Below are 68,880 nucleotides of genomic sequence, written 5' to 3' on the forward strand. Positions count from 1 at the left end.
GTATCAGAGCTATGGTAAAATTTTTAGAAATAAATACATAGCTCATTTTTATGCATAATGTGAAAAGAGGACTTCCTACCATATTTTAGGATTGTTCATCCTATGCTAAAATAATGATTTTCATCACATTCATGAAAAACTAATTTTTAATGTTTATGCATAAATAATTAATTAAAGAAAAGAGAAATTTTTGGTAATTTTATTTTTATGATAAAAGAGAAATTTCCATGATAATGGAGATCCTTGTAATTAAATAGAAAAAGAGAAATTTTGGTATATTAAAATAATGAATATTTTTATTTAAAGAGAAATTTTAGATAAATTAATTTTATGTATGAGAAAATTCAAATGATAAAAGAGAAATTTCCATGACATTTGGAATTCAATCATTTAAATAGTAAAAGTGAAATTCTTGGCATATTTGAATTAATTGATATTTTTATTTGAATTTAAAGAGAAATTTTAGATAAATTTATTTTATGCATGAGAAATTTTTAAATGATAAAAGAGGAATTCCCATGACATTTGGAATTCAATCATTTAAATGGTAAAAGTAGAATTCTTGACATATTTGAAATAATGGATATTTTTATTAAAGAAAAAAGAAATTCTTGACATATTTGAAAGTAGAATTCTTGACATATTTGAAATAATGGATATTTTTATTAAAGAAAAAAGAAATTTTAGATAAATTTATTTTATGATAAAAGAGGAATTCCCATGGCATTTGGAATTCAATCAATTAAATGCAAAAAGAGGAATTTTCATGATATTTGAGATCCAAGAAATTAAATGAAAAAAGAGAAACTTTTAGCATAATTCAAATCATGAGTATTTATCAAGTGGAATTTTGAGCATTATTGGGAAATATGGGGAGAATTGATTTTTGTAAATCCCATGAATCTTTTACTCAAAAGAAGAATATTGAATATATTTCACTTGAGAAATTTGAGAAAGAATATGAAAATATCCATCGAGAAAAAGTACCTTTAACTAGGCCAAGCAATTGGCAGGAATTTAGAAAAGTCCCATCGATATCAAAATCAAAAATAGAAAATGTTACTAAATGTGAATAGATGTTAATAAGATGTGGATGCGATGTGATAAGATGTGAGTGGATGTGATAAGATGTGGTGTGATGTTGTAAAATGAATGTGGATGGGATGTGAGGTGATGTAAATAGGTATGGATGTGAATGAAGAGATGAGAATGAGATGAGAGGATATGTGAGAGGATGTGATAAGATGTGGTGTGATGTAAATGAATGTGGATGTGGATGTGATAAGATGTGATGTGATGTAAATAGATATGGATATGGATGTGATAAGATGTGATGTGATGTAAATGGATGTGGATGTGGATGTGGATGAGATGTGATGTGATGTAAAGGGATGTGGATGTGGATGTGGATGAGATGTGATGTAAAGGGATGTGGATGTGGATGTGGATGAGATGTGATGTGATGTAAAGGGATGTGGATGTGAATGAATGTGATGTGATGTGAAATAGATGTGATGTGATGTGAATAAATGTGATGTGATGTGAAATAGATATGATGTGATGTGATGTGAATCGGGATAGATGTGAATGATGAGATGTGATGTGATGTGAATCGGGATAGATGTGAATGGATGAGATGTGATGTGATGTGATGTGATGTGATGTGAATCGAGATAGATGCGAATGAATGAGATGTGATGTGATGTAAAGAGATGTGGATGTGAATGTGATGTGATGTGAATGTGATGTGATGTGATGTGAAATAGATGTGATGTGATGTGAATGTGATGTGATGTAATGTGAATCGGGATAGATGTGAATGAATGAGATGTGATGTGATGTAAATCGGGATAGATGTGAATGGATGAGATGTGATGTGAGATGGATGTGATGTGATGTGATGTGAATCGGGATAGATGTGAATGTGATGTGATGTGATGTGAATGGATGAGATGTGATGAGAATGGATGAGATGTGATGAGAATGAATGTGAATGTGATGTGAATAGATGTGAGTGGATGAGATGTGATGTAAATAGATATGAGTGGATGAGATGTGATGTGAATGGATGTGATGTGATGTGATGTGGATCGGGGTAGCTGTGAATGGATGAGATGTGATGTGAATGGATGTGATGTGATGTTATGTGGATATGGGTAGATGAGAATGGATGAGATGTGATGAGGATAGATGTGGATAGATGTGATGGGATGTAATATAATGTGATTGGATGAGAATGGATAAAGGACGATGGGAATACATATGATTGAATGTAGATTAGGCAATGTGAATTGATGTAGAAAAATGTGGAATAACGAGAAATGATGTGAAACAATGTGGAAAGATGAGAGTTTATTAGAAATTGTATTTATGACCTGTTTTTAAATTATTGTTTTATGTCAAGAATGCTGGGAAAGCATTTTGACCATCTTGTAAACGAGGTTGTGTGGAGATCAAAGTGATAAAGTTGTAACAGCTGGACGGAGAGTCAACGGAGGACGTCTCGCGTAGCAAGGTCGGCCGAGATCTTGACTAGCCTCGGTTCGAATTAAATGGTGAGCTTCCGGTACAGTGGATGAGGGACCAAAGAAGCGGCCTATGAGTGAAGTGCTAGGTGACCTGCGAAGGATCCTAGAGGGTGCTGACCATACGGTGCTCGGGCTCTAGGTCGTCGAAGATACCCACGCGTGCGTCGAGGAAGAAAATGGAACAAGGTGTTAGAGTTATTTTCTGAACTCGGGTATGGATCTGGTGTATTGACCTTGCTGGTCCTCAAACGGATGAGTCCCTTGCTCTTTTATATGGATCTGTTGGTTGATCTTGCTGATCTTCAACGGAGAGTCCATCTGGATTTTTATAAGTAAATATATTTTTCAGGTACTATGAGCTAGGAACTATTGAAAAGGCTCCTGAGTGGACAGGTGGTGAGCTTTCTTGCCAATGATGCCATAGGTACACTGATGAGAAAGAATGATTAGAAATTAGAATTCAACCAGATATTTCAAAGGATTATGATCAGTAAAACTATGGTTTCATTAAAAGATTGTTTTAAAGATAGCTGAATCTGTGAAATAGGCAATTTCATATTGGGTGTGTAAGTGGTGTGACTATCTTAAAGTTTGCATGAAGCGCCGGCTAGGGGGCCTAGGAACTCTTTTCCCTATTACCTGGGAGGCAAAACATAACCAAATTCCTAAATGGATCCTATCACTACAGTGGTTGACGGTTGGCTAACCCATGGTACTGGGTGGATGGGGTTAGGCTTGACTGATAGCAACGGCTATGCCTCTCGATGAGAAAAAAAGCGTTGGTCTCCATGATCCAAGTGCAAGTTTCTTCCTTGATCTGACCATGGGACTTACAGGTTCGGTCAGATTAGTTTGGCTAGTTAAGGCTCTTGGACTACGTTAGAATAAAAATATCCTAGAGGAATTGCCCATGCTTTCTAGGCAAGGGAAGTTTCTTCACATTAGGGATTAATCTCTTGTCCGGATATCCGTGGGCGAGGCCCCGAGTCAGAGGCTCTACCCTGCGCAAGAAGTGCTACTTCCACTGCTAGCACCCCTGATTTCGTTGCGCGAAGGGGGCAGGGATCTTTCAGCTGGTATCAGAGCAAATTGGCTAAAGTGGATCAAACGAGAAGAAAGAAATGTCAAAAATTTATGAGGTACCAGTAAAAGATTGTAATTGTATGATGAAATTCATACAAATTGATATTCAAAATAAAAATTCATAAATTGGTAATTGGGTCTTAAAATGAAAGTACCGCAATTGTATGGAATCCCTGACTTGCTTGAGGCCTAGATATGATGGTATTTACCTTATAATTCCAAAGACCGTGACTACACGTATATACCGTCGTGGGTATACCTGCAGCTCTTTATTACTGATAATATATACGAGCAAATCTAAGACCTTGAAGTTATAAGCAAAAATGCTATCCGAAGGATGAATTCGAATGCTAGTTGACAAGATTTTAGAATTTTGATTGAGAATTGATGAGTTGATTTGGATTCTGATTGAAAGATAATGATTCTTGAATTCTGGTTGATAGAAGATAAGTTGAACAAAGCCACAACAAGGATGAATGGAACAAATCCCAGTGATGATATTGGTAAATGGGATGACAATTATGACTTCAGCAAATCAGTATGAGATTAGTGGATTGTGCTGACAGATTGCTGCTGTTAACCTTTGACCCAGTGTGGCTCAAATTAAGGGATGATAAATTGAGAACGTGCATAACTGAAATTCCCGTTCACAGGAATGTTCAGATGGAGTTTTCGATCTAATGGACCATTATTGTGTTAAGGATATAAATGATATGTTCTGAATGAATTATTCTCTGATAATGAGTTCTGTATGTTCTTCTGTTAGAAGAGATCTTTATCCCATGATTCTGTGGGGGACTGACCAATCTAAAGAACCCGAGAATCAGTTGGATCTAAAGTTGGATTTAAATTATAGGGACTTAACAAGAATTTTCGTATTGATAGGACCATGGATCGAGGTCGTCGTGTGGTAGAAATGATAACCCCCAACTCGATGAGGAAGAGCTCGACTTGGATGTTCGTAAAACTCTTCATAGATCGCAGCCTAGACCTTTTAAGGGTGAAGGGGAAAACTTGGGCGAGGCTGTGGAGAAGTGGATCGAAGCAATGGAAGAATACTTCGATGTCACTGGGTACAACAAGAAAACTAAAATGGCTCTTGCAAGGCTGAAGATAGTAGAAACAGCCAGAGTGGCATGGAGAAACCACTGTGAGACAAACCGTCTGGATCGGAACACCCAGACATGGAATGATATTAAAATTTACCTAAGGAAGAGATTCTGTCCTCTCGGCTTTTTGGAAACCAAGATGAACGAATTCTTAGAGTTAACCTAGGGGAGCAGAACTATTGAAGTGTATCACCTAGTGTTCACTCTCCTCCTCAAATACTCGCCACCGCTGGATAAAGAATAGCTGATGGCCAGGTCCGTTCGGGGACTGATTGAACCTTTGAATATCCTAGTGAAGAATTCCAAGCCAGTTTCCATGGCCGAAGCAATGTGGATGGCGAAGGATTTTGCCAAGGCCTTCGATGTCAAGGTCCCACCGAAGCCAGCACCATCATCTTTCAAAAGATTTCTAACTCCAGAGAAGAAGATTCCAACCTTCCAACACCTAAGAGACAACAAGGTCAAGCTCAGAATATGGAAAGTTCCAGAATGGAAGAAAGGTCCTTTTCCGGGAACTTAATCCCCTGGAATTCAACTTCAGAAGTTCCACCCTTGAACAAGGAAGTGAAATGCTATAATTGTCAAGGATTTGGACATCACAGTATGGATTTCCCGACTCCTTTTGATTCAAGGTTTTCGCGGTGGGGAAATTAATGACCAAGATTCCAGACTCCAGCTCCTTCCTTCCAGAGTAATCAGGTTTCTTTTCGTCAAAATCAAGGGAATCCCAGAGGTAGACTCTCTAACCAACCCTCAGTTTCAATCCAAAGTAATGCAAGACCTCTGCCTCGAAGTCAAAGAGAGATGTTCCCAAGTCAGCCGTCCACTTCCAAAGCAGTAACGCTGGAAGTGATTGAAGAAGAAGAAGAAGAAAGAGATTATACTCCACCTGAGAGATGAGGACACCTCACGTTTTTTAAGTGGGGTAGGATGTAAGATTCCTCCCTCCAGCTTTTGAGGTGTAAAGGTGTAAGAACCTCTCCTTCTGTTCTTGTAATTATTCCCCTCTCTCTGAAATAGAAGAAAGATCTTGTTTTACCCTGTTTTAGCCTAGACAGAGAAAATGTCTAGAGAGAGGTAATCCAAAATTGAGATATCTTTGGATATAAAAATCCTCCTAGTGTCTGAAATGGTTTCCCTTGGAACTGAAGTTCAAAATAAACTTTCCAATGTGCATTAGGAATCAATTAAAAATGATATAAGGGACCTTAACCTAAGGGTCTAGATTTTCAAAAATTTCTACATTATGGTCCAATTAAGGTTCCTATGGACCAATAGGATTAAACCAAGTGTTGGGATGAGATAAATCCAAAGAATAAAAGAAAATACTCAAAAATGAGTAAATGCTCACATAAGATGAAGAGTTGATTGAGTACAAGGTCTATTAGTTAAAAATTAAGAGATATTACTAAAAAAAATGAGATATTTTGGAGAAATGATGAATTTTTGACACCTTGGTAAGGAGGGGGAGACCTTTGAAGAAGTCGCCTATTTTACACATGTGGATGAGTTTTTAATTCAAAAAAATTGTGATATTTCTATCTCTCCTCTCTCCTGGATCAAACTAGATCAAAATGGAAGCTAAACTGGTCCAAATCTTGTCCAAATTCAACCAAACTTAAGCTGAAAAATTCTAGAACTTAGTTGGACTCAGTTAGTGGCCTCCCTCACCTATAAATAGACCCTCATTATTTTGTATTCTCATCTTTGAGCTATACCATGCCAGTATTACATTAAAATAATGATATTTTCTATTATCCCCTAAAAATCCTCTACTTTTGGAGAACTTGAAGCTTCTCTCTCTCATCAACAATCCTTGGAGCTTTCTTCTCAACATACTAAACCAATTGATCGGTTCGGGGCTTTCTTCTAAGATAAAGATGCAAGCCAAATCAAGAGGTAAGAAGTAATTTCAGGGTTTTCATTAATATTTTCAATGATTTCACTTCTCAACCCCTCTCAAGCTTGAGAAGTTTATATTTAGTTGTTTTTAATGCGAATCAAGCTTTCTCTAAGAGTTTTAATAATTAATCACAAAAAAGTTAATCTTTATGCTTAATTAAGATGCTTTTTATGGGTGGTTACAGGATCAGGGTGCCCAATTTTGTCCACTCAGGCACCATGTAAATAGTAAAAAATAGGCATTTATTTACCTTTAGTGGCCAATCTCTCCTAGAGCTAACAAATGAATTTCCTTTCAAGTTCTTTTATTAGAACGTCACATGCAAAGTTGGGAATATAGTTGCATAATCTAATTAAGCATTAGATAGCTAAAAGTCCTCATTTCCTTAGGTACAAGCTCAATGTATACACCATGTCCCAAATTTGGACTGGTTCCATAAAATGCTAATATCTTTCACATATAAACTCATATGAGATTTCCACTTTGCATCTTAGATCTTCACATAATATAGAGCTTAACTTGATTTTTTTAGAAATTTTTAAGCTACTTGTCTATTTTCTTTAAATATTTCAAGGTCTTTAAAGTGTTATAATATATGCCACTTTTTGCACCCACAATAACTACCACTTAAAAATGCATAATCTTGTAGATCAAAAGAGTGATAGACAGTGAGACATTGGTAGAATGTGGTGGTTAGTCAAAATTGCAAATCCAATGGTTTGATTTTTTAATGATCTCTTTTCTAAAATTCTTCCAGGCTATCAGAAGGCCTACAAATACTAATAATCTAATTAGTAAAATTATATTTTTGATGTGAATCATCTAAAACCTATAAGGACTAGTGTATGTACTTGTATTGATGCATCTATGAAAAAAAAAATAGATCACTCTAAGTATGGAAATATCATTTTTTTTATTGTCTTATCATATTTTTGGTTAATTTTGATAAATTGGACTAATTTATATTAATTTAAGTTATATTGGGGATAAATTTGAGTGTATGTGTATTTTCTATTAGTTTCTTGATCTTGTTTGAAGTACCTTTTTCCCCCAAATTTGTTGTCCAAGAATTTGTTAAAATATACAAGTGAATAGGGTGTGTGTGGGAACAAGCCCTTGGTTAGAGGCTGTAAAAGAGAATGTGTAAATGTGAAAGAACCTGTGAAAAGGTTAGAAGAATCTACTGGGAGAGAATAAAGGGTAGCATGAGAAGATTTAAGAAGTGTGGAGATATTTTGGGAGATATTCTAGAAAAAGTGAAAAGGTGGAGAGAATCAAGCAAAAGAGGTGGAGATATTCTGGGAGAGGTGGAGTGAATCAAGGAGAAATCAGTGGGATTTGATGCTTGGATGTAAACTCTATAAATTGAGGCATTGGCCTAATGAGAATTTGTTGGTTTTTTATTATCGATGCCTACATTAAGCTATTTGCTAATTACTCACTAATTATATCTTAATTATTTACTAATCACTTTGTTAATGATGTTGATTCTAGTATTTGATCCACCATAGCTCATCACGTTGCTCTAATTTCAACATGGTATCAGAGCCATGCCTAGAATCCATTAGGTTTATGAGTCCATTATCTAATTAATTAAGATTAGTAGATAATTAAAAATTAATCAAATTTTTAGTTATTTTTCAACTCACCTCTACACCCCCAGCTAGTGGAGGAGCTCTAGCTCCTTGCACACTCAAAATTAGACCCATTGCTTCTAGCCATAGATAGCCAACACCCTAGCCTATGGAAGAAACATCTCAACCCGCCAGCGTAAGTCGTCGATTTTCGTAGATTAAGAAGCACCATTTTTCAACAGAAGATCTCAGATCTACACTCACTCAAGGTGAATCAACCTAATTCCTCTCAGCTCCAATTGTTTTCAAGCATGCTCTACAAGCTGGTGAAGTCAGAATTCAATTTGATCAAGTCTACATTGAGATCCAAGCTCTTCATCAAATCTGCAGGTGACTTTGGTAAAACAGAGATTAAGCATTTAATATTTGGTCAAATCTTGTGTTTATTGACTTAATCCTCTATCAGACTCATTGTTATTGATGGCTTTGAAAGCATTTGATCTCATTTTAAGTCTAAGGCACCAGATCTGGACTTCTCGCATACTCTGTTTTTTGCACACAAAACAATGGATTAATTTGCTAATCAGTGATTAATCAATTCTAATCACTGTATTTTGGTGCAATAATTGAGGGTTCAAATTAACCACAATTCGGAGATGGTTCGATACTCCTACCATTCCGTACAAATTGGTTACCCTTGATTTAATGTAATTTCTGGTAAAATTAAGCTGATAAATTTGTGATAATCATCGTTTTGCATTTAACCCTTTGTTAATGCCTGTAAATCTCACTCAAATTCAAGATTATTCACAGCCAGAGTTGCATTTGGGAATGTGCATGAGAATGAATGCTATACGCATTATGTATTGGGCCTATTACATCAGTGTAAAAATGGGATCAGACACTGCCCTTATCCAGAATAAGGCAAGAGGTAAGACCTCTCGCAAAAATTTGGGTTTGCATTGCATAATGATACAAGATAAACATCAAAAGCCCAAAAGAACTGTCACCAAAATGGTTAAACATGTTGCTCACATGGAGCAAAAAGACCTGACGAACAAGCTCATGGCCCCAGCCATGAAAGAAGAAGAACATCTCCTTCCAAGAAGAGGATCCACACCGAGAAGAAAAGCTAGAGGAAGCATTGAAGGAAGACATGGACATGAGAAGAGAAGCTTCCCCAAGAAGACTGAAAGAAGAGACGAACGCGTGAAGAGAAGCTGCCACACGAGAAGAAGACTGAAGACAAGAGAGATGTGAGGCTCCAAAGAGTGAGGAGCCATGTGAAAATCTGAGAGAGAGAGAGAGAGAGAGAGAGAGAGAGAGAGAGAGAGAGAGAGAGAGAGAGAGAGAGAGAGAGAGAGACCCCACAACCCAATGTAACGTGCCCCAACAAAGTAAAACCACCTCTGAGCCACCGATGATGTAGGCCATGTGGTAGATGTATGTGTGAGCACTTTAGTAAGGTCGCGAGCACTTGGAGTAAGCCTTGGACACATAGAGAGAGAGAGTGTCAAGGACTATGAGTTTAGGGACTTGAGACACTTGTCGCGGGCTATCAAGTAAGAGAGAAACTTGGTATAGGGTCCAGGTGTGCTAAGTTAACTTGAGGGGAGGTGTGCTAGACACTGGTCTCGCGGGCTATCAAGTAAGAGAGAAACTTGGTATAGGGTCCAGGTGTGCTAGAGAGTATTCACTTGAGGGGAGGTGTTGAAATATACAAGTGAATAGGGTGTGTGCGGCGGGAACAAGCCCTTGGTTAGAGGCTGTAAAAGAGAATATGTAAATGTGAAAGAACCTTTGAAAAGGTGAGAAGAATCTACTGGGAGAGAATAAAAGGTAGCATGAGAAGATTTAGGAAGTGTGGAGATATTTCAACACCTCCCCTCAAGTGAATACTCTCCAGCACACCTCGACCCTATACCAAGTAAGAGAGAAACTTGGTATAGGGTCCAGGTGTGCTAGAGAGTATTCACTTGAGGGGAGGTGTTGAAATATACAAGTGAATAGGGTGTGTGCGGGAACAAGCCCTTGGTTAGAGGCTGTAAAAGAGAATGTGTAAATGTGAAAGAACCTTTGAAAAGGTGAGAAGAATCTACTGGGAGAGAATAAAAGGTAGCATGAGAAGATTTAGAAAGTGTGGAGATATTCTGGGAAAAGTGAAGAGATGGAGAGAATCAAGCAAAAGAGATGGAGATATTCTTGGAGAGGTGGAGTGAATCAAGGAGAAATCAGTGGGATTTGATGCTTGGATGTAAACTCTATAAATTGAGGCGACATTGGCCTAATGAGAATTTACTAGTTTTTTATTATCCATGCCTACATTAAGCTATTTGCTAATTACTCACTAATTACATCTTAATTATTTACTAATCACTTTGTTAATGATATTGATTCTAGTATTTGATCCACCATAGCTCATCACATTGCTCTAATTTCAACAGAATTGTCCCAGTCCACAGCATAAACTGGATAAAACTGGACACCCTGATCTTGCAACAACCCTTATGTATATCTCTCGCTCCCCAAAAGAATGGCCATTCCTATGACTAATTCTTATTCAAATGGATGCTTCTCATTTGATAAATTCTCAATTCAAAAATCAAACTCTATGCTAGTTAAGCTAGAGGTTAGAAAATGACTTTTTTATGCTAATAAAATTATAGTAAACTTATGATTGAATTCCATGAATTGGATTTAGATCTAATGATAGTTATTCTATAATAATTGTACTACAAAGTCTTATTCTTTTCAAAAATATTAAAAATTATCAGTAGTAATAGCGGAGCAACAGAGCTATGGTAAAATTTTCAGAAATTAATACATAGCTCATTTTTATGCATAATGTGAAAAGAGGACTTCTTACCGTATTTTAGGATTGGTCATCCTATGCTAAAAGAATGATTTTCATCACATTCATGGGGGAAAACTAATTTTTAGTGTTTATGCATAAATAATTAATTAAAGAAAAGAGAAATTTTTTATAGTTTTATTTTTATGGATAAAAGAAGAATTTCCATGACAATGGAGATCCACGTAATTAAATGAAAAAAGAGAAATTTTGATATATTAAAATAATAAATATTTTTATTTAAAGAGAAATTTTAGATAAATTTATTTTATATATAAGAAAATTTAAATGATAAAAGAAAAATTCCCATGATATTTGAAATTCAATCATTTAAATGATAAAAGTGAAATTCTTGGCATATTTGAATTAATGGATATTTTTATTTGAATTTAAAGAGAAATTTTAGATAAATTTATTTTATGCATGAAAAATTTTTAAATGATAAAAGAAGAATTTTCATGACATTTTGAATTCAATCATTTAAATCGTAAAAGTAGAATTCTTAACATATTTAAAATAATAGATATTTTTATTAAAGAAAAGAGAAATTTTAGATAAATTTATTTTATGATAAAAGAGGAATTCCCATGACATTTGGAATTCAATCAATTAAATGCAAAAAGAGGAATTCCCATGATATTTACGATCCAAGAAATTAAATGAAAAAAGAAGAACTTTTAGCATAATTCAAATCATAAGTATTTATCAAAAGTGAAATTTTGAGCATTATTGAAAAATATAGGGAGAATTGATTTTTATAAATCCCATGAATATATTTCACTTGAGAAATTTGAGAAAGAATATGAAAATATCCCTCGACGAGAAAAGTACCTTTAACTAAGCAAAGCAATTGGCAAAAATTTAGAAAAGTCCCATCGGTATCAAAAATAGAAAATGTTACTAAATGTGAATAGATGTGAATAAGATGTGAATGCAATGTGATAAGATGTAAGTGGATGTGATAAGATGTGGTGTGATGTAAATGAATGTGGATGGAATGTGAGGTGATGTAAATAGATGTGGATGTGAATGAAGAGATGAGAATGAGATGTGAGGATATGTGAAAGGATGTGATGTGATATGGATGTGATAAGATGTGGTGTGATGTAAATGAATGTGGATGTGGATGTGGATGTGATAAGATGTGATGTAATATAAATGGATATGGATATGGATGTGATAAGATGTGGTGTGATGTAAATGGATGTGGATGTGGATGCGGATGTGGATGTGAATGAGATGTGATAAGATGTAAAGGGATGTGGATGTGGATGTGGATGTGGATGAGATGTGATGTGATGTGATGTGATGTAAAGGGATGTAGATGTGAATGTGATGTGATGTGATGTGAATGAATGTGATGTGATGTGAAATAGATGTGATGTGATGTGATGTGAATCGGGATAGATGTGAATGAATGAGATGTGATGTGATGTGATGTGAATCCGGATAGATGTGAATGAATGAGATATGATGTGATGTGATGTAATGTGAGATGGATGTGATGTGAATGAATGAGATGTGATGTGATGTAAAGGGATGTGGATGTGAATGAATGTGATGTGAATGAATGTGATGTGATGAATGTGATGTGATGTGAATCGAGATAGATGTGAATGAATGAGATATGATGTGATGTGAATCGGAATAGATGTGAATGGATGAGATATGATATGAATGTGATGTGTTGTGATGTGAGATGGATGTGATGTGATGTAATGTGAAACGAGATAGATGTGAATGTGATGTGATGTGATGTGATGTGAATTGGGATAGATGTGAATGAATGAGATGTGAATTTGATGTGATGTGATGTGAATGAATGAGATGTGATGAGAATGGATGTGATGTGATATGAATGTGAATGTGATGTGTTGTGAATGGATGTGATGTGATATGAATGTGAATGTGATGTGTTGTGATGTGAATGTGATGAGAGGTGAATGTGAATGAATGAGATGTGATGAGAATGGATGTGAATGTGATATGAATGTGAATGAGATGTGATGAGAATGGATGTGATGTGATATGAATGTGAATGTGATGTGTTGTGATGTGAATGTGATGAGAGGTGAATGTGAATGTGAATGTGATGTGTTGTGATGTGAGATGGATGTGATGTGATGTAATGTAAAACGGGATAGATGTGAATGAATGAGATGTGAATGTGATGTGATGTGATATGTGATGTGAATTGGGATAGATGTGAATGAATGAGATGTGAATGTGATGTGATGTGATGTGAATGGATGAGATGTGATGAGAATGGATGAGATGTGATGAGAATGGATGTGATGTGATGTGATGTGAATCGGGATAGATGTGAATGGATGAGATGTGATGTAAATCGATGTGATGTAAATAGATGTGTGTGGATGAGATGTGATGTGAATGGATGTGATGTGATGTGATGTGGGTCGGGGTAGTTGTGAGATGAGATGTGATGTGAATGGATGTGATGTGATGTTATGTGGATATAGGTAGATGAGAATGGATGAGATGCGATGAGGATAGATGTGATGGGATGTAATATAATGTGATTGGATGAGGATGGATGAAGGACGATTTGTTACAAACATTACACTTGTTTGATATGCTCTTTATTGCAGTGCTTGCAAAATTGTATTAGCATATTTAGAGAAGAAATTTGAAGACCTTGTAGATCAAGAGAAGCCATTCAAGTATCTTCAACCAAGAGGTACTGAGAATTTAGTTTGGATGTTTCTTTGTTTGAAGATGACTTTCTTCTAATTACACTATTATTTCAAGTTCCAATTCAGTCTGACATTACTAGTTGTGGATGGAGGGTGATTGCAAATGCTTGCAGGACAATAGATTTTAAGTTGTTAAAACAACAAGTCAATGTAAGAACCCCAGAGAATTCTTTGCATTGCTCTTAATGTATTTGTACATTATTTTTCTTAAAACTCCACTTTTTGGCAGTGCAATAAATACCTTGAATCTTATATTTGGTGAATAAGAGAGAGATGTATTGAGATTATATTAGACAAAAGCAATTACGCCTGTAGATCCGGACTCTCCTCCTCCAGGAGATCAGGCTCAGAGAAAAGGGAAAGAGAAGAAGCTAAAAGACATAAATGCAAAGACAAGGATTTGCCAGTGCATTCTCCTTTAAAATTTGAGAAGATGCAAAAAGCCTCAAAGGAGACCATTGCAAAGAAGTCCTCTGCAAAGAAGACATCTCAGCAAAGAGGACCTCACAAAAGAAATCTCATGCAAAGAAGCCCTCTACACAGAAGCCCCTCAACTTCGGTGTTGTTCCTGCTCAAGGACAAGAGGAAGCAAAGTCTGGGAGTCCAAAAAAACCAAGTGAAGCCCAAGAGCAAGCAAAGTCTGGGAGCCCAAATAAGCAAAGTTAAGATCAAGAGCAGGCAAAGTCTGGAAGTCCAAATAAGCAAAGTGAAGATCAAGAGCAAAAAGTCTGGGAGCCTAAATAAACAAAGTGAAGATCAAGAGCATCAAAATATTTTGTAACTTCACACATATGCAGTGACATTTTGTAACTCACAAGATGTATTTGTACCATTTATTGTATATAAATCACAATTCATTTATGAAAGATTTTATCTACTAAATGTTTGTTCACAAATGGCAATGGTAAAGAAAAATGTCAATTGTCTATTCGTTCATGGTTCAAAAATTACAACAGTTGGAGGTAGACAACTCATATAAGATATAGAGCATTCAGCTCTTCTTCCAGTTGTAGTACCAGTGACCTTGAATTTATAACTAGGGGTGGTGTTGTCAAGAAACTCCAAGGTTTCCCTAACGTCTTTTAACGTCCACTGAGAGGTAACATTAACCTCCTTTCTTTCAGCATGTGGAATAACCTGCAACTCAAACCTAAATGACATGCAATCTATATCAGAATCCAAAGGTTCCTAGATACCCAACTTATTTCACCTTGTGAGATCCCTTGCATGAGGGCAACATAGTAATCCAGTCGTTTATAGTGAAACTCTTGGGTTCCCAAGTTCCATCATCCCTTTTGTTGTGTACGACGACACAAGAGTTTATTGAACAAGAAGGACGTCTTGTGGATTCCATATAGAATAGAATCAAGAGAATGAGACAATGGAACTCAATGAGGTTGAAAAAGAGATGAGAGAGAGCTAGAAGATGCAATGAAGCTCAGTGAGGTCAAAAAAGAGATGAGAGAGAGCTAGAAGATGAGAGCTTCTAGACGTTGAGAAGAAGAATGAAAAGGGTATGGGCGCCAAAAGGAATATTGGAGGTCGTTTGTCCAAACTTCAAAAATTTTGGCATTAACTACATGCCATATTTTTTCAAATCTTTTGACAAATTTTGTCAGTATAACGGATCCTAGGGACCACCACAATCCATCTGAATATGGAGATTTTGGCTAAATTAGAGGAAAAAAGCTCCAAATGGACTCTACTACCTCCAAAGTAGAGACAAGAATACCATATTCTTGTGCACGTGGCACACTCTCTTTGGCTCTTTTCTTAATCACGAGATTAGTAAAGGACCCTTTTTTAGGCGTTTTTGGCCCTAATGCTATTTGACATTAAACTCATGGTGGTAAGGCTGCTTTATTGTTTCAACACCATCTTACAAAAAATAAGTGCTCGTTCGCATGGGTAAAATGGCAAAGCGCCTTACAGTAGGTTATGTAGATAAAACCTTGTAAACCAATGCAGTGGTTAACATACCCCCTTTCTAATGGTGACCATGTCCTTGCATCACCCAAGTTGGCGGCGGTGAAGCTACTACCAAGAAGTTCATGGTATGGATGGTACAGGATGCCATGGAGTTGGCGGTCGAGGTTAAGTGAGTATTTTGGGACCGATCCACAGCTAGATAATGCAAGGCAAAGTGATGGGTAGCTTTGGGTAGCCCTAAGGATGATGGTAGGCAACTTGTCTAGGCGGCATGAAAAGTGATAGGCGATGTAGAGATTCTTCATGTCGCGCTAGGAATCATCTTTAGATTGTAGAATCTTTAGAGGAATTAAGGTAGAATCGTTTCCTTCATAATTGAGGACATAATCAAGGAATAAGATGTCCTGTTGAGCCTGGCCAAATGAAGTTCGATTAAAGTTATAGGCTTCGAGAGCTCAATTTCTCAATTCTAATGGTGGTCTCAAATTTCAAATTTGAGTCTGAAGACTCGAGATATGACCAAAACAAGTTTAGCTAAAAATCAATTAAAAATTTGATGACTACTAATTATTTATTAATTCTACTAAATTAACACTAATCCAACCATAAAAATTAATCATAATGTTTCTAATGATGATATTTACACAATATTGATTGTTAATTACTAATTAATTTGTAAGTTCTAATACTCTTTGTGGACTCTATAGAGACAGTGATAAAGATAAGGTTTTAAAATTTGTAATCAGTTAAACCTCTAATTTATGTAAGGGTTTAAATACGAAAATACAACTAATGCATTGTAAAATCTTTAAACAATAACTAAAATACAATCAAAACTAACAAATTTCTAACTTCACAACTAATTAAAAAGCCATAGAGAACTAAACTAGAGAGCTCAAAGCATAGGTTTTTTTTTTAATAGATTAAAATACATGAATTTATTATTACAAACAAGGTTAACTACAAAAATCACACAAAAAACAAAAAAATCCACTCCTTTCTCCCCTTCTTCCATCAACCTTATCTCCACTTTTCTGTACCAAAAAGGGACAAAACTAAAAATTTGGGATAGAAGAAAAAAAAATGAAATCTATAGAAGTTGCCGACATAGGCTAAGAGAGAGGTCACCCTACCTCCCCCGACAATGATGCCAATGTAAAGTCCTTCACAAACTTAAGAAAACACAAAAGAATGCATTACACCCACACATGCTGCCTATTAATTAGAGATTAAGGGAAGTTGGCTCACTCCTTGGCTTGAGAATACTTAGTGGAACCATGGATAAGTGTCCACTCTACACACTTCAATATCGAGTGTTGGGTATTGTGAGGCAGCTTACAATAAAGCATCTCTCCTCGGGAAATCTATGAACATGTGATTAATGCATATTATTCACACATGGGTTGTGTGGTGTTAGGAATTGCAAGCGCATTCCACATTGGGCAATCTACAACCTTGTGTGGTCCATGATAATAGAAGCATTGCATTGTTTGTCTAACTAGTTCTTTAGCAGTTTTCTATCCCTAGTTTTATTTATGTTTGAGTCAAGGAGATTGGATGTGTGCATGAGGCTATGTGATCACTATGCAGTTGTTGCATGTGAATACATACAACAACTATGCAGTTGTTGCATGTGAATACATACATTGCAAGATTTCACGAACAACTTACACATGCTACCCATTTAGAGCTTCCCAAGGGATGTTCTCCAACTGCTTTGTTGCAACTAACTAATGGTGTAACCTCCACCATTGTCACCTATGGTATTTGATATAGAACTCCTTGGACAAAGACCTCACAACATAACCATAGGTGTGCAAGAAGATAACATGCAAGCCACTCTCACACACACACTCTCTCTCTCTTTCTCTCTCTCTCTCTCTCTCTCTCTCTCTCTCTCTCTCTCTCTCTCACACACACACACACACACAAGAGATAAGTGAATAGAGAAGGCAAGAGCTCTTAATCTCACACAAGTGAAGTGTCCATTATTATTAGTTGAGTAATCTTTTATACAACTTACTCTCAGTGCTTGAGCACCAAGACTTGGATGGTCGAACTTAGTCTAAACAATATATATGTGTGTTGTTAGCTAACCAATGCACATTATATTGAGGCCGGCATTATACTTTGCTTGATCCCTTGTTTAAACCATTATGAGCACATTAGAGCAAAAAATTTAATAGATGTACTTGAAGTTGCTTAGGAGGGCTAATTTACAAAGTGATCTAAATAAGAGATTTTATGGCACATATCACTTGCTAGCTCCGACTTCGTAAAACATGAGTCAATGAAACCAGTTGAAGCTACCCACCCACTTAACTTAAGAATTGGTTAACATTCCACTTCAGCCTGATATTATTATGAAGTGCCAAAAATGATGTCTTGAAGCTTGGACACTTCTAAACACTTTTGGTAATGAAAATTATTATTGGAGAGACCCGCCACCAGAGTCGTCACCACCTTGTTAAACCGAGGAATCACTGGTTAATATCCTTCTTCACATCATTGTCATGTGCAATATTTCAAATAGAACTCCTTGGACAAACCCCTCACACAACATAGTGATGGATGTAAAACACGATAACCTACAAGCCTCTCTCTCTCTCTCTCTCTCTCCCTCACACACACACACACACACACACACACACACACACACACACACATCAGAGGTAAGGTAGTAGAGAAAGCAAGAGCTCTCAATCCTCAGTAGTAGTGGCGCTAATGTTAAGCCTATTTCCAAACAAAGCAATGGGTCACTAGGAAATGTACCCTATCCATAGTGTGGCACCAAAACAAAGTAAGAAAAACTTACCTTCATCGTATATGGATACAAGTGCTACCCATTTAGAACTCTCCACAAGAGGCTCTCTAACTACTTATTCTACAACTAACCCTTGACGCGGCTTCTACCAATGTCACTTGTAATGTTTAATGTGGAACTCCTAATATAGAACCTTCATAGTAAGAAGTTATGGTGGTATTACTTGCAAGATCTCACACTCTCATACTCACTCTCACCACACTAATCAAGAGATAAGGTAGAGTAGAGAAGCTATTGCTCTTAATCTCACACAAGCGAAGAGTCCATTCTCATTAGTTGAGTTATCTTTTATAAAACTTACACACACTCAAGAGATAAGTTAGAGCAGAGAAGCTAGTGCTCTTAATCTCACACAAGCGAAGCATTCATTATCATTAATTGAGTTATCTTTTATAAAACTTACTAAGTTCCTGGGCACATAGACTTGGGTAGTTAACCTTAGTCTAAATAGTATATATGTGTGTTGTTAGCTAACTAAAGTATATTATATTGATGCTAGCATTACACTTAGCTTGTTCATCCCTTGTTTACATCATTATGAGAAAAAAAATTACTATATACATATACATATATATATATATATATATATATATATATATATATATATATATTACATAAAGTGCTAAAGAGCTGCTTGGGAGGGCTAATTTACAAAGTGATCTACATAAGAGATTTTATGATGTAGATCACTTGTAATAGCTTCGACTTCGTAAGATATGTGTCACGATAGAACTTTTTGAGGCTACCTGACTAGTTACCGGAGAATTGGTTAACATTCCACTTCAGCCAGACATTATTACAAAGTGCTAAAAGGTATACATCTTGACTTGTAAAACTTCTAGCAATGAAAATTATTATTTAGGAGACCCGCCAAAGTCGTTTGCCTTGTTTTATAACTGAGGAATTGATTAATAGGTTTATGCTAGATTAACCAAAGAAAAAGAAAATCTAGTAGCCTAGGATTATGATATAGATGCAACATGCTATAGATGGCGTATCTTTAAAAAAACCACTATTTTCATGAGAAGTACATAAAATAATTAGGAGAGGGTAAGAAAGTTGATGATGCAGATAATAAGCTAAAGATGGCCAAAGAAAAGCCCAGTTGTTGTTAAAGAAAAGCCCAGTTGTTTTTAGATAATAAGCTAAAGATCAGGGTGTCCAGTTTTGTCCAGTTTATGCTGGACGGGGATAATTCTTGGACAGCAAATTTGAGGGGGCAAGGTACTTCAAATGAGATCAAGCAAATTTGAGGGGGCAAGGTACTTCAAATGAGATCAAGCAACTAATATAAAATACACATGCACTCAAATTAACCCAATATAACTTAAATTAATAAAAATTAGTCTAATTAATTTTGTCCAATTTAACCCTGATCTTGCAACAACTGGGCTTTTCTTTAACAAATTACTATTTTCACAAGGAGTCCATGTGAAACAATCGAGAGAGGGTAAGAAATTTTATTATGCATTTAGAATAAGATTAGGCCCATCAAGCTGGCTTGGTATTCAAGTCAAGAGCTTACTTTAGCCTTGATGAAGCAGTGTCGGGTTTTTCCTTAAAGTTGCAATCTACAACTTCCCATATGGGTGTACTAGCGTTGCATCCTCACTCCGCTACTACACACACTGAAATATTCCTTGTGCACATCCTCACTTTATTGTCACACCAAAATATTCCTTGCGCGTGTCCTCACTCTATTGTCACATCAAAATATTCCTTGCTACCAAAGGGGTGGAGGGGAAGCTCTCTATGCCTTGATGGATGTAGCAGGAGATGGTCCTTCATGATAATTCTCTCTCACAAAAAGCAGGTAAAGAAGGATCTAATGGAAGAGGGAACCTATAATCAAGCCTATTCAAGCATGCATCCATCTTGCAAGCATGAATTCAAAAGCATACAAGCAAGAGCGAAGAGGGAAAAAGGAGAGCTCACAAGAAAACTATTGTAAGGAAATGATTGTGTATTGCTTATTGTAAAATATGACTTATATAAAAGTGACTAGTTTTCACATTAGGCCAACCAAACTTAAAAATGGTTCGACCTCTATTACTAGTCTTAAGAAATTATGTGCACTAAGTGTGTAGAATTTCTCTATTTGTTGACATTAAGTGTATAGACTTTGTTGGTGTTGAGTTAGAGGTTATATGCATTAAAATGCTTTGGAGGTACTTGCAAGGTCAAGGGTTCTCTAGGCAATGGGTTATACCATGGGCCAAGCTTGCGCCCATCATGGTCCCCTCATCTAGAGATGTACTTGGTGACAGCATCATCACCAAGGATTGTTGCGAACTAGTGAATCCCACCGCTCATAGGCACAAGCCTCGTGGGATCAAGTTTGCCAATGGGAACACAACTAAACTTTTGGGCATTCTTCATGATGCAAATGTTAAGACCTTTAGGCTAAGATTATACCACACATTTGTGATGATGAATTTTTATAGAAGAGAGTCATTCACCATGATCTTCAGAAGGCCTTGCATGACGAGAGACACAAGGCTGGCTCACGATTGGGAAACCAATCACATTTTATATATACAAGGGAAACCCTTCCTTGAAAATAAACTTGAAAATAGGGAAGACTCATCCCATGGGTCGAGGCATTGTCATCAATAAGTCTGACACAACTTGGACCGCTTCAATCGATATTTATAGAGCATGCATGTAGAAGTTCACACCATGTCAATTTGATATCTATAGATTTTTTACAAGATGTTGGATGGTGAAGATGAGGACCAAAAATATGAGCCCCTCCCAGAGCCTACCAACCATGAATATTTTTCCTCAGAGCTTGCCAACTCTGAGGATTAAATTCACATTCTAGCACTTTTCCCACAAAAGCTTGGGACAAGGTTTGCACGATTGGATGTGCCAAAATCACATCCATGTTTGTGCTCAACACATTGAAATAGATCTAGTGGTGGAACAAACTCACCTAAAGTTAAAATTCTCCCAAAAAAGGTCATCTAGTTATATGGCCCACCTTGGTTGACATTGGGGCTAGCCATAACATTTTGTCTTTGGAGATGTGGATTATGCTACCCAGCCGCCATCACATCTTTCACAACCATTACTACATCCTATGGTCATCGATTGTTTTGAAGCTAAATTTTATATTGGAACTAAACCTGCATCTTGCAAGTTGTATGTGACCCCCACATGTATCATAAAGGAGAGTGTCATCCTCAGAGGGGATGGATTATATCCACCCCACTGATTGTGTAGTCAAGTTTGAATCGCAACATTCGATTGTTTTGAAGCTAAATTTTATATTGGAACTAAAACTACATCTTGTTAGTTTTATGTGATCCTCCATATATACAAAACAAGAGTATCATAATCAAGAAGGGATGGATTTTAGCCACCCCATTGATTGAGTAGTCAATTCGAACCAGTCTGAACTGCAACACTTGAGATTCCCCATGGAGTGGTCACTCTACCCCTAGTGTGGCACCCCAAAATTATCAACATACCAAGCCTTTTCCTCTTATAAGACATCACCTCAGTTATCCGTACTCATTTCATCAACGCAACCACCCCCTCAACCCATTATGGAGATCCAAAACCTCACCAACAAGGATGATGAACACCCCCTAAATAACAACCCCAAGAACCCTTAGGGAGGTCACCAAGAAGGAGTGGGTTTTAAAGGGTACCATGGCTAGCCACCAAGGAAAGTATGATGCACAAGTAAAGACCAAATGGGCCACCATTTATCCAAAAGCCTACCCATGAGTGAAGATTTTCCACATGGCAGCCCCAAGCAACATAGTTTTACCCCCCCACCCCCCCCCCCACGAGCCCCGTCAAGATGTTAGAAGCTCAAGTATTCTATGAGGAAAACCCTTCCGTTTAGGTCCCGAAAACCTTGCGGACCACACCCCAATCTCCAAAGTTAAAGAGAGTTAGGTGGTAGGACCTCAAACCTTAGTTTGAGCTCAACAAAAGTAGAGATTCCATTGGGTTTTCCCAACCAACAATCTATTAGAAGCATGAACCCCTATATTGAGTTCCAAAGTTCAGAAAACCTACACCACAAGCCTCTACAACCATGCCATCAAATGCTAGACCAAATATGGAGTGGAGACCAAAAGTCATTCCTCCCATGCAAACTCTAAAGCTTAAGCACAAATGTAGAGTAATGGTTTCCACCTCAACTCATGTGCTAACACCACCTTCAGAGAAGTCAAAAGTGTCCATGTACTCTAAGAAGCAAGAGGCAACACCAAGCCCATGCAAAATGGTCGCATCCCTAATAATTTTTATTTTTTAGAAGCCACATAGGGTCCACTGTGCCTCACAAGTGTCCCCCAAACCCATAGGGATACCGATGATCCCACATTACCCCCGTACGTCATGCTGTAAGACCAACTCACTAACTAGAGCCGGAAAGAAAAAGCTTAAACAATCGCGCAATAAAGCCGTCCATGGTGGCACATCCAAGATCTTGTCATGTGGTGGATGGGAAAATGATTCTATGTCGTGCACGTGGTAGACCACCCTACTTAAGTGTTTAGTTCTCCTACCTTCATTGGGAATAATAAAAAACGTAAAAGCCCAAAAGCATAACCAAAAACATCAAAAAACAACTAAACATAGTCACGTGCACTACATACACACATTTACACTTTGCACATGCATACACATCCACCCCATGCACGTGCATACACACTTTGTGTATGCATGTACATCCACCCCATGCACATACATACACACTAACACTTGCACATGCACCCACTTTTACACACACTCACATTTGTATTTGCACATTGTGCATGCACATTTGTATGTGCATACACCCATTTACACATTTGCATGTGCGCATAGCCATTTACACGTGCACACACTTATCTACTCGTGCTTGTACACCCCACACCCATTTGAACGTGCGCCCATTTTAAAAAAGGGACTCAATCCCCTTTTCACCTTGTCTACTAACGCAACCCAAAGAAAATAAAAAATCAAAATAAATACGAATATTATTGAATTTTTTTATAAAACATCACTTAGAGCCTTGCAAACCCGGCTCCACCTCACATGCAACCCTAGCTCGTGTCTCCTTTGCCATCTCTAACTATGCTCCCCAGTCACTTAGGCAACTCCATTGCCCAAATGTCCACTGCTACCACCATCCGCCCTATCATCTACACTCCTTCGACGATGCCCATTGTGTTGCTACCACCATCTGCCCTATCATCTACACTCCCGCTACCTCCTTCAACGACGATGCCCATTGTGTTGCTACCCCTTCTACCACAATCCTCAAGACTAAGTGTCGCGGGGTCTTAAAGACCCTTGTCAGGTGAAATCAATGGATGGCATTGATTGAAACCGCGATGATTTTTTTGGACCGTCGGATAAAGTAAACTAGGCCAAGTAAACTAGGGGTGAAAAACATAGGATATAATGGCTTGAAACCACATGGTTTCATTGCTTGAAGGTATAGTGTAGTGGTAAGATGTTTCCAATGGTGACCCAAGGTCTCGAATTCAAATCCTCTTTTGCACATAACATCTTGCTCCAAAATTTTCTAAGTCCCAAACCGGAGGTTTTGAGTTCAAATTTTCTAAGTCCCAAACCGGAGGTTTTGAGTTCAAATTTTCTAAGTCCCAAACCCAAGGTCTTGCTCTAAAATTTTCTAAGATTCTTATTAGACCTTATAAGCCTAAGAAGGTTGTCCTAAGAGATGGACATAAATTTTGTAAATGTTGATTAGGGTTGTGAAGTATCCAAAATTCAGTTCAAGTGGTAAGAACATTGACCAAATCTCTCAATTGATTCTATTTTATATTATAGAACCCCAAATTTGGGTGAATAATTTGGTCAATGTAAATGTGAACTTATCATCCTGACCTAGGTCAAAGGGTAGAGGTCAAACTCGTGGATGGGTTTCAAGAAATGAACCCCACATGAACATAATTCAATTAAAGTCTCAAGAGTGAAAGAGAATACCATGTCGGGAATGTTGTATGATGAATTGTATTATTCTTTTATGTATTCATTATCTTTTTAGTTATTTTTTAAAATGATTGTATTATTTAAATTGATCAGTGGTATAGAGGGTCAGCCCCATGCTAGTGAACGTAGAGCCTATGGAGGTATCGCACATGGGCTACTCTCCCATGCAAGTTGCACCCGAGAGCTGAATCAATTAGGACCTTGACCCATCATGGTCGAGGATAGGTGAGTCTTGGGTATATCTAGAGGAGGGGTGGGGTGGTCAATCTCTGTAGAAAAGGTGGGGAATCTATCCTTCACCATGACATCATTGTAGCATGTGAATTCGGACATAGGTGGGAGTGGTATCATCACTGCCAAGCTTTCACTTTTGTGACAAGCCTTAGAGATGATGGTCTCCCAAGTATTAGTGAATCTAGGTCATGCAACGAGAAAGATGTGAGTATGGTGGCAGGCCATTGGTAGTAAACCAAGGATTAAATTCATGGTGGACTACTTGATGATGGTTATTGTTAACCCATTCCTAGGGTTAAAAAGAGCTACCGCCATTATCTTACATCAAGGAGTAAAGGTAGATACACCAAAAGGTCAGACATTCAAGATATGAAGTTATGGTATCCAAACCTACAACTTGGAAGGGCACCCGTAATGGTGTGACGGAATACTTATGGCGATTTCCACTTCAAAAGCATTTGGTAGCAAGCTAGGATGAAGTCCCAACAAGTGATGTACTTCATGGATATATTATGAGAGTAGTCATTATAATAGAATTAGGCCTCTTATGAGCTTAAAGTGCTTGGTCAGCCACAGTTTAAGTTAGTGTGAATACTTATGGCTATGTATATAAGTGAATATCTCTCATAATACAAGGGACTCTCCCATTATGCAATAGATTCTTCCTTTTGCTGATCTCTCTCTCTATAATGCATGCTAGAGTGAGTGTGTGCTAGTGAAGTGAGGTGAGAGGAGAGACGAGTGCACATAGTGCAACGTTGCGGTGTGACAACAACGCTCACAAGAGACGCACTGGAATTGCTTCTCAATGAGTTGTAGAGCTTGGAGACCTCAAGGGCTATGAGCTCAGCCATTGGAAAGATCCTCATGACAGTTGTGGTTCATCAAGTAATCCCTTGTTGAATGTGTTTTAAGGAGGGTTGAGGTGAGCCATAACATTTTTGGCACCGCTGCTGCCGAGGAGTTATCCCTTAGCTTTTTCCATCGTTTTTCTCTAATCTACGCATTACCCATTATCCATTGTCTTGATTAATGGTTTCTCATGAAAAAGATGAGTTTTTCATGGTGGTTTGTGTGTGATTTTATGAGAAATAGCTTTCTTTTTTGTTTTATAAAGAATGCCTTTTGCTTAATTTTTAGCTTAAATCATTGTTTTTGTTGTTATTAATTTAGATTTTAATGTTCCTAAGACTTTCACATAGAGTGTATTAAGCTTGCTTTGCTTCCATTGCATCAAAAAATGCAATAGATTGCAAATTTTAGAGGTTTTAGTGTTCTTTAGAGTTAAACATAAAGCTAAAATCATTAATTTTTGTTTGATTTGTATGTTTTTTGTTTGATTTTTATGCATTAGAGTGCTAGCAAGCATTAGGAGCAGCTTAATCATTTAAAAAAATTCTCAAAAACTCTTGATATCGACTAATCTTTCTTAATTGACTAGTTTTTGTCATTAAAGAATGATTAATTCAATTTAAGAGAGAAAAAGATTTAAAAATATATTTTTTGGAGTCAAATTTGATCATATAAGAGGTCTAAATTAGTATTTTCTAGTGTTTTGAGAGCATTTAAATACATCAAAACACCTAATCACATCAATTTCTTCATCAGTTGGAGAAATTTCTCTTTTGCTTAATTTTGCATAAAAAGAAGAGACTAAAATTAAGAGTTTAATTAATCTCTAATTATAAATTAATTTACACATTAGTGATACACATAGCTTACCAATTTCATGCTCTATCCAATGATGTGCTCAATGGTGTGAATTAATTAGTGATTTAGTAGTTAATTAGAGCTCTTGATTAGTCTTAAAAGAGGAAAGATCAATGGAAGGATTAATATTTGATTAATTTTTAAGCACTTTTTTATATAACTCATTAAGGCTAATGAGCATTGAATGAAAAGATGCCAACAATGAGTTATCAAATTGTCCATTTTGGGAGTCATTTATGAAGGGTGTAAAGGAGTGTCATAAAAGGGTTGACTTTTTTAATTCCCACTTGCCTTTTTGGAAAAATGCCCATACATCTCCAATTTAAATTCAAAAAATATTCTCCCCAAACGAGAAAATTTGAATTTCCCACTAGACTCCAAAAACAAAACATGTGTTAAGGTCTCACGCCTTAAGTGGTTCACGCCTTAAGGTCTCACGTCCAAAAAAAAAAATCAAAAAAGAAAAGAAAAAAAATCCATGAACCATCTATTGTTTCACGTTGTGAAACAACCCCCAAAGCAAAAAAAAAAAACGGACGTTTCATGTATTAAGGTCTCACGCCTTAAGCGGTTCACGTCCATTAAAAAAATCAAGTTTAATAAAATCCATGAAGTCTACTTCACGTCATGAACCACACCCTGCTGATTCACGTCATGAAATGGGGTCCGTCGATCGAGAAAAAAAGAGTCTAGAAAACAGCCTTATTTGGAGGCTTGTATCTCCTAGACCATGAGTCCGATGAATACGCTCTAATGCTCATCGGAAAGCCAGCAACAACGAGCTCTTCGAAATTTGTCTTAAGCATCCGGAGCAAAATCCATCATTTTGGATTTCAACTATCAACCTCAAAATTTGACCCAAAAATCGAGGCCAAAAAAAACGATCCTTAAAGCATTAAAAATTTCCCAAAACAGCTTGAAAATGACTACGAATCATCTTCGGGCTACTTTTTGAGTGCCTAAATGACAACATCACGAAAAAAATAGAGAGAAAGTTGTAGTACTCCAAAAATACTACAACTCTCTCATACATAGTTTTTTCCAAATTCCTTTTTAGAACACACTCAGAAATAGGTTGCAAAATAAGAAAAATCTTTTCGAAAAAAAAAATCATCTTGAGACAATAATGGAAAATAGGTTTTGAGACCTCCTCTTCCATCTGAAACGCTACTGTAGCGCACCTAAGCTAATTAAGGCAAACGGACACTCGTTTGACCCAACGAAAAGTACGCCAAGCCTCCTAAGAATGTAACGGGTTGTAAGAAAACCTAAAAAGAAAAAAAATAACTATGCTTGCTCATTAAAGGAGCAATTGACAACATCACGATATGGCAACGATAGAGTGATTACGTGGGCTTACACCCAACTGAATCCAATGGCTAATATCTTGAGCCATTGAGGTCAATGCCCCAAATGCATCTCCCAATACCATTTACCATGCCTACAACAAGCGTGTCACCGGGTTTTGCATCCCCTATCACATCAATCCCTCTAAGATTTAGCCCCTTACCTAGCATTATCATAAGTTCTAAGCCTTTAGACATGCTAGGTACTAACCCTTTGCAACCCCTAGATATCCACACGTTGGACTTATTTACTAATCTAGGAAGGGGGGTTGTCCAAGATCTAAGTGGATCCCTACCCACATTAGCACTCACACGCGGCCTCAATGACTCATAAAAAGACACGGCCGTACAGATTTCTGAGCACTCACATACGGCCTTAGTGCCTCATACAAAAATATGACCGTACAAATTTCTAAAATTATGAGCAAATATGATGAAACAACTGATCGTGTTAAATTCATACAGATGTTTGAACAGAGATGTGAAGGCTTTAGAAATCCCAACTACCCTACCAGGATACATGCGTTGAACCTATGATTAGTGGGAAAGGCTAGTCGATGGTTTATCACATTGATGAAGGCGATCAAGATAAACTTCAGAACCTTGAAGTCAACCTTTGTCCATGGCTTTTCAAGACAAGTGATCGGTAGAGTGCAGCGAGATAGAACTCTATTCAATTGAGCGTAAACCAAACGAAACCATTGGAGACTTTATTCTTCGGATAAGACTCTTAGACTCACGATATGAGTCATGGGAAAAACTAAATGATGCTCAATTGAAGAGATGTTTCCTGGTGGTCTTAAAGAATAACAGCTTACACAACTTGATCATTGTATCCAATCCAAAAACATTTAATCAATGTTGTAAAAAAGTAATACGTTTAGATGACTGTGCCTCATCCCATCTAAACCAAGTGCAGCAATGGCTAAAGAAAAATCGATCTCGGAATTGTCATTCCTTGAATTCTATGCAGCCATTCTTAAAAGCTTACAACCAACATCTCTAAGAGAAGACAAGATCCTTCAAAACCAAACATCCTTAATGTCTCTCCAAGTGACGGGAGAAATGCCCTGTGTTCAGTGCAATCACTACGACCATCCCAATCTCCATTGTGCGTACAAGACACATGTTTTTCTGTATTTTGCATATCTTGTAAAACCTTTGGTCATGACACGACTCAATGTGCCAATCCATCTACAATTAACTCAAAACCTCCATCTCCCGTGCAACAAACAAAAACAATCCAAAGAGTAGAGACTACTCAATAAGCAAACACTTTAGCGTTTCTATTGTCGTGGACCGCACAAGGTGGCAAATTGCACAGTTTAGAATACTTTCATGCCCACAATCACTGACACTTTGTAACCCCTATGTCAACGTTGTGGCATCGACCAAGGCAAGGTGCTTCAATGCAACCTGTCTCGCAAAATACAAATATTAACGTCTTGAGTGTGCAAAACCGACAATTATCCACAGTACCCTTGAATGTGCTTACACACTTACAAGCTAAGACACGAGAAAAAGTCAAAAAGAATGCAAAAGAAAACACTTCAAAATAGGTAGAAGAAAATGCTTTAAAGCAAAAACCAAAAGAAAAAGCAAAACCTTCTAAACCCAAGAAAAACAAGGAGCAACACTAAAGCTAAATTAAAGGATAAGAAAAAGGAGCTTGCAGAGGACATAAACCCAAAAGAGCCAAAAGCTACACATGATGCAAAGGCATCCACCTCGAAGGCTACCACTCAAACCACAACGCCCACACGTACGACACAGAATACAAAAGCCCAAAGGAAAGTCCCTTCACATCGCATGGACAAACATAATAAAATCCTGACGATCCAAAGAGAGTCAGAAGATGAAACAAGTTCTAGTACGTCACTTAGTGAATGAAACAAGTTCTAATTCTTCACTCAGTGCACTTCCCAAACCATTGCAGAAATTAAAACCGCCCAACCACCCCAAATTCAAAATCATAATCACGACATATGCGGAACGCAAAAAGCAAGGTCAGGAGAGCATGCTTACCATAGTTGAGTGTCATACAAGATCATCAATTGTGATTAAACCTCAAAATGCTAAACCTCAAAAAGCAACCAAAATATAAGAACTTGAGGAGTATCGCTTCCCCTTTCAAGACAAGGACGTATTCTCTATAGAAGAGTCATTAAAGGCAGATTGCACGAATTATGAAATTGAAAAAGCACGTGAGGAATTCGATAAATCCCTTACAAAATTAAAGCAAACTCTCAACTCCTCATTTGGAGGAGTGATCTTCTCTCATGGTGAAGCCCGCATAGCATCAGCACTTGCACCTTTTTAAAGGCTCAACATGACTTATACCAAGACATAAAGAGCTCCATAGAACAGGACTGTATGGATTTGTAAGTGTCCAATCATACCTCAATTAAAATTGTAAGAGGACTGAGTGTACCATTGTACACATTGGGTACTATTGCAAAAGCTAAGAGCCAAAAAGAGAATGAGAGTGAATGGGAATATGAAACCGAAACGGGATCTGAAGCTAAAACACAAACTGAAACATCCATGGTTTCTCTTGAAGATTCTATCATGATATGGTTGGATTTACCTACAGGCAATGCTATTAAACGCAAATACGCATTGAATAACCCTCGAGCTAGTTATAACATCTTGGCAATAGACACTTGGGTGTCATTTGGGACAACCTAAAATCACCCCTAAAGACAATGGTCTTGCAAGAGGAGCCAATGGACATAACATTAAAGTTCCAAGTTACTTCAACTATGCTACTCAAACGATCAGTGGAGATGTGGAATTTAGATTCCATGTTACCACAGATCCCCTTGAATATGATGTGGTCCTTGGTGGATGCGTAACTCGTTGTATTCCCTTGAGATGAATGCATGCAAACAGTCACCTTGAACACTCCTACAGGCATTGTGCAATTGCTATTACGGGAGGAAGACACCTCGGAGGAGCTGGAACTTCCAACATCTTACTGAGAATATCCCAAGAATTATGACTGGATTAGATCTTTCCAATAAAATCACCACAGTCCAAGCACAGCTTTATCCAATACGAGAACATAATCTCATGACCCTCAAGTTATGGGATTTATTAGGTCAACCAACACTCACGGCTCATCTTGAAAGAATTCCGTTCACACAAGACTTGAACATGCCATGTTTAGGATACTTTGAACATACAATGTATATTAAAACTAACCCCCTTACTTGCAAGTTCTTTGTGCTTGAGTATGTATTGGAAGCAGATTAGATCTTGGGAGAAATAAATGGTTGCTGCCCAAGCACCACTGTGCTTTGCTAGCGCTAGGGTCATCATTCAATGCCTCTTTCTCAACGCAGCACTCAGAGGCCAAGGAAAAAGAAAAGTACTCCATAACACCGTCCACAAAAGCTTATGCAAGTTCCATGGTCACCATGAAACTCATTTCGGTGGCTTTGAAACTCGTTTCACGTTTCAGTGTTGAAACGTTATATGTGCACATTGAAACCATATCGTTTCATGTGCAAAAAAAGATTGTGATTTTGTTTGCTTTTTAGCTTTTATAGTTCTTTATGTTTCCTTCTTTCATCCTATTTGTTCTTCTTTCCTCTTTTGTATGTCTTGTTTGTTTACCGATGATAAATATGCTAATATCATCTTATAACTATTGGCTAGCACCTTCATATTTTAAGTATATGATCGTTTCGGTTCAACGTTTCATTGTCCACCTACCTGGCGTTGAAACGTTTTGTTTCAAAATAAATCGTTTCGATAATGAAACATTTCGCGGTGACCTTGGCGAGTTCCTTAACAAACCCCAACATCTCAACAAGTGTGGATACCACAAAGGTTACTACGGTAACAAAAGATATAGATGTAAAGAAGTAATGATGTTGTCCCACATGTAGAGCAACAATTACAAGTGCTTAGTGGACCTATAGAGTCCTCTAACAGTGGATCCAATGTTATTCCATGGTGATCAAGAATAGATGTAGGTACACGTGTATCATGCAAAGGGAAGAAAAAAGTAGATCAACCTTTCACTAAGTCGCTCATATGTGGATGGTGACTCTAGTGGATAGGAGCAAAGCCTTTATGAGAAGCTTGGTATTCTACCAATGGTTACTCTTAGTGCAAGGAGAAACACGATTGTTTTGAGGACATCTGGCAATGATCCGGGTGAACATAAGCCGACAAGGGTTAGATATCTTGTTGACGAGTTGAAATATGATGGATATACAACCATCGTTATGCTTACATAGTTAACACTAATTTGATAACTTAGTAAGACATAAGTCTATCTTTTGAGGGATTTGTTAAAAAATTTATATCTTGTAATGGGAGTTATATTTTCACATTTCTCGCCTAAGGTATATCTTCATGAAAGGAACAACCTTAAGAAAATTATTAAGATGACAAAAATAACCTTAAATATAATTAATAAATCAACATAAATAGAGGTATATCCAACGTTGTGATCCAAATAGGTTGCAAATTTACAAAGTTCGTTCCTAAATGCAAGGAAAAAAATAATTTAGACTCTTTATAAATTTATCCTAAACCTTACATAGTATTAGAGAGATGGGAGAGATTTTTCATGACAAAAGAACAACTGCATTAATAATTAATTAAATTAAATTTTCTTCTTAGAATCTCTTTTTAGTTGTTGAGTATTTGCCATTGTGTCACCCGACCTATATAAGGATCTCACCTTTCTCAATGGGTAAGCTCGAGCAGGCTCTTCAAGCTCTTACTTGCTAGAAATGCCCAAGTGAGGATAGACTTCTGGTCTCCCTCTTTCAACATCACTAAGATCTAATAAAGACTAGCCTATGGACTGCTTCCAATGAGATCATGAGGCCAAGTGTCTTCTTGAGAGGCTTGCAAGGAGCCTCATCCATTCAATCCCCAAGGAGGGGATTGACAAACTCAAGGTGCAACAATGCATCCCATTACCCTTCTTAATATTGTTTACAAAATTCTTGTCACGGTGATCAATCTTCAACTCTAGCTCCACCTTCCTGACCTTATTCCATTGCACACAAACAAGTTTTATCCAAGATAGGAGCATTCTAGATAACATCACATTTTCAGAGACAACCACCTCGGTGTAAATTTAACCAAAGGATCTAGCGGTTCTTCTAGACTTTGAAGTTGAGAAGGCCTACAATCATGTTGACTAGATTTCTTGGAGGGCGTCGTAATGCTATCCCACTCAGTGTGCAAGGATTGCCCATAGTCTCCCTTCCTCTTTCTTCTTCATAGGCAGACCATGAGCAACTTCTTGCATGCACAAGATACAAGGCCTCAACCTCCTAATTCGCATCGTAGAGGAGTGCAATTGATTGTTGAAGATTCCCTTCTAAGCCAAAAAGATAGGTTGCAATGTGATCCAAAAATTCTACATGTAAACTTATGTGATTATATTGCCGAGTACTATGAGCTAGGAACTATTGAAAAGACCCCTGCGTGAACAAGTGGTGGGAGTTCTGGTTACAATGGTGCCATAGGTACATCGATGAAGGAATGATTGGAAATTAGAATTCAACCCAATATTTTGGAGGATTATGATCAGTGATACTATGGTTTCATTAAAAGATTGTTTTAAAGATATCTGAATCTGTGAAAAATCATAAATAGAGAATTTTCGTTCCAGCTGGATAGTTGCACTGCTCCTACCTGTTTTGTAGCCTAGATTAGACTCATCAACTGGCACAAGTCATACCTACTTAGTCTCTTCTAGTAGTCCATCAATGTACTCTACGTGAGCGTGTGAGCATTGAATCCACTTTCAGACTAGCAATCGTTCAAGCATTGTCACATCTGGCCTAATTAGCGAACGTCCATCTTGCTATGCCGGTTGACCCTCGACAGTTTGATTGCCCAAGGTCTGCAACCTCGAGAAGAGCTATGGAAGGATATCTTTTGCATCTTGGTCCACACCCTTGCCCATGGTGGATCGTGGCGACTATGGCTCTAGGAGAACCGTCCTCTAGCCCACCAGCTTTAGTGGGACCCAAGGGATCATTGTTCTTGGCATTCCCTTCTTTTAATCTTCCACCCATCTAGGCCAATGCACTCTATTACGAGACTTAGATGGTACCCTTGTGGGTGCTACCAAGTGGTAGTCACGAGGCCACTCCTTGATTTTCTTCTTGACTATTGGCACCGATGCCGGTTTAGTTTCTGACCTCAAAAAGATTACTCTCTTCTTTTGGCTACTTGCACACTGCAATCTTGTGGTGAGCACGTGGCTAGCTATCAAACCAACCTCATATAGCCTCTATGGAATCCCATTGGCAACAGCAACATTCTAGAGAACAAGTTTAGTGAAAGGTTCTTCAACTATTAACTTCCACTCCGCTTCGTCATGTGGGACGAAATTGCATGGGCCATGGAAGTGGATGCAACTCTACTTTACCAGTGACACATGTGGGACGCGATTGCATGGGCCATTGAGGCCAAGGCTGTCATTGAATATGAGGAGGGTGGGGGACTAGCCCTTTAAGCCTCTCACCTTCGTATTTCTACAATGCTAGTCCCAACCCCACCTACTAGTCATTGGACTCCACATTCTTGCCATAGATGGAAGATTCACAACAGTATTGTCGCACAAAGCTCAATGCAATGAAGCCATTTAAGGCACCCTCACTCCGGTAGAGTAATCCATCAGGAGCATCTGGCCCGATATCATTCATACCATCCGCAACCAGTGGAGGTAGCTTCAAGGTGGTTCAGACCGCATGCGAAAGCACCGAGAGGCCTTCTTGAGGATTTGGCATCATGGTCCCTTTCTCATTGACAATGGTGGTGAGCCCAATTGGCACTATAGACCACTTGTGTGGTTGTTTCCCCCTCCCCATTGTATGCGACAACCTTCTCCTCCTAGTGTGGCGAGCCAGAGGAGAAGAGCATCCTCCCCCTTCTTTTATGCTTCTTGACTCTTGCTCCCCATATGAAGCCAAGTTGTACTAACCCATTATGGTTGTTTTTCTTGGTACTAATAGAGGAATCTTTTTCCCATTTTTTTTTAAAGATTCTTGTGATTGAATGGGCCAGGGAGGTGGATGCGGCTCTACTTTAGAGTTTACCACGCCCTACAATTCACACAATTTTGGATCTCAAACATACTTGCTTCCTCGGTCCCTATTACCGTGAGTCAAAGGTCAATGGCACTGCCATCTGGTATATCTACCAAGATAGATTCATCACCCCGCCTCTACGAAGACGATCCGTTTCATTTGAGAACATCATTCACACCCTTCAAGGGAGAGATGAGAGTATCTTATAGGCGACTTGTATTGAATGCCATGTAGCCTTCTTAGGCCCTTTCTTCACTAGGGAAAACGAAGGACTTATCTAGTAGCACAAGCCCCCAGTGTAGTTGTTTCCACCATTGTAGCCTCTCTCTAAGAGTAGCCAAAGCAGAAGAGGAGTAGAGAAAGTTCAGGCTACTACTGGCTTGCTATGCAAGCAAGAGCTTGACTCACTTTGTTATTATGCTACTCTGCACTTTATGCAAAGCAAACTCTTGTTGTGCATGCATAGTACAAGCAAGAGAGTATGTGCCACCCTTAGGTGCAATCAGTTGTGGCATGGAACACAATCCGTTCTTCAGATTGCTCATACTACAAATAAGCCCATGTTCCTCCCTCATCTCATCTCCCAATTGGGGGTTTGGATCCAAACATCTTCAAGAGCATCCAAGGCCTAGACAACAGCAATCCACTAAACAAAAGACTAAGGGGATTCCAGAGAATACCAAAAGTCACATTATTGTTCTAACGAAAATGCAATGCACACCTGCAAGCTTGGCTATTGGACAGTTTGGATACCACAGGCCAAAGTCAACAAGCAAGAAAGGAGACATCAAAAGTTCAAGATCAGAGATCTGTTGTACATATCTCTCCTTACCATAATACTAGTATTCAACCCGCGCGTTGTTGCAAAGACATTAAGAAGCAAAACGCAAGAACGGAAGATGGAATACAAAGGGTCAAATCACGAACGGAAGCCAGAATACAAGGGTATAATCGAATGGATTTTTTCCTCCTATTTTTTAGAAATCCAGGATTTCTTTTTTCTCTCCTCTCCTTGTGCCTTGGTTGTCCATGGTTAATATGTAATAGATATGCAGATACAGCACAAGTTGGGAATCCTTCAATGAGCTTTGGGACCCGATCAAGAGTTAGTGTATGTCTCTCCCCTATGTCTCTCTCCTCTCTTATCTTGCGTTTATGCAGTAGATATGCCTAACCTTGGAACTGCTTGGAAGTTGGAAGAGCTCTAATAAATTCCAACTAGGGTTAAAGCAGACAATGATAAGCAAAAAAATCGGTGTAGGTCAGCAAAAAAGAAGAAAGTGGTGTCATTATTGGATATAGGAAAAGCTCACAGTAGAAGGCAATGGTATGGTCGTGAGCACCAAAGCACATGAAGATGCTAGTGGGATAGTGATAGGTGTACCTGCAGATGTTGGGGTTGGCACCTGAATAGCAATGCTGTGCCATCTGTCCATGCTGGCATCTTGCAACCCTGCATGTCCCTTTATGTCCTTGAAAGTCATCATTATTGGCATGTTGTTCCCTTCCATCAAACTCAATTCTCATTGTACTAGCCCCTTTGCCCTGCAATGTGAACTCCACCAATGTGCCCAACGGTGTCACCTGTGTGCCGTTGCAACTTCCCACCACAGTAGCCCAACTATTGGCAATTGCTCCTCGTCCAAAGAGACTTAAGTTAAAGATTTTAACCTGCTCAAGATTAAGCATCCAATCTTCGCGAACCTGAGCTAATCTACATCTGTTGATACTCGGATACTATTGTGCAGCAAACATGGTCTACTCCTTTCTCCGCATTCCACAGCTCTGAGAAACAGCTCCACGCCTTCACGTGTGACGTCGCCACAGACATGACAGCTTCAACAGCTTAATGTTGCACAAGCATATGAAGCTGCAGACACCAAGAACAATAGAAGGGCTGGGCAGTGGCCTTGGCAACCTCCCATGTGAATCCAGTCTACAGGCATCACACTACTCGGCAGCATCCTCTTCTGTTCGGGCAGACACAGGCAATAACGGCCAGCTGAGCAGATCCTTGCTCGGCACAGCTCAGCAGCATGAGAGATACAGAGAGCAAGTGCAGCGCCGGCAGCCCCTCATACTTTCAGCTTCTCCAGCTCATCAAAGCTCCAACAGCGTGTATCTTTGCAGGCTAACTGTTGCTCTCAGGGGTGCAACAACGGCCTCTACTCAACATGGCAGCAAATGACGACTCCCACAGGCGACATCGAGGCCCGCCTCCATAGCAGCAGCGGCCCATCCCCTTCCTCTAACCTGCAAACAGCAAGCAGTGTTATTGTCTTAGTATTCAGGTTTTTCAAACCCTGAGGCTTTAAGTCTTTGATGCATTGAGAACATAGGGTAAAAGGCCTAAAAGAGATCAACCATTGCAAAAAACTAAAGAGAACTCTAAAGTTTTGAATTTAAAGTAAAGAGCTGCAAAATCTACATCAAGCAAATATTAACTATCATAGCCTTGACAATAACTGTACCTTAACTGAATGTTGTGCTTGAGTCAAAATCCGATGCCGATGCTCTGAGTTGTACTAGTTACATGATGTGTGCTAGTAACATTGAAAGTACTAGTCACATGCTAATTGTAACAATTATAAAGGATGTACTTCAAACTCTCATTTTGAGTTGAGAATTAGATGGAATAGATTGACAAGATTCTTCTTGTTTTAATTATCTGGCTAAACCTCTTTTTAATTGAGTTCTAATTACCTTGGTTATCCAATTATGAGCTTGATTATTTGCTTATATCCTCCCTTTGCTAGCTAGATTTCCAAGTGTCTCTCAACCGTCACATATCGCATGCCATGCAGATAGGGGTCGGCAAATTGAGAGTGGCTTCACATTGTCTTTGGATAGAGACAAGGCAAAGCACATCCCAAGAAAGAACACATACGTAGAGTATGTACAATGCAGGAAACAAATACAAAAAAGCAATATACATTTTCATGTCCGATACATTATGTCCACCAACACCATCACCCCTATCCTCAAAACCAAGGACCCAAATCCCGGCAACTACAAGACTATCATGATTAGCCACACACTGGCCGAACTTTAGGGATCGGTGCTAAAGTCAAAGCTTAGCTCCATGGCGGAGATGCATAGATACAAGGCCACAAGGCAAACTGGTTTCCAAAGGCCATACTTGTAACATGCGGAAGCTTCGGGGGAGATCGGTAACTTCAATGCTCAGAAAAAACAGCACACTTGTCGCGAGACGAAATTAACGCCGCACAAAACTGAAGATAGATGTGCAGAAAAATAGAGAGAAAATGAAATGAAATGAAATGATATATTAACGTCTTCAGAAGGCCAAAATGACCTATGAGACCAAAAAGGTTACAACAATTGGTGGATCTGATACAATGTCTGTGTAAGGAAAGCTAAAAACAACTAAACAACTAACTGAAACTGAAACAACTATGAGGAAAAGTACGGTACTATGAGCTCCTAATGGATAACATCTGGGAGGAAAACTCCAGCAACAAAGGTAACCATCATACACATCACTATCCAAAGATGTCTCTCATCGGTCGATGGCGGATATCCTCAATGTCCTCCATGGTGAGTACTCTGACTGGACGTCTCCCATGCCGTGCTAGTATGGTCCTGATCCTCTGTTGTTGTCTCCGCCGGTGTCGAGATGGGCCTCTCATCTTGGGGCGCCTCGACCGCCCCAGCTCTATAGCCCGATCAATCAGTGTACCTCTGGTGCGGCTGTACTCTGGTGCTAGCTGCAATGCCTGCTGGCCTGACTGCTCAATCTCTGGAAAAAAGTCTGTAATCTGCCTCTGTAGGTGTGTCTCCCTCTCTGATCCCCTCCCTCTCAGGAGACCCTCTCTATGTCTACGCAGCTCCAGCAAGTACAATCCGAGGCATCTCTGATCCTGGTATCTCATGACTCTAGAAAGTGGTCCAAAGCCCTCTCTGAACAGGCAGTGAAAACGGCCTCGTATCTCATAATATACTGGACAGTGACATATGTAATGTAACTCTGTCTCTAGCTCCATCTGGCACAGCTGACAAATCCTAGCCTCAGCGGGTACTCCTCTGAATCTGCCAGTCTCAATCTCTAGCTGGTGTGAGGATGTGCGCATCTGACCAATAGCACACCGTACCCCATGAGAAAGATGAGTATCCATGTAGCTGGGTCTAATCACAAACCCATCCTCCGTGAGCTGGAGAAGATGATCTCTATAGAAAGCCATCTTCGTACCAAGCTCGTGTGTCAGCTGTATCCATGTCCTCCTAATGTCCAGCTGAGTTAAGTCCTGCCTGATAAGTCTGGTAATCTCTGCCCGTGTGAGAGAGGGAGGGTGCATCCAGGGAGTACTGAAATGGAGGTAGCCTATCCATACTAAAGCCATGCAGTTGGAACCAAGCTGTCATCTGTGCATACCAACATGATCCGTCTCTGTAATATGCGGAAGCTTCGGAGAAGGATCGGTACTTCAAAACTCAGAAATCAGCACTCTTTTCGTGACGGAATTAACGCACAAACTGAAAGGAGATGTGCAGAAAATAGAGAGAGAAGGGGGAGATGGAGAGGACACAATATTGGGTCCCAATTACCCTCTGTAGGGCCCCCACCACGGATGGTGTATTTGCTTTATTAGAATGATGTAAATCTGAAAACAAATACAGAAAACTTGACCTTTTCTTGGCTGGAAAATCCTGCCCTTGACCTTCAGAAGTCCACCCCTTTGCTTGGCAATCTCCTTGGCTTGACTGGCCCTTGATTGGCTTGAGCACTTGGTGAAAACTGAGATGGATTATGGGATTGTGGCTTCCTCTATTTATACTTCCCATCATGAGCAGTCGGCCAGCTGATAAACAGGCAGCCAGCATCATATTCCCACGACTGAGTAAATTCAGCAATAAATACTGAATTAAATCCCCAAAAATGCTGGAAAAATCCCATAATGTCTGCGCATCTCTTCCTGGCTGGCTGGACATCAGGCGCCTGCTTCTGAAGGGCTGGACACATCTTTTGTCCACAATCCCAGGGCTGGGCAGCCTGTATGGGCTGCCCCATACATGCCCTACAGCCATATAAAGGCTGTAATCTCCTGGAGATTGCCTGATCTGTGCCCTAGGGCTGTCCTACAGCCCCTCCATGGCTGGTGGGTTCAGCCTGGGCCTTCCTGGCCCTCATGGGGGTGGTTCTACACCATTCCCGTGCCCACACTCAGATCCGGGGTAGCCCTATGGGCTGGCCCCTTGTCCTAAACCTAATCTACTCAGTGATCTGGCATCCGGTACCAAACCAGATACACAGAACCACTGACATCATTCTAGAGGGAGACTCACAGCGCGGACTGGCACTGTTTCATGTGCAAGTTAGTGCACACCTGACCTCGGACGACTGAGATGGATCCCTGGCTGACTCGTCCCGGACTAGGCTCACATGGGACCAGTTCACCATCCCAGGTCCTGCACCTTCTGTACAGAAATGTCTACGTGGCATCCAAGTGCGGAATGCACGTGACATCCCCTTCTGCTTAACTTGACGGAAGGTGCATAGCCTCCAAATAATCCGTCAATAATGCCGGATAGTCTTCGAAAAATTCTTTGTCGAGCCATACCGCTTCATGAGTTCCTCGGTCCTGAAACTTCGTGAGAAACTGTCGTAGTCTTCGGCCTGAGCCATGCTTGAAACGGTGCAGAAGGATCTGTTCTGGAACCATTACTCTGCTTCATCAATAATGTCTGGTTCCGCTTCGTCTTTGACCTCTGAAGGGGGTGGACCTGCATATGGCTTTAACCAACTGACATGAAATACATCGTGCATAGTCCAACTCGGAGGTAGCTTTAACTGCATAGACACCTCATTAATCTTTTTCCGGATGGGAAATGGTCCGAAGCTCCTGAAAGACAACTTTGGGCATCGCTTGCCCACCTGCTTCAATCTTTGTTTCATAATCCGAAGATACACCCAATCCCCTTCCGAAAACTTCATGTCCCTTCGGTCTTTATTGGCCTGTGGAGTGTAGGCCTCTTGCGCTTTAGCCAATCTGTCTTTAACGGACTCTAGGATCTCCTGGTAAGACTCCGTCACTCTGTTCGCCTCCGGTACTGAAGATGAAGTCCTGGTTAACAACGACTGGAAAGGCCTTCCAAACGCTGCCTCATATGGAGTCCTGCCAATAGCTGAAGAAAAAGAGTCATTCAAAACAGCTTGAACTAAAGGCAAAAACGATTTCCACTTACCTTGCTGATCATGGACATAACACTTCAGCACATCAAAGGCCAACTGGTTGTATATCTCTGTCTGGCCATCTGTCTGTGGGTGGAATGCACTGGAAAAATTCAACTTAGTACCAAAATTATCAAACAATGCGCTCCAAAAATGACTGGTAAACTTGGCATCTCGGTCTGACATTATGGTCCTAGGAATCCCGCCAATCGGGTACCAATGCCGAATGAATAGCTGGGCAACATCCTCGACGGTCACATTGACCCTGCAAGGAATAAGCATAACAAATTTGCTGAACCTATCAACAATAGTTAAACACTGCATATTACGCTTACTCGGACTGGGAGGCAGATTTGTGACAAAGTCCATCGAAATGTCCTGGAAAGGACCCTCAGGAATTGGCAAGGGCTGTAACAACCCTATCTTCTTTCCACGAGGAGCTTTCACCTTTTGACAAATGTCACAGCGTTGTACATATGTAAACACATCACGCCTCATCTTTGGCCAATAGTATTGCCGTTCTAATTTCTCCAGAGTCGAATTCATGCCCCTATGACCACCTGTAATGGCGTCATGGGCATCATGGAGAAGAGCTGCCCGGAATGATTTCATGACAAATAGTCGGCCTTTGTAGAAAAGCCAACCATCGCGTATCAGAAAATGGCATGGTCCTGTGGCATCCAATGCCTGTTACCACTGTGTACAGAATTCCTCGGAATCCGCGTACATGTGCTTCATGTCTTCTAGTCCTGTACCAACAAGGTCAAGTCTAGTGGTCTGAATCGCAGATACTTGTCCCTTCCTGCTCAAAGCATCGGCCACTGGATTGGCCTTTCCTGGAAGGTACTCAATCATACCACCGAACTGCTGGAATATCTGACTCCAGCGGTGTTGTCGATCACTCCACTGTGCACTTGGCATCGTCTGAATCCAACGCAATGCCTGATGGTCAATGCGAACCTCGAAGTCACGACCATACAGGAAATGTTTCCAATGTTTCAAGGCCTGTATAACTGCTAGGAGTTCACGATCATAGACTGAGTAGTTCTTTTTGGCGGGCAATAACTTACGAGACATGTAAGCTACCGGATGACCATTCTGTTGCAATACACCTCCAATTACGATGTTACTCGCATCGGTGATCACTTGAAATGGTTCGTCCCACGAGACAAGGGCTAAACAAGGCGCTTCTGATAAAGCCACCTTGAGGTTCTGGAATGCCTCCAACGCTCGTGGAGTCATTCGAATCTTTTGCCTTCTTGTTTTCACTCCCTTTCGCAGATCGGTGAGGTCTGCCGAGAGATCAGAAAACTTGTCAATGTGGGTGGAATATGCATGGCATATACCCACAAATGATCTAATGTCATAAGCGGTCTGAGGAGGTACTTCCCAGTTAACAATCTCGGCCACTTTAGCCGGATCAAGTCGAATGCCTTCAGCACTAATTATCTATCCCAAGTAATGTACCTAGAACAGATAAAATTCTGACTTCTTTTCATTGACATAGAGCTCGTTGCTTTCCAACAACTTAAGGACTTTCTCCACATCAATGTCATGCTGCTCAACTGTAGCTGAAAATATGAGTATGTCGTCCAGAAATATGAACACACACTCTCCAATCAACTCCCTGAAAATACGCATCATCATGCGGTTAAATGTAGCTGGGGCGTTCGTCAAAACCAAATGGTATGACCACAAATTCATGGTGGGCCCGTTCTGTACGGAAGGCTGTTTTGGGGATGTCCCCCTCTACAATCCGTACTTGGTGGTACCCACTCTTTAAATCCAATTTAGAGAACACCTTAGCTCCATTCAACGTCTCGAGAATATAGTCAATTCGAGGCATCGGGAATCTGCTCTTGATAGTCAGCTTGTTGAGTGCACGATAATCGACACACAACCGAGAAGACCCATCTTTCTTCTTGACAAACAAGATCGGTGCTGCAAATGGCGACACGCTGGGGCGGATGAAGCCAGCTTGCAACAATTCTTGGAGTTGGCGGTCCAACTCCGATTCCATTGCCTTAGAAAGGCGATACGGAAACTTGCTCGGGGGTTCCGAGCCTGGGAGGAGGTCAATCTTGTGATCCTCCGGTCTGGACGGGGGAGCTGGGGAGGGAGACTGTCCCGAAGAAAAATCTTCTGGAACTTTTCATGGAGAACCGAGTACTTCTCGGAAGCACTGGCCACCGTCTAGGCTGTCTGGATGTAAATCATCGCACACTGTGCGCCTTTCCTGACTGCTCGCTTAGTCTGCCAAGTGGCTTATGAGCGGAAGGTTTGGAATACCTGGCTCACACTTAATGGTCACCGGGGTGTTTGACACATTCTGATCGATCTGGAACGTGTGCTTGTCCCACTTGACATCAGGAAGAAACTTGTGAAACCACTGGATACCCAAAATTATGTCTGCTCCTACAAGAGGGGCAACCATAAAGTCACGCACAAACTCTATGCCCTGAATCACTAACTTAGCACCTAGAGCTTTTTGTCATACCTGTGCTAAAACCCTCAACTTGTTTGTCCACCGGAGTCAGCTCGAAACGAGCATGCCTAGCGGCCTGTTCCGTGATCACATCCTCCGTGCTGCCGCTGTCAAACAAGACAACGACTCTCTGGCCACCTATGTAGCCAAAGGACTTGAGCAATTCGTTGCACTCATACTCTTGGTCATGGGCGCCCTTCTGCTTATCTTCGAGCTCCTGGCTAATAATTGCTCCAACTGAAGCACCGGGGGTTGAAGAACTAGGGGTAGCCGCTGGGGTCTGTGTGGGAGCTGTGCTCACCACCACGGAAGCTGTGGAGGCGGCGGCGGCCTTTGGAGGCTTCTTCGGACAATCCCGAGAAGTATGTCCTTTTGTGTGACAAAAGAAACATCTACCCTCCTTCTTGTACTGAGAAAGCTCCTCAGCACTCAACTTGCCACATGTCTTGCCTGCCTCCGCTTTCTGATCTGGAGTAAGCTCAGACGCATTGTTCGAGTTCTTGGAGGCAGAGGCTCCCGGGCTCTATCCTAGGGAAGACCCCATCTGGTTCTGGCTTTTGCCCCCTGAGGCGTTAGCCTTGGGAGAAGCCGGCTGGGAAGTCTTGGGCTTGCCACCATTGTGTTCCATTTCTGCACTCTGCGCAAGCGAGAGTGCGTCCTCAAAGGTGGCTGGCCTAAACATACGCACCTCCCATTGGATTTGCGTGTCTAGGCCATACAAAAACTGCCCTTTCTTGTCCGTATTAGATAAGCCTAATTGCAGACACAAGGTCGAAATTTTATTGGCAAACTGAAGGACTGGTTGCGCGTTCTGACGCGCTCCCCTGAACTCGTCTTCGAGTCGCTCAAGTTAGTGGGGCGGTAGAAAGATCGCGGACGAACTCATCCCACACATAAGCTGCCATACCTGCTCTGGTGTGGACATGAGCCCACTGAGTCCACCAAGGAATGGCCTCACCTTCCAAGTACCAACTAGGTAAGATCACTTTGTCAGTATCTGTTTTCCTAGCTGCGGCAAAGTAAGCTTCAAATTGATGTAACCATGAATAAAGAGTAGTGGGATCGAGTTTACCATTATACATACTGAAATTCATTTTCTCGAGAAAATGATTCGAGGGCGCCGCCGGTGTCAATCTGGCGTCCAAAGCTCTGAGGTAACGCTCGTGTTCCACTCGTCGCATGGCGTCGTCTTCTCGTTGTCGAATCTCCAATGCACGCATCTGCATCTCAAGCAAGGAGCTTGGCTGCGGCTGTGACCCCGCGAGAGAGTCCCTGTGGACGAGGATCCGGTATCTGGGATACGAAAGAAGAGGGAGAAGGAGATGAAAAACGCGACGCTGGAGAGCGAGAACGCTCCTCCAGAGCCAAAATCCGCGCCTTCTGCTCATCCAACTTGGTTGTCTGGTCTGCGATTGCTCGCATCATCTGCTAGAACATGTTTGTGACACTCAAGCCGGGTGCCCTAGCTGGGCTGCCTGGTGCACTCTGGTCCCATGGTTCTGGTTCTCTCTCGTCGCCGAAACTCGCCATAGCGGGAAAATGCAATTCTTTTCCGGAACGCAATCTGACCATCCACTATCTGTGTGGGAGACTTCCGAAGGCTTCTGGAGGCTAAAAACCAACCGTCCTTCGAGGGACAGGAGTCACTCCGAAAAGGGTAGTCCACCGGCGTCTAAAAACCAACCACACGAGCGAAAAATTTTCTGGTTTTCTTTGCTGAATCTTTGTCCTTGAAGTAGGCTCTGATACCATTGTAATATGCGAAAGCTTCGGAGAAGGATCGGTACTTCAAAACTCAGAAATCAGCACTCTTTTCGTGACGGAATTAACGCACAAACTGAAAGGAGATGTGCAAAAAATAGAGAGAGAAGGGGGAGATGGAGAGGACACAGTATTGGGTCCCAATTATCCTCTGTAGGGCCCCCACCACGGATGGTGTATTTGCTTTATTAGAATGATGTAAATCTGAAAACAAATACAGAAAACTTGACCTTTTCTTGGCTGGAAAATCTTGCCCTTGACCTTCAGAAGTCCACCCCTTTGCTTGGCAATCTCCTTGGCTTGACTGGCCCTTGATTGGCTTGAGCACTTGGTGAAAACTGAGATGGATTATGGGATTGTGGCTTCCTCTATTTATACTTCCCATCATGAGCAGTTGGCCAGCTGATAAACAGGCAGCCAGCATCATATTTCCACGACTGAGTAAATTCAGCAATAAATGCTGAATTAAATCCCCAAAAATGCTGGAAAAATCCCATAATGTCTGCGCATCTCTTCCTGGCTGACTGGACATCAGGCGCTTGCTTCTGAAGGGCTGGACACATCTTTTGTCCACAATCCCAGGGCTGGGCAGCCTGTATGGGCTGCCCCATACATGCCCTACAGCCATATAAAGGCTGTAATCTCCTGGAGATTGCCTGATCTGTGCCCTAGGGCTGTCCTACAGCCCCTCCATGGCTGGTGGGTTCAGCCTGGGCCTTCCTGGCCCTCATGGGGATGGTTCTACACCATTCCCGTGCCCACACTCAGATCCGAGGTAGCCCTATGGGCTGGCCCCTTGTCCTAAACCTAATCTACTCAGTGATCTAGCATCCGGTACCAAACCAGATACATAGAACCACTGACATCATTCTAGAGGGAGACTCACATCGCGGACTGGCACTGTTTCATGTGCAGGACAGTGCACACTTGACCTCGGAAGACTGAGATGGATCCCTGGCTGACTCGTCCCGGACTGGGCTCACATGGGACCGGTTCACCATCCCACGTCCTGCACCTTCTGTACAGAAATGTCTACGTGGCATCCAAGTGCGGGATGCACGTGACAGTCTCCCTGTGATGCCAACTGTCGTGAAGACTCCAGGGCTAAGCGAGCATATCTGTCTCTAGGGAGAGCCCAAGTGCTATGTATAAAGGAGACTGATCGAGTGAGTGCCTCTACTACCAATGGGGGGGCAGCCATCTGTGCACAGATAATATCATGTGGTACGGAGGCCTTGGCCCTAATCATCCGAGAAATCATAGAAACCAAGGACCTCTCCATACGTCTCCATCCATCAATGCTACCAGCTCGTCGGCTGTGGTGATCCACTGAGGGTCCCCATATCTCCACTCCATACAGCATGGCTGAAGTGACCAAAGTGTCAAAGAGCCAGAGCTTTGTTCGAGGTTCCTGAAACTGAACCTGCGAACACATCCTCTCTAGCCTCCCCAATGCTGCATAAGCTCTGGTCAATCTGGTCTCCGCTGCTCTCCTCAAGGAAAATAGTGAGAGAGAGAGAGAGAGAGAGAGAGAAGGAGAAGAGGACACAGTATTGAGTCCCGAATACCCTCTGTAGGGCCCCCACCACGAATGATGTATTTGCTTTTATTAGAATGATGCAAAACTGAAATAAAAGACTAAACCTGAACCTTCTTGACTGAGATAGATCTCTGCCCTTGACCTTCAATCCTTCACCCCTTCTGCGTTAGCTTGTCCTTGGTTGTCCTAGCCCTTTGTTCAGCTTCAGAACTTGGTGAATTATGAGATAAATGAACTGAATTATGTCCCTCCAGGGAGGCTAGTTGGCTGGTTTAAAGCAATCGGCTGTCTGAAAATTCCTCCACGACCAGAAAATACAACATTAAATGCTGAAAAATGCTGCGTATCACTTAAGGGTGCTGGCCACCATGCACATAAGCTACTGGCTGCTGGGCCGCTTGTGTGGGCTGCCCCACACTTGGCCTACGGTCCCCTAAGGGCTGTGTAACCTGTCGGCTATCTGTCCAAGAGCCCTAGAGCTGTCCTGCAGCCCTTCCATGACCATCCCATGGCTGGTGGGCACAGCGAAGGCCTTCTTGGCCCCTATGGGGGTGGTTCTACACCTCCCCCATGCCCATATCTGTCCTTGGGGTAGCCCTATGGGCTGGCCCCTTTCCTATATGCAAACCCTAACTGTCTACACAGTGATCCGGCATCCAGAAACATACCGGATACACATAACCACTCAAATAATTCCAAAGGGAGACTCACAGCACGGACTGGCACTGTTTCATGTGCGCAAGACAATGCAAACCTGACCTTGGACGCATGTGCAGGACAATGCACACCTAACCTCGGACGACTCGAATGGAACCCTAGCTAACTCGTCCTGCACTGGGCTCACATGGGACCAGTTTTCCATCCTAGGTCCTGCACCTTCTGTACAAATATGTCTACGTGGCATCTAAGTGCGGGGTGCACGTGACAATACTCCATACTAGACAACAATTTTTACACTAAGGGCTATCATTGAGGAGGTCATATCACAGAGTCGTCATGTTTACTGTTGCTTACTGAATTTCCACAAAGCTTTTGGAAACTGTCCCTCCACTGCATGAGTCAATTTCTGACACGGTCAAAGATCCAAGAGATATGTCACGAGATCTCGAGTACAATTGGGGCAAAACAAGGCTGCCTTCTCTGCTGGGCTCTACATTGTTAAGCTCTTTGACTTCATTGATAGGCTAGGTGGCACAAATTCTCCTCTAGCAAGCACTTTGATCTCCCTCCTATTGTATGCAGATGATAGCGTTCCAAGACTACAAAGTCACTTGGATGGACTGCACAGCTTTTGTGACCACCAACTGGACTTCACGGTTAAACCTTGAGAAGCCCAAGGTGATGATCTTTAACATCTCTCACTCAGTAGCATCCAGGCATGAATTCACCTACATTGAAGACGCCATGGATACTGCCACATCCTATGTATACTTGGGAGTTGCCTTCTCTGGACCGATTTTCACCATGCACCCGACAGCTTGGGCCAGATTGACGAGAGGTTATGCAACTCTAGCCCTCACAATGCTTTAAGACACACTTTTTCACCATGCACCCGACAGCTTGGGCCAGATTGACGAGAGGTTATGCAACTCTAGCCCTCACAATGCTTTAAGACACACTTCCAAGAATCTAGTATTGAGAGAAGCTCTTTGACACCTTAGAAACCCCAGTGGTGCTTTATGAGGTCCCTTTCTAGGAGGCCAAACCTTGGCAAAGAGGATTGGAGGAGGATTGAGAGGCTTCAGGTTATGATTCTCTCCTGCATGATACGGAGCAAACGTTGGTACCACACCCTATCATCCTGGTAGAGTTCCAAGCAACCCCCCTCATGGTAGATGCACTTTTCCATGCAATGCCATACATACATCACCTCCACACCCTGGACAACCACAAGTTACCAAAGCTTGCTTAAGAGTCTCGACAGCTAGCAGAGAAGGGGTGTATCCCCAGTATAGTATGCTCAAATCACCTGCTCGTTTCTCACACAAGAGCTCCATATGAATCGCCTACCACCTTTCCAAAACACTCTAGATGCACCCTCCCTCCATCTCATCCATCAGGATTTGATCTCCTCAGCCACACCCTAGGCTCGCACTCTTAGAGCTACCCGCAGTTATATAGAGATCGCTTCTTGAGGGTCAGCAAAAGGCTTCATCCAGCAGCCAAGATACTTGCCCTGACATATGTCACATGCCATGCATATCACGATTGGGCAGATATGGATCTCATCTCACCGCCTCGGAGTGGAGACAAGGAGAGCAAAGGGGATTGCTACTAGAGAGGACAGGATTTGTAGACTCTGATCTATAAAGTTCAAGACAGAAGCGCAATACATTTGCAAATGCCCAGCATACTACGAGATTTGGGGGAGATTCCATTACCTCTTACAGGATGGAATTGGTCCACTATCGAAGATCACCGATTTTCCCAAACAACAATGCCTCCTCAAGGAGCTTAGCACGCAGACTCCCTCCTCAAAGAAAGGAGAGCCAAACCATAACTAGCTTCTTTCAGATATAAAATGGCAACACCAGTCGGTGACCCAAAGAGGTACCTGAGCCCACAAACCCACCCAAGAGGACCAGTCACCATACCACACCAATCCACAACCCACCTCAACCACATGGAGTCACCTTGGTCCGTGCTGGCGGCCAACTACAACATACTCAACATCCACAAGCCCTTGGTCTACAAAGCTCCAAATTGGGGAGATTCTCGGACGATATGGAGACACTCCCCTAGTTGTGGTGGACATGGCGAGCCTCTCAACAGTCATAGACTTCCCTATACTGGATATTCTCAATGGATGAGGATGATACCACACATGAGCTCTCCTCTCTACTGATACGCATTTTCACATGTACTCACATGCTCACTATGATGATGATGATGATGATGATGATGATGATGATGATGATGATGACGACGACGATGATGATGATGATGATGATACAATGGCATACACCTGATCTATCCTTTTGTATAAGTCTTTTTAGTTTCTTTTAGTCTTTTCCATGGCTCAATATCACATGGAACTCTTCTACTACTTTTGGCCTCATGACCCAATGGGCCAATTCCCTACCCACATGAAGAATCAGGCCCACAACTGAGATGTCTCTCCCATGTCCCATCTCGGAACCTGTTTCCTAAAAAAGGAGATTTGTCCAACAAAGTTTGCCATAAATCTGCAACCTTAAACATGCCCCCTGAAATAACCCATTTTTGGGGTGTATTGAGATTAAGTGCACACTTTTCATGCATTGGCTGGCAAATTATGCATAAGAGCGTGTGAACGGTGTTGAAAATTGATGGCAACAGGGTAGAAACTACAAAAGACACTGATTTGAAACCTATTACATGTGGCACAACTGCACTGTGTTATCAACAATAGGGGACTTGAGCCTCATGTCATAGGTGCTTTCTCGTATGGATCAAACCAACATATAGATGCATGATACAGTAAAGTATAGATGTGTGTCAGTCCAAGTACATGCCAAAAGCTCACACTAAGGTTGCTGAGCACAACCTTTCCAAACAAATGAACCATATCCATAGGCAAGTAGGCTGTTGGGCATAAGTACTATAGATAATTTCACAGATATGATTTTTATAAATGAACTCACTTCAATAAAACAGGCAATTGCTGAGTGTCATGATTTACTTACAAAAAATGATACTTCAACAGCGGGAAGAGATGTGAACCCTATGCATGAGAGTGCAGGAAACCAAATACAATAGGGGTGGACCACATTAAGTTGAGCCTTGAGGTGGCAGCTTTACATACCCGTGTACCTCGAAGGGAGCATGACATGTAGAGACCATCAAGGCAGAGAAAACTTCCAAATGGGCAGAGGTAGAAATTAAAAGGGCAGCCAAATAGAGCATGCAATATAGAAAGTGCAGCCACGTCTCTTTTAAAATGTTCCAAACAAACATGTAGAGGACCTAGGAGTTGGTGAAAAAATTCAGCATCAGATTATGAGGCTCACACTCAAAGATCCAAGGCCTTCCACAACATTTCATACAGCAGGATATTCATGACTGGACATTTTTCCTTAGTCCTTGGCGAACAAAGCCTGTGACAGGTTGAAATGTGTACAATCCAGCAACAACATTAGCTCGTAGTCCGATCTTTTAGTGAATCTCTTTTTTCTTTGCAATGGAATGTCCACACTTGCCACGCAGAGGAGGTGAAAAGTATTTGTGGTATTTGTGGGAAAGTGTACTTAAGTGTTTCATACGAAATTATGTGCTGAAGTAAGGCTTTCCTGAATGTCAAAAACATCATATCTATTCTATACAAGAAGTTCAAGACTGAAAACTTCATGAGTAGTGGACCACACTTGTCAACATATGTAGCCCAAGCAGAACCAATCCACTTTGACAGAAAGAAAATCATCTCAGTGAGTTGATGACAGCTGACCCATGCTCAAGGATAACATTGATATGGCTCTTACCACTAGAGCTTGAACCATGAGCCAAATCATGTCACCACATAACCTTATTAAGGTCTACAGAATCACAGATCCGTGTCTTAGTGCTAGAAAGAGCTGCCACTGCATCTTTTTCAGAACTACACCTATTTACAATGTGCTTCAAAAGCAATAAAAGTAACAAACATCTAGAATCCTGAGGTTACAATTTGCACGCCACATCTTGCCATAGGACTTTCTTGTGAATGCAAGACGCGTTTGCTTCTCTAAAACGAGTTCCTATAAAAGTTTGATCTGATTGCTAAGTTTGCCTCTTTTGCCCTTGTTTGCCCCTGGGTAGCAGCCAGAAGTGTTTGTCTATCGTCACAGGTCTTCCCCGCTGTAACTTCATCCCAAACAGTAAGAAAATATGTAAGTAGGATGAGTTGACTTGTTTGTAAATGGGACAAGACCAGTTATGCTTACTCAAATCATCCCCCAGAAAAGATTTATTGGATCAAATTACAGAGGGGGATGTTACTTCCACCTTGAAATTCTGCTGCGTTTTTGTGTATAAGGTAGCTGGGTCTCTTATCTGCATCTTGCGACACTCCATCTCTAGTTCATACATCTGAACCCAATTCCTGTAGGTGCAAGAAATGTTTGTTTGTCTGAACAGCAGATGCACAAGTATGTTCTCTTTTGAGGCTTCAGCTGCTGCTGCCTGTGTCTCTCTTGAATAGAGATACCGCTGAACTGCATTATGGCTTGTATCTCCTTCATCCAAGCTGTAAGATTAATATGTTAGTAGAAGAGAATAGTTTGTTTATGCGAAGGGCATAATCACATATGATAATTATCATCAGGCCCTCTTCCAGATAAAAACTCTTGGATCAGATAACAGCTTTGGATGGACTTCAACCTTGAACAAGTGATATGTCCTCCTGTATAAGGCAGCTGAGATACTTGTGGAGGATGCTGCCTAAGAAGTACTGAAGAAGATGCAGGTAAAGTTTTGTTCTCCTGTTGAGTTGATTCACAGCCATGAAGAAAGGAAACCTGATGAGATTCTTTTAAAGCATGAAGCATACAACATACTGCCTTTAGGGGTAAAGCAACGACTTGCCAAGTCCTGCTGCTGGATACAACTTTGAGGAGGTGGCAGATCACAATTTCCAAAGATTTGGAGATTCTTTTGAAAGATTATGGCAGCCAAATCTTTGCTGCTAGCTGTTTGCCAGTGATGCTTTGCTGCATTCATTTGCCTGGTCAGGTTTCCAATTCTCTGGGGAGAGACCGTGGATCTTGCGTGTTCAAGCTGTCGTACATATAAATCATCTTTGGTCACTCTGAAATCTGTGATCTTCTGAAACGCTTCAGAACCACTTTTGCCATCTTTGGTGTCTGCTGCATGCTCAATCTCTGATATGAATGACTCATCTTTAGTCACCCTGCCTTCCGTAACCTTCTGGAGCACTTCAGAAGAACTATGTGCTAGGTAGGATTCAGCTTTAGTCACTCTGACTTCTGTACTCTGAAGCACTTCAGAATCATTATTCTTGTCAACTTTGTTATCTATTGCAGGTTCAGTCTCTGATATGTATGATTCGTCTGTGGTCACTCTTAATTTTGCATTCTTTACAAGCGCTTCAGGATTATCATCTTTAGTGCTAGCGACAATGTTCTCTGCATTGTCTGACATGGTTGTCCCCCTGCAGAAGGTAGAATGTCATAATGCCTTCAAATGCTGGCAGGATCTGGAAACATGTACTGTAGGATGGGTTTTTTTATACATCATCAAGCACTAATTTCAATTTGGCACCTCCCTCTATGAATATACTGCATGTTTACATAGATGTGTGTATGCACATGTTCCCGCACATGCGCACATATTCTCAGATCGACAGATTGTTCAATGATCAACAAACATAAACTATCTAAACTGTACCTGCCTATTCAATTCCCTAGTCCCTACAGTCTCAGCCTAGAGTAGAAAAAAAGACCAATATCCTTTCACCTATTTAAGTACATGTGTCGTAAGTCAAACTTGCAGTTAGAATGGATGAAACAGGAACCTGGCAAAAGTGGTACAAAGCAGAGGAAAAGTCTTCTAAACCATAAAAATAACATTATAGATATCAATCTCTTTCTTGCCCCTTCTGTACATACTTCCATCTTCCTTGAATGGGTCAATACCCCTCCCAAAACTAGCACATTTGTGAGTGGGATTTTCATCAGAGCCCTCTTACTAGCTAAGGCTGTCAGAATATGCAACGGAGATGAAGACAAAATCTGAGAACACAAGAGCAAGTGCACTGCAGAAAAATACACCAATAGAGAAGGAGAGAGAGAGAGAGAGAGAGAGAGAGAGAGAGAGAGAGAGGCATGTAACTCTGCTAAATATACACAAGAAAATCCCAAAGACTGAATACAACATGTGTGGGGACAAGGGGCCATTTTATATGGCCCCTAAGAGCCAGTCAGCCAGCCCAAAAAGCAGCCAACAGGAGCAAAAAGCTCACGACCTGCTCATGTCTCCAGTCGGCCAGCAAAGACTTAGTCGGCCAGCACACAGATGGAGACGTGGACCAGCAGGGGCAGTCGGCCAGCATCCAGGACACCCAGACCAGCAGTCAGCCAGTGTCTGGATCAGCCAGGAGCCACATAACAGCCTCCCACACCTGGTAAAAATAGGGAAAAATATGGAGTGGGGAAAAATGAGAAAACACCTAAATCGAGCGGGCACACCCACAACAGAGGCCCTGGTGTAAATATACAAACAGGAGATGACTGCTAACACCCCCTCTCAGCTCCTGGATGTGGAACCAACCCCAGTGAGCTGGAGTGCCGCCGGAGCAAAGCCTAAGATAGACTTCGTGAAGAGGTCCACCGCACTGTCCTCCGTCGAACAGAACTCCAGCAAGATGTCATCAGCAACGATCTTTTCACGAACAAAGTGCCTCTGGATGACCTCGGGGTCCACCGGTGGAAACCCAATCCTACCAAGTGACCTCTGCAACCTCACCACCTCGCAAGCAGCACCACAAGCAACCCGGTACTCTGCCTCTGTCGTCGATGACAAGGCAATAGATGGCTGCCTCTTACTGCTCCATAAAACTGCTCCTGAGCCAAGGGAAAAACTGTAGCCTAATGTCAAGGTCCTCGTGTCTAGCTCTCCTCCCCAATCTAAGCCACTCCAACCGTGGAGTCTGACTCCATCCATCAATCCCCCTCCTGTGTAAAAGAGTCCAAGATCCTTCACATGCTGCAAAAACCACAAGATACGCAATCTTGCCTCCCAAAGAGTCCTTTGCAAACATGAGCTCAACAACCTCATCAGGAAGCTTCCGTCTAATCTGGTATACATCAACCAAATCAATCAACCATTCTGCTTCTGAGTCAAGAAGGCATCATACTGCTCACAAGAATCAACAACTTTTACGGAGGGATGCCAAGTCCTGGAAACCTGCTGAAGACCACTCAAGGCCTTCGGAAACCTGTAACCAACCCCCTCTGAATCTAGAACCACAAAGCCTGGAGAATGTGCAACATCCACCTCCACCTGCAAGTAATCAACTACCACCTGCCTGGCTTTCCAATAGGTCCCCGTGAAAAGAACTTCCTCATCTACAGGAGTTTCTGTCCCGAATACTACGAGACATCAAAGCATAGATTACTTGTAAAGTTTTCTTTGACGGACTAACACAAGAACTACCAACATCTGTACCAGAAAATTCTTGCCAACTGCTGCCATCAACTATAAGCTATCCACCATCTGGTCCCCGAAAGCCCACACCTGCAACGTATCCACACTTAAGTGGCCATTACCAGACTACCACTCATCACAAAACTGAGGACCTGGGAGAGAGAGTGCTGAAAGTTTGTAAACTCCATTCTCCACTCCACCTTCCCAAACTACCTGGCATGTTGCCTTGTCCCGGAGAGCAACAAAATGCTCATCAAATTCCACCCATACGCCTGTCTTGCACCTGATGCACTGACAACAGATGAGAGCCAAGTGATGGAACATACAACACCTGGGAGGAATGCTTCCCCCCTCTGCCTGCCATCGGAAACTATCTCCAACCTGCCCTCACTGTGAATTGGGATAGTGGATGTATCCCCAATAAGAATGTGACCAGAATACCTGCAAAGATCCTGTAAAGCCGAACGGAAAGGAGTGGTGTGCCTGGAAGCACCACTGTCTAGAATCCACTCCCAAGTATCCATAGCAAAGAGTACTCCAACCTCCTCCCTGCTCGTAGAAAACGAAACATCGGTGTCCATCACCTCCAGGTGCACAAAAGCTGGAGTCTTCACGGTTGTTGCCGAGGATTTTGCACCCTTCTCGATGCTCCACTTGGGACACTACCTCCATAGTGGCCTTTCTTGCCACAATCATTACAGGTCCTCTCTGCCTTCAGTTTCTCGCGGTCTGAGTTGGACTTCTTCTCAAAAGACTTCTCCGGTGAAGCCTTCCCTTTGCCCTTGTTGTTAGTCTTTCGACCGTTGGCCAATTAAGGCCTCTGAACCTCCACCCTGTGGAGGGTTCGTGAAACTTTCCTCCTGGTCCAAGACCATGGGCACAAGCTCCTCCCATGTGATGGTATTGAGCATGCCACTGGTAATCAAAGAAGAGTAAAATGCTGAGTACTGAGAGAGCAAATGTGCCAGCAACGTTATGGTCATATCTTCCAATGATATCTCTTTCCCAGCCTAGAGAACTTCCTACTGAAGTACCTCCAGCTTGTTGATGTGCTCCCGAATCGTCGACGACTTTACAGGATTCATCACCCGCATATATACTTCCAAGGAGATCCTCTTCATGGGCGATACCCTATTATAGAGAGAAGCCAAATGATGCCATATACCTCTAGCCAACGTCATATGCTTGATATGATTGATTACCTACGGTGTGCAGTTGAGGAAAATGAAAGAACAGACCCTGGCGTTGACACGATCCCACAACTGTGAATGTGTCTCGCATTCCTTCCGAATCGAGGGTACCTCCCCTTCCTCTAACTCCGGCCATGCAAACCCCAAGAACAATGAAATCAACAAGGTCGTAAGACTCCAATACAAATTCCATCATACCTTCCATATGCCGTGGTTGTTCCCGTCCAACTAACGGCGGTCCACTAGGAACGTGGGGAGTGTCGGGATCTTCACATGCCTCTCAACCATCTCAAGTAAATCTACCATTGCGGGGGTGTAACTGAAAAGGGTGGGTTGGTGGGAAAAAAGAAGAACTTAAACCTGCAAGTGGCTATCCAACAAATCAGCCCACCTTCCTCTTGCTTCTCCTCTTCCCGAACGGTCCAAAACAATCCACCAATCAACAACAGAACAGCCCCCCTCTTGCTCACAATTCCCAAGATTTATCAAGAGCCTAGAGCTCTAATACCATGTCAGAATATGCAATGGAGATGAAGACAAAATTTGAGAACACGAGGGCAAGTGCACTGCAGAAAAATACAACAATAGGGAAGAAGAGAGAGAGAGAGCCGTGTAACTCTGCTAAATATACACAAGAAAATCTCAAAGACTAAATACAACATGTGTGGGGGCAAGGGGCCATATTATATGGCCCCTATGAGCCAGTCGGCTAGCCCAAAAAGCAACCAACAGGAGCAAAAAGCTCACGACCTGCTCATGTCTCTAGTCGGCCAGCAAAGACTCAGTCAACCACCAGCACACAAATGGAGACGTGGACTAGCAAGGGCAGTCGGCCACCATCCAGGACACCCAGACCAGCAATCGCCCAATGTTTGGATCAGCCATGAGCCACAGAACAACCTCCCACACCTGGTAAAAATAGGAAAAAAAATAGGGAAAATATGGAGAGTGGGGAAAAATGAGAAAACACTAAATCGGGCGGGCACACCAACAACAAAGGCCCTGGTGTAAATATACAGACAGGAGACGACTTCTAACAAAGGCCAAGAAAAACTTCACTGAAGAAAAATACCATCATCAATCCCCTAGGCAAGAGGAAGTTCCGAAGTTATCAACCATCTCCTGTGCTCCTTCCATGCCTACTTGTGGGAAGCCCACTCAAGAAGGTTCAAGTCATCTGTCTATGCTAGAGATTTCCCCTTCCATTCACAAGGCTTCCCTATATCATGTATTTACCTTGTACTTCAAAATTCAGAAAGAAGCTTCAAAAGTTAACTGTTGAATGCTTTCAAAAGGTCGCAAAGGGAAACTTTCCAACAACAGTTTGAGACTCTAGATAAACAATTTGACTTCCTTTTTGTTGAAGCATTCTCGTGTGGGCCAGGTAAAGAAAGCGGGACGCTCTAAAAGTTGCTTGGTGTGCCTCCTTCCCTAATGCCGAGCAAGGCATGACTTGGAATCACTGCCTTCCTATACACCGAAGTGATATTCTTGCCTGATGCTGCAATGCTGGCTTTTTGGCAAGGCTTTCGTTTGTGATTATAACAAATATATTTTGCTTGAAAAGGCTTTTTGGCATCCCATATGCCTATTTGACATGCAGCTGAGCTTTTTATAAGCTAAGCATTCTGGCTTGTCTTGTGGTTGCTTGGCATGTGGCAAAGCTAGTCTATACAGTGGTTTTGTACACCTAAGTTACTTATCTCACAATTATTGTTATGACCTTGAGTGCAGATGCTTGCTGAGGCACGTGAACTTGAGGAGCTTAAAATGTGTTGGTATCCAGTGCATATGAATAAGACACTAAATCAAATAGCCAAATGCTTAGCATTATGATGGGCAAGTGCTATCATTAAGAGGTAACTCACCCAGCCGCTTGGTTTCTTAGAGTCGTGCACACCCAGTAAATCAAATCCCTCATCTAGTTCACTTTCTATTTATTAATCACATGAGGTTGACAAGTCAAGCTCATAATCACAATTGTTCCCTCCTTTATTTTACCAAGCACAGTTGTTTGTTGTTTAGGCTGTGTAGACCATCAAGAAGGGCAACACCTGCAGGAATTATTTAAGTTGTGTGTCGTAATCGGCTTCAACTATCATACTATGACTTAATTGTACCAGAGCCTAGGATTATTGGAAGAGCTGAAAATATGTTGCGAGTAGTAAGACCTAAAATTGCTTATAAACTAGTGGATAGCTCAATTTCATCACATAATCAACATCACTTCAAGGTAGGCTGCATCTAACTTGGCCATGGGAAGATTGCCTAAGCCAATCCCTCTGTTTTGTGCATTAAGGGACCAGCAAAAACTGGAGCTGCACACATTTGAGGAAGTAATCAAGCATGTTGAGATACAAACAGAGCCTGCCATATGTGGGGGGCAGAAAGTCAATCCATTCTCATTCCTGTGCAGACATGAACCATCCTTTGCATGGACCTTTTGGCTTCTTGTGATAGCCACAAAGCTTAAAAAATACTTGAACGTAACACTTTTTCACCTAAAATAGCCTTGCCTATCATTTGAATATAATTGGGACACAACCTGTTCAAAATTGAAAGATAGCCCAAGTAGCAAAAAATGGAGTTCTCCCTCTCTCGCTAGCTGAGATACTTGCTTGGAGCCTGCCAGAAGGTTTTTCTGATACTGAACTCTGGAAAGTCTTGACAACTTACCTCCTGCAGTGTACTTTAAATGGTTTGTTGGCCAAAGCTTTAGTTCCAAGTTGTTACTTTCAAACCCTTGAGATAATTCAAAGTGAACTCTATGCATGAGCTGCTTACACACACACACACACACACACACTTCTATATTTTGTAGATAATTATGCATCTTTACAAAGGACTCACCCTGATTCAAAATGTGTATATACCTTAATATGATTGGAATACATCCAAGCTTACAAATCAAGAGAGTCAACATTTCAATTCCTTAAATCCAAGTTTACAAATTGGTAAATGCCCACCTTCAACTCCATTACCCTGATTTATAATGCCCACTTTGTAGTAGTATCAAAGAAAACTAGTTATTCAAAATGCTGGAAAACACATGAAACTGATGTTGGACACTCCTCAAAACCCTACATTATGAGTTGATCAAAAACTTGTTTAGGACCAGAAAATGTTATGAATTCTGTCGCTACGACTGTTTTGCATATTGTGATGTTGCTCCCGCAGGCTTGATGTGGCTAAAGATTGCAAAAGTCACCTAAAGGTCACACATGGACATGATCTGTCCTTCAATGACTTAATAGCCAGAGCTATCCTTCCGTTGCTGATTTCAACTTGTGGAAAAAGATTGCAAAAGTTACCTAAAGGTCACACACAGACCTGACCTATCCTCCAATAACTTAATGGCCTGAGCTATCCTTCAGATGTTGAGTTGAACTTGTAAGGTTCAGACAAATAAATACAAGAAACTGAATCATCCGAGCCAGAATGACAAGTCTCTTTGCTTGTATCACAGGCACAATGCAGGTGCAAATACAGATCTTACAGCTGCATGCCCAACAGTGGCCAACATCAGAAGTGTATGCTACACGATAGTGTAAGGTGACACTGTGTCCACAACATGTAGAGCTAAATCCATATAGAGAACTTTAGATTTGTCAAAAAATGTATGAGCTGATGGTTTTGAGAGATCATGAGCTACAAGCATCGAGATGCAGTTTTAAATCTACGTAAGGTTGATGATACAGAATTATATAGAACAAGATGTAAGTTGGCAACACAATTATGCGCAGATCAAGCAATAAGGGACACAAATATACTCAATCACCGTTCTGAGAAATCAAGCCGGGAGGAAGAATACCTGAAAAAGAAAGCAGATTATATTTATGGATTATCTACAGAGAACACTTGCTTCCTATGTAATCCGTTAGTAAGCGTACAGAAAACACGTGCGTTTCATAAGAGCACGCTTGGTGCAAAAAGCGTAACCTAAAAGTCAGTAAAAGCAAATCAGAAACAGCTTCTGCAGCTTCAATGGCGTGTGGTTGCTCCAGAAATCGAAACAGAAGCAGCGTTTTCCATGAAAGAAAAGGACGCAGAAAGCAAAGGATAAAGTAAAGATGATCAGAAAACCTAGAAATCGAGACAGGAGAAGGAATACCTGGCAAAACTTGTTGGAAAATATGCACCTCCTCTGCAGCCATTACGGTTAGGGTTTGTGAGCATACATGGAACACATGCATAAAGACCAAAACCTAGGTTTCTAATAGCTGAGTGCGCCGATCAAAGAAGAGTGTTTCTCAGTTTTCTTCACCTGTAATTGCTCCACTGAAGCTGTCCTCCGGTGCTTCGAAACAGTTCCCTCTCGTGTAAGCCCTAGGACGGAGACGATGTCGCTATCGGGCTTTTGCCGCGCGCTCTTGTTTTAATATTTTTTTAAAAAATATTTTTAGAATGGGGGCAAGCTGTTCAAGCTCATGAGTCATGGGCTCAAACTCTTGAGAACACCAAGTAGTCTCAAGAAATTGATATGGATGCTGCTCTAATGCACAAGGATAAGCACTTCTAAGCTTTAGGAATGACTACTTCTAATTCATCTCGTCACAACGATGACATCATTCAAAACCAGCTTCAGTGCGCCCATGAAGTGGTGAAGGTAGCCTTAGAGCACAAGGATAAGCACTTTTGATCTTTAGGAACGGCGACTTCTAATTTATCGTCACAACGATGACATCATTCAAAACCAGCTTCAGTGCGCCCATGAAGTGGTGAAGGTAGCCTTAGAGCACAAGGATAAGCACTTTTGATCTTTAGGAACGGCGACTTCTAATTCATCGTCACAATGATGACATCATTCAAAAACAGCTTCAATGCGCCCATGAAGTGGTGAAGATAGCCCATGAAGCAATAGTGGTGATGACCAGTAGGATAGTTTTTCAAATGGAGTCTTTTGGATAATGTGCACATGGCAAAAACTAAAAAGTGCCCCCTTTTTGGGGTGGTTGGATTTTCACCACATCCACATAATCGAAAATGTATTCTCGTACAATGGAGAGGCCAAGCACTTTTGCCATGAGTGGTGCCCTCAATAACATCGCCTTCCATGCATGGCATGAAGCATGGAAGTGGCAATTGATCAGTCGCATATTAGCTTAGTCTAAGTAAATTTAGTGGCTGACACACCTGAGGAGCATAGTGGAGGGTAGGAGCGTCCAAATGGAAGTTGTACTTTTAGAGCTTGACTTGGCATGGGTAACAAATTACCAACAAAAATTGAGTCCATTCTAGCCTAGATTAGAATGGAGGGTAATATCTTTGGCATCATTGTTGGGAAACACCTTGTTGCCTTCCCACTTTTGCATTGCTAGCTTAGCTTGATAGATGTGATAAACTTACCCATGACTCTTATTGATGAGAATGGTGGTCAGGGTATGTGAAGAACAACGATATTATTTTTGCATTTAGATAGAGGAAAAGTTTATTTTTAATGTTATTTATTTTGCATTGAAGGTTCTAACCATTAAGAATAGTGGGGAGGAAGCCTTATCAATAGGTGTAATAACATAGGAAGGGTTTAATTTTGTACAAATTTGGTTTTGTTTTTTGCATTTTTTTTCTTCATTTTTATCAAAAATTTGTTGAAATCAATAAAATGGTTATAGTTATTTGAATTGTTTGCAAAATTGGGTGTAGACAATCATGAACCACTCATAAAACCCCCAAAAAATATATACTTAGAAAACCTAATACTCTGTCAAAAAAATAATAAACGTGCAAAAACTTGCAATGATATGATGTACAACTGGCGTTGTACTATTAGAATGGTACAAGATAGATAGTTAAATAATATTATTTAATTTAAACAAATCACATGACACCTTATTTGTATGATTGGAATTGTACATTAGATTCAAAAATACATCAGTCACTTGCAATGGTGCGTCCCACACCGCCAATGATCACAACAATATGGCGTACCATTAGATTGGTGCATGAATTTTTTAATTATACATGTTGGATAATTAGAATCATATGTCATATAATTTTTTGATACAAAGTTTTAAAAAATGCAAAAAACCCCACGTGCAAATCAATTAATATGTCGGCAAGTTCCAGCCCCTTTTCTTAATCAATCAAAATAAGGACAGCTTTCCACAGCAACCGATATTACACTCTCATAAAAACTTAATAAAAGGAGACATTTAATTTTCAACTGACCTTTAAAGGCATACTTACATGTAAGCCTTAACACAACAACCTCCACATGACAAATGGTGATGTCTAGACTCTACCCTAAGCAATTTAAGACCGAAGATTTCACCAATAATTATAATTCTCCTCTTTCATATTTTTTGTTTGAACAAGTGCTAGAAGAAACACAATTGTTGAATAAGTTCCCATTGATACATGTAAGTTTATATTACTAATACCAATAATTAAAATTTAAACCCTTCATCTCAAGACACATAAAATAAAATAAGAGAAATTATTATGTTGGCCAACGACTCAGCTTTTATGTATGTCCATGGTGTGTGCATACCCATGGTATACCCATATGGTACAGCACCAACCCATAGGCTCCACTTCTCATGCCCACCACCGTTCAACACATCTAGCACACAAACTCATATGGTAGAGCACCAACCCATAGGCTCCACTTCTCATGCCCACCATCAACACATCTAGCACACAAACTCATAACTTTCAATTTAAATTATCTAAGATAAAGCTTTGACTCTAGCATATGGTATAGCACCAACCTATAGGCTACACTTCTCATTCCCACCATCAACACATCTAGCACACAAACTCATAACTTTCAATTTAAATTACCTAACATAAAGCTTTGACTCTAGCATCAACACATCTAGCACACAAACTCATAACTTTCAATTTAAATTATTTAAAATAAAGCTTTGACTCTAGCATCAACACATCTAGCACACAAACTCATAACTTTCAATTTAAATTATTTAAAATAAAGCTTTGACTCTAGCATATGGTATAGCACCAACCCATGGCTCCACTTCTCATGCCCAACATCAACACATCTAGCACACAAACTCATAACTTTCAATTTAAATTATCTCTAACATAAAGCTTTGACTCAACTAAAATTTTCTCTAACATAAAGCTTTGACTCAACTAAAATTTTCTCTTTACATAAAGAATAAATGCCTTTTGAAAGAAAGCTTACCATTATCACTAAAATAGCTTTAGCCTCAATTGAATCCCATTAACACTGCATGCAAACATATGAAGTAAGACTATCACTTCTAATATTACCATTATCACTAAAATAGCTATAGCCTCAATTGAATCCCATTAACATTGCATGCAAACATATGAAGTAAGACTATCACTTCTAATATTTGCTCATATGTAAGCATGCCTAGTGCTTTCACCATATATATGACGGCTGGTCTTAGCACTTCTTCTACACAAATCAATGGCAATGCTAAAATCATAATCAACAAGAGGAGGACCTTTGATGGACAGACGCATAAGTGAATCCAAACTTCTTGAACTCAAAGCATTTAGAAGCTTTAACTTGACCATATTTTGAATATTAAAACCCCTTTCACATGCTGTTGTATTAGCACATTGAAGCATGAAAATATGTGCCAATCTAAGTAACATGGGATATTTGACACACGTGGTTGGATTTCTACCAATAGACACCCGAGTCCTGTAAGCTACATTCATCACATTCATAAGGTGCTTGGGCCTTCAAATATTGGTACCGTTTTTTTACTTGCACATTGTCAATGAGAGGAGAAATTTTCTCCCATCAGCTCTGACTTACCATAATAAGAGGTAATGTTTCAATCTGAACACTACCATAATTCTTGAATTGTTTATTGGAAAGGTACAAGTTGCTAATGCTTTGGAACTCCCCTATAAGATCCTTATCCAGAAACCATTCAAGAAAATTATGAATCGCCACCTTTGAGAAGTCTTTCTGAAACTCAATGGCTTTCTCCATGTTAGTGCCATCAAGCTTTCTTTAAATGAAAAGAGATCTATACATATTGCATCGAAGTGAGGATCCAAGGGCAATAAGCTAACCCTCAGGAAGCCCATGATCGGGAATTATGTGATACCCCATGCCATCACATATAGAAGTATTGACATCTACATCAAGATTCTCAATGAATTGCACATGAATTAGGCATATCTCTATTTCTATAAGCCCACCTATAGTTGTTATATCAACAAACTTGCTTTGAAAAGTTTTGCTGAGTATAGCCAACCTCTCAAGGATGTGGGCCATAAAATGACTATTGTAAAAACAAAGTGGAAGTTGCTCACTCTTGCATACAAATCTATATTTTTAGATTTTAGAAACACAACAATAGGCTCATAGGATTCACATACTTTGTGAATTGTTGTAAGATTTGCTCGACCACCTCACTTTATGGATACGGCTCATGTGCAAATAAACACAACCAAGCTCTAACTCTATATTCTTCAATAAAGAACTTTTTGAAGCACTTTTAGAGAAGATTCCAGCAACCTCATTAACAACCTTATCAATTTCTTGTGCATATGTCGACCTCTTTACTGCATCAACCAAGCAAAGACTAGCCCTATGGGAAATGCAATAAATGGAAGTCATGTAAGGACTGACTTGTTTCATATACGACCAACTAGTCCATTTATATGTCCGATCATGGCCGAGCAATACAATGAATGGAAGTCATGTAACGACTGACTCGTTTCATATATACCTTCAAAGGTTATTTTCACAAAGTAAAGGCACATGGTAGAAAATCAAGTAGGCTCATTAATGTTACATAAGTCTTTTTACAAGACACATGGATAACATGTAGTCACATGGTTTACAATTAGTCACATGGTTTATGTGTATGATGACACATGAATGATACGTGCATTTATGGCACACATAATTGCACTAGAGTGAATATATCTTGTGGATGAGAGCTCCTTGAGAGCCATAAAATCATGTACCCCTTTGCTCATTTTAAGAGCTTAATTATGCAATGGGATTTGCTTTATTTTTATCTTTTACCCCTTATTAACAAAGCCTAATCTTTTTTAGTAATTTCTAACCACCTTAATCATGGCATTAATTATTTACTATAAGCCTCCTAGTTTAGCATTAATTAGTTTGTATGAGAGCCCCTACTACTACTACCTAGCTCAAAGCAATATAATAAAACTAATTTGAATGGGATGTTAGCTCAAAGCAATAGAATGAAACTAATTTGAATGGGATGTTAGCTCAGAGCAATAGAATGAAACTAATTTGAATGGGATGTTAGCTCATGGCAATAGAATGAAACTAATTTGAATGGGATGTTAGTGCTCATTTGAATGGGTTGTTAGTGCTATTATTGAAGTGGGTGTATTGTTCATTGTTTTTGTGGTAAAGGTCTTGACTTGCTATTTCGGGCTAGTTTCTACTCAAGTGAGCTATGTGGAGAATATCCACCATTGAATGACTTTGCCAACTCCTATGCTAGCTATACAAAATCTTGGAATGTTTCTACTATCTTATAAAGTCAACATTGCTACTACTAGTCGTGTTGTTATAGAACTCAAGGGAGCTCTGGACTATGTATGTTCTCCAGTTCTACAAAATTCTTGAACCAGTGTTATGCTTAAGAGCAGTTGCTCTTTTCTCTCTTTTTTTATCTCAACTCAGAAGGAGAGATGCCATTCCACTTTTGAGTTCAATGGGCCTTCTTATTTAAGCACTTTAAGGCCTCACTCTCTACTAGATTGTAAAGAACATCTCTTAAGCTCTAATGGAGAACCTAATAAGAAATCGCTAATGCAACCCTAGCTTGTAAGTAGGTCATTCAGTACTCATGCCTCTGAAGGCATCTCTCCATATTTCAAATGACGAGAAATAGTAGAGCCAGGAGTTTAAATGCATTAGTCTAGCTCACTCAATATGTGTGTGGCTGCCTTCTACATATAAGCATACATGCAGGCCAATAGCTAATGGCATCGTTATAGCCATCTCCATCACTCATAGCCCCTCATAGGTAATTCTTTCTCTCACACCTACATGTGATAAATCACAGCATGAAATGCACCACCAAGTGCACCAACAATGATTAACACTATAGCATTGAGGTAAAGGGGATGGCCAAAAAGTGAGTAGATTTCCTTTTTTTTTATGGCATCGTTCTAGCCATCTCCATCACTCATAGCCCCTCATAGGCAATTCTTTCTCTCACACCTACACATGATAAATCACAGCATGAAATGCACCACCAAGTGCACCAACAATGATTACTATAGCATTGAGGTAAAGGGGATGGCCAAAAAGTGAGTAGATTTCCTTTTTTTTAAATGGTTTGGGTCTGTGAGCAAGATTGAGCGAGCGTATTTGAGTTTTGTGATTGATTACACTCTTTCATGAAGTGCCTAGAAGAGACAATGCCAATAGAAGTATTAAGCAACATTCCAAAGTTAATAATGAATTCAACAAATTAATTCACAAACCATGTACCACTTTTTGCTCATCAATGTGGAAAATGTATGGCATAACATAAAATTAAATGAAGTCATAAAATGTAATAATATTGATAATATCTTCACAAATAAGCAATGTTTGAGATCCTAAATTTACTTAAATCATAGAAAATGTCCACAATAGCAAAACTGAGATAATGTCGAAGTTGTAATATTAAAAGAAGCTTCTTAGTCATAATAAACAAAGGTAAGAAACCTAGATTGGTCATAACAAATGTCTACAATAGTGAAACTGAGATGATGTTCATAATGTTCTAAGCTTTAAGTGTAAGAGGAGGAGCTTCTAATCTAAATAAACAAACACAAGAATCAAAACATGGAATGATGGTCCAAACAAGAAGGCATCAATGGTATTCTAGGTTGTTTGGCATTGTTCTAAATCTGCAAAAGAAATATGTATGTTAGTTAGAGGAAATTATATTTCAATGCACATTAGTGGGAATAACTTTACTTAAGCTTGGAAATACTTATGACCTTAGCAGAGTAGGGTTCTAGTAGGCGCTCGTAAATGTGCTCATCCTTCTCTAACAATATCACATTGCGATTCATATATGCTGCTGACCAAGTGTTCTAGTTCTAGAGAACAAATCCATAATAGTATCCCCAGGCTTGTTGAACAATGAAACGATATACTGCTGAACTTCTAGCCTCTCTGGCAACCACCTCTCCAAGAAGAGCCCTTTCTTTTGACCAAATCATCAGGAGGAACTTTGGTGATTCAATAAACTATTATTCAAAATTAAACTACATGACGAACATAAAGATAATGATAACTAAGTACATACATGTTGAAAACGAATTCAAAATTAAACAAATTCTTGATAGAAACAAAGATAATTGAAACTAAATACATACACAATATGAATGAGTTCATGCTCCACATCAAGTTTCTCTCCAAGGTTCTATCTGAAAACAAAGGATGCTGATGAGCAGGGGATGCCACCATTTGAAGTGATAATATAGAAGCAACCCTCCTGTTCATGTGGTGCATTTATGGAAAGGGTAAACAACAAGAGACATAACTTGCTTGCAAGCATATATATTTTATGTTTTTGATGGTGCTTGGGCAAGATGTGAGTTTACACATCCATCAAGAAAAAATAGCTCAACATGTTTTGAAGGACATGCTCACAAAATCTGTAAGAAGCTACCCTTCCACTTCACATTAGGCCAGAGTTCCTTTGCCTCCTTTTATGTTGTACTCCTTTTTGATAGATTAGGAATACCTAGTACAACACTATTTTGTGATGGTAGAAATACCAGCATAGGTATCTCCATGTGGTAGAAATTTTAACTTTTTGAAGTTATCATGAAATGCCGTCTTAAATTCTCCTAAAAACTAACACTATAATGTTACTTGTTCTTGCCTCGGTATTACCACTGGTATATTTTTTATGTTGTATTATTTGTAATTGATTGTCAATTCATGATGAACTTGTTATTTGATGTTAGTGAATATATGTAGTTTAGTAGCTCATTAGTGAAAGGAATCAAAGGCTAGCCATCCACAACACATTGAAAAAACACATTTCATTATGTCCACATAATTCTCCTTGATAAGGTTTAAAAACTTAGCCTTTAGAAAATTGAGAAGAATGCAGAGGGAGAGGGTGATCTTAAGCTCCTTGCAAGAAAATTCCTTCACACACACACACACACACACACACACACACACACACACACTTCTCCTTGATAAGGTTTAAAAACTTAGCCTTTAGAAAGCTGAGAAGAATGAAGAGGAAGAGAGTGATCTTAAGCTCCTTTGCTAGTAAACTTCTTTACACACACACGAGTAGACACACACACACAAGAGTAAAGCACACAAGAGAGCGATGGATGGCTGAATTTTCTTATTTTCTCTTCACTTCTCTATAGCCATAACATGAAGGTAAGAGTGCATATTATAAGGCAAAGTATTCTACTCATACAGTCCTTCTTTTGGAAAAAAAGTGCCACGTAGAATACTCGTTGAACGGCCATCCTCTCTCTTTCTCTCTCTCCACACACATACACCCATATTCTCTTTCTCTCCCTCTCTCTCAACACACACACACACACCACACACTATCTCTTTCTTTACACACACACACACACACCACACATACACCCATATTCTCTTTCTCTCCCTCTCTCTCTCTCAACACACACACACACACCACACACTATCTCTTTCTTTACACACACATATCTTTTTTGCAAGCATATATATTTTATGTTTTTGATGGTGCTTGGGCAAGATGTGAGTTTACACATCCATCAAGAAAAAACAGCTCAACATGTTTTGAAGGACATGCTCACAAAATCTGTA

General features: G+C 40.5%; 1 protein-coding gene across 5 annotated transcripts; it reads right to left on the reverse strand.

Moving 5' to 3' along the window:
- Positions 1-35,723: 35,723 nt before the first annotated feature.
- Positions 35,724-60,501, reverse strand: LOC147616017 (uncharacterized). 5 transcript variants are annotated; one of them, XR_015262672.1, is made up of 4 exons: positions 60,379-60,501; positions 60,226-60,258; positions 59,926-60,053; positions 35,724-37,083 (listed from the first exon to the last, which is right to left on the reverse strand). XR_015262672.1 is itself a non-coding variant. In XM_086778649.1 (3 exons), the coding sequence occupies exon 3, from the start codon at positions 52,918-52,920 to the stop codon at positions 52,255-52,257; it is 666 nt and encodes a 221-aa protein (XP_086634775.1). In that variant the 5' UTR covers positions 52,921-52,930; positions 60,226-60,258; positions 60,379-60,501; the 3' UTR covers positions 51,070-52,254. The 5 variants fall into 5 exon arrangements, 1 of the variants encoding a protein (XP_086634775.1); XR_015262671.1 differs by having other exon boundaries at positions 59,926-60,258; XR_015262670.1 differs by lacking the exon at positions 59,926-60,053 and having other exon boundaries at positions 35,728-37,083.
- Between the last annotated feature and the right edge of the window lie 8,379 nt (positions 60,502-68,880).

This window comes from Cibotium barometz, chromosome 39 (assembly GCF_041138505.1).
Source record: "Cibotium barometz isolate CiBa-2024 chromosome 39, ASM4113850v1, whole genome shotgun sequence".
Classification (NCBI taxonomy): Eukaryota; Viridiplantae; Streptophyta; class Polypodiopsida; order Cyatheales; family Cibotiaceae; genus Cibotium; species Cibotium barometz.

What these genes read in the sequence shown, in the direction of transcription:
- LOC147616017 (XM_086778649.1), bottom strand. Translation starts at nt 52,920, where the DNA reads ATGTCAGACAATGCAGAGAACATTGTCGCTAGCACTAAAGATGATAAT.